The 72089-nt window shown below is 37.0% G+C and overlaps 2 protein-coding genes and 1 pseudogene across 2 annotated transcripts; 2 read left to right on the forward strand and 1 right to left on the reverse strand.

Moving 5' to 3' along the window:
• Positions 1 to 31712: 31712 nt before the first annotated feature.
• LOC129894686 (diaminopimelate decarboxylase 2, chloroplastic-like) lies at positions 31713 to 35121 on the forward strand (annotated as a pseudogene).
• A 17146-nt stretch (positions 35122 to 52267) lies between these two features.
• LOC129895216 (PLAT domain-containing protein 3-like) lies at positions 52268 to 54079 on the reverse strand. The gene is made up of 2 exons (XM_055970898.1): positions 53887 to 54079; positions 52268 to 52914 (listed from the first exon to the last, which is right to left on the reverse strand). The coding sequence occupies exons 1-2, from the start codon at positions 53968 to 53970 to the stop codon at positions 52450 to 52452; spliced, it is 549 nt and encodes a 182-aa protein (XP_055826873.1). The 5' UTR covers positions 53971 to 54079; the 3' UTR covers positions 52268 to 52449.
• A 3443-nt stretch (positions 54080 to 57522) lies between these two features.
• Positions 57523 to 58544, forward strand: LOC129894946 (PLAT domain-containing protein 3-like). The gene is made up of 2 exons (XM_055970542.1): positions 57523 to 57681; positions 57884 to 58544. Exons 1-2 carry the CDS (start codon positions 57598 to 57600, stop codon positions 58352 to 58354), a joined length of 555 nt encoding a protein of 184 aa, XP_055826517.1. The 5' UTR covers positions 57523 to 57597; the 3' UTR covers positions 58355 to 58544.
• The last annotated feature ends 13545 nt before the right edge of the window (positions 58545 to 72089 follow it).

Raw genomic sequence — 72089 nt, forward strand, 5'->3', positions numbered from 1 at the left:
TCTTCAATGGAGTCCTTGGGAATCTTTTGTAGAGAGAAAAATATTTGAGTAGGTGAATTGTAGGAGAATGAATAAAATTAGAGTTCTAGGGAAATTTATAGAGTTGCATTAGGTCCTAAAAACGTCTAGGTTCATTATCTAACAATTAGGGAAAAGTCTAAAACACCGTTATTAAAAACCCAACTCCACTAGAAAATCCTTGCTAAGACCTTATGGTTCGCGCAGTTCCTTGAAAAATCTATCTTTCAATCTACAAATCCTAAAAATCCACTGAGACTATTCTCCTGAAGGTTTTGACCCCCTGATCGATATTACGAACTCGTATTTTCCAAAAATATTAGGGATAATGTATTACTTGAGCGGCCTAATCTCAAGGCATTCTTAAGGCACTTGTGAACATTTTTTGAGGGATGTTACAACTAGACTCCTACTATATTCAAAGCATATGGTATATTCTGTATGATATTTCATTGAGATTTTATTTAGAACCAAGTAGACTTTGGGATAGAGGCTCACCCGTTGGTAGAGGAATGAGACTGTTAGAAGAAATCGCATTGTCCCATAACTACATGCCAGCGTAGGAAGAAGGATCACCCATTAGGATAGGCTTGATTCCTTAGTAGATTAGTGGATCCAATTAGCCATAACGGTTCTTACCTTGGCAATTATGGAGCCTCTCTTTTTAGTATGTGAGGTAAACACTAGACTTCATGTTATAGATCATATTGTTTATATCGGTTAATGGTATCTCTCACAAAGGATTATGATTCTCACTATGTTGTGCACTCATTATGACTCTCTTATGATTTTCTCTTATGTTATACTTTGACCATGTCGTATGATTTTTAATGACGCCTTTGAAAGGATTTTTACTATATTTTTAGCTTAGTCATTGCATTATCATGTTTTAGGCCATGCATTACATATTTTTTACATATTTAGTATATTTCATGTACTAACACATATTTTTGCCTACATTGTCTCATAATGTAGGATCCGATTCTCATCCTCCCATACGTGGCTAGTTGGCCATCTACTCAGTTTTGCTTTCGGTGAGTTCTCATGTTTTGAGGGCAAACCCGTCATGTCTTTTATTTTATTTTTAGACTTATGTTCTTTCATTATGTTTGGTAAGCTAGGAGCATGTGATATGCCCATATAAGTTTAGTAGAGGCATTGTCAGACTATAGTAGTATGGGTTATATATGCTGACTATTATGTTTGAATTCTTCTTATATAGAAATTTTCATGTTGAGATTATCTTCCGCATTTATGTATACTCTTGATTTTATATATTTTTATGTCATGCTATGTATAGTAAGAGGCTTGATTGGAGTATCTTGGGATTATAATCATTGTGTCACACCTAGGGCCTATCTTGGATCATGAAACAAACTTAATGGTAAGGAGTTAGTTTAGAACTTCAAAGTTCAAAGTTGTGTTACATAACAAGGATGTTTTGGAAGGTTTCTAAGTTTCTATTGCGTGCAAGTCTCTACAGTGGGTGGGATCCCTCTATGGCAGGGCCGCTATAACAGGGTTAAATTTGCTAAAACTGCTTAAAACTCCTAAAACTGACCAATAATTGGAAAAATATTTTTAAGGAAGTGTAGAGGCGATGTAGGGTTATTTTTATCTATTTCCATTATTGTCATCGGTAAGGGTAAGTTAGTTACTCTCCTAACTTTTAAGGAAGTGTAGAGGCGATGTAGGGTTATTTTTACCTATTTTTATTATTTTCATCGGTAAGGGTAAGTTAGTGTCATGCCCTGGAAGGGTACCCTAGGCGTGGCCGGCACTCGAAAGCTATTTATGGCCTTCAAGCAAACCAGCTTGTCCAGTCACACATTCATTCAATCATATTCTCTCAGCGGAAGACTCAATCAATGAAATACTATTCATAATTTAGGGTCAAAGGTCAAATAACCATCAACTCAACAAACAGTTATAGAAGAACTACTCAAAGAACAATCCAACATTTCTACGCTCCGATCTATGAAGCCTCTATCAACAATCTAGGAGGTGCCAATAACAAGCCCATGGCTACCAACAAGCAAAAATAAAGGAAACAAAACAAAACTATAAAGAAAGTCTTGGCATCCTCCGGAAGCTAGGAGGGCTCACCAAGTAGCTGGGAGTGTGAAGATCTTCAATGATGCGCCGATTGTTGATCTCTGGTATCTGTCTCTGCATCATGAAATGATGCAGGCCAAATGGCGTCAGTACATGGAATGTACGAGTATGTAAAATGGCCGAATAATACAACATCAGAAAAGGGTCAAACCATCTCGGAAATCTCAACTCAGAAGGAAAGAAACAACTCAATCAAGTGTCCTAAGTCTAACAAGAAATGGGTTAGACGGAACTAAATCACATGCCTATCAACTCAAACCGACTCAGAGTACTATCAAGACCTAAATGGGAGTTTCTCTTATCCGACAACCATCACTTATGAGCCAATGATAGTACAACAAGCCGACGTTGTTGCCACGTCTGTCCATACCTTGCCAGGGTATGAATGCATCAACAATCATAGATTCCATTGATCAGTCAGGTCCTATTATTTCAGGACAATAAGATGGGAAACATCTGACTTTAACGGTTCAATCCCAACGGGAAGCATCCGACTTTAACGGTTCCATCCCTACCTACGTTGGCAGCGTAGTTTATGGGGTTTGAGTATGGACTATACTCTTACCCACTTCAGTGCTCGATACTCCTTCCATGACTCCATGCTCATAAGACTACATCCAATCATCTCAAACAAGTCATCACGGCTAGCCTCATTTAGAACTTTGGCCACTCATCGACTCTATCCTCAATTCAACTCAATCAAGTCATAACTTAGATGCGCATTTATAGAAACCTACAAACATAATCAACCATTTTTGTTCTGATTTATCATATCCTTAGGACTTATCACAACTCCAAGGTTTTTAAATCAATAATTTAAGAGAAATAACACATTTAAGGAAATTGACATATTTAACATAATAACATGGTTAAGGAAATCAACAAAGTATGTTAACAACTCATCTCCATCAACTCATGCTAGCAAGAAAATTTTAGGAATGTCTTAGCTCAACAACATCAACATAATAAAAAACAATTAAATAGGTGACAAGACTCATTCGAACCTAAACCTACCAAGAAGCTCCATTTTTATGGACATTTAACCTCAAAGAAAGTATAGGGAACATGGGTGGACTCAACCCATGCTTTGAGTAGCCTTACATACCTTAGTGAAGACTTTGAAGAAAACCTTGATGTTGGGTCTTCAATGGAAGGCTTGAATCTTGAAGCTCTTGGAGGAACTTCTTGTTTGAGAAGGATTTAGAGAAGAAGAAGAGGAGAGGGAAATTTTCTAGGGATTTTAGAGAGAGAGAGGAACTGAAAATGTGGTCCAAAAACATTCAAGGCTTGGGTATATATAATTTGGGAAAATTCCCAAACTACCCTTTCTCCAAAATTTCTGGAAAATAGGCTAAAATGCTACTGGCGCGATAGTGGCGCATCACGCCACTGTGACGCCAAGTCAAATAGGCTTAAAACCTGCACATCTGCTAGTAGTGTATCACGCCAAGGACCAAACTACTGAGGCTTTTTTATGGCGCGATAGTGGCGCGTCGTTCCCTTATAGCGCCAAGCCCAAGTTTTCTGGATTCAGGAAAATAGGCTTGAAAACCCTGCATATCTCGTAGTGGAACACCGTGCCAGGGACCAAACTACTGAGGCTTGTTACTGGCACGATAGTGGCACATCGCGCCACTGCGGCGCCAAGCCCAGATTTCCAGCAGTTGCAACCCAGGCCTGAAATTCCTGCCGTGCTAGTTCGTCTTAGGATCGTCATATCTTTTGACTCCAAACTCCAAAAATTACAGTCTTGGTGGCGTTGGAAAGAAGACTCGACAAAATTTAATTCAATAGGTTGTGGACCACCCAGATTATCGTCTTTCAAAAGATAGGGTCGTTAGAAGTCGACCCCTTATACGAACTCATTCTAAAACTTAGCCATGATAAATCTTTTGGTTTTAGTTTGGTCCTAGGGGTCCTTTGTGACCCCACATCACCTCTAACACTTTTCAATTTCTCAGCGACTCATTTTAACTCATGCTTATACTTCACAATAATTGAGTCCGACCCTACATGAATATAAGAAGGGTCTGAATTTTAGGGAAAAATGTTGGGGGGGTATTACAGTTAGTTACTCCCCTAACTTAATAATTTGATTCTTAAGCCGTAGAATCTATAGTGGTAATCTTAGGGAAGGGTTTTGACTTGAATTAGTGGTGGAAAACCCTAATTTTGGTGGAATAATCATGAAACTGGCCTTGGGATGGGAATAAATTATAATCCAGGTATACATAGGACATTGTTTGTTGATTATGTTATTTTGTATTTATTTTAGACCAAGAACAAGCTAAAACTTCACAAAGGAGTCAAAGTTCGCAATCATATTTCTGCAATCGATATTTGGCGCCCTGGTAGGCTAGGCTTGACTGAGTAGTTTAAAATTGTTTCTAATTGCATGATTCTTTGTAGATTGATATGAAGTTTCATGCCTAGGCCTTCAAGCATAGAGTCTGGATGGTTAGAGGTTATTTTTTATTGTTATGGAATGAAAAGATAATGACTAGAGGTTATTTTCTTGTTATTGATTGTTAACCTTGAGTTTCTTGTTGATGTGGTTTGGTTGTAATTGTAAGGTTAAGTGTTAGGAAGTTTGTAGGTTATATCTATTTCTGGGACTTGTGGTAATCAAAAGGGAACATAACGAATGGAAAGAGTATTAATTCATGGGACTAGGGAGGTAAATTATCAAGAATGGATATGTACTTATAATAGGGACTAATATTGGGATATTGATATATAAGTGTATGTATATGGATGTGTTCATATTGATTGTTCAATGTGAAATGCTTGTGTAATGCATGTTCAGGAAGAAGGGTGAATATGAAATGACTTCATGTTGATAATCTCATGCAAAAAATCTGTTTAAATTACTTGTGGCTTCAAGTGTGATTGTTTCATTGTGATTGAGTTTGTTGCATTTTATTTGAGATTACAGGTTAGCTTGGATACCATGCCTAGAATAGGATAACTTCAGTTGGCATGGTTAGCATGCCTTCTATATGATATCATTAGTTGGCTCGGGTACCATACCTTGTACATGTTATCTCTTGGTTGGCTCAAGTACCACACATTGCACATGTTATCAATTGGCCTAGGTACCCAGTACAGAATAACCTTTAATGGCATGAGTACCACACCTAGTACATGATATCATTAGTTGGCTTGGGTACCATGCTTGGTATAGGTTATCTCTTGGTTGGCTTAGGTACCATGCATGGTATGTGTTTGATTATGTATTGGTTACTTAAGTGAAACATGTATATGTTGATGTGAAAATATGGGACATTTTCATGCAAAGTTTAAGTCAAGATGGATGATTCGAGTCGTTTATGTTCTGACTATGGATATGATTACATGTATGTCCATGAGTGGTCACGTTATTATGTTTAAATACAGGGATGGTTCTTGTGTAAATTAGGGTTATTATGTTAAAGACTCGGCCTATGTCTTAAGGAACCTTGAGTGGTTCGGTTTACTTGGAAGATGAGTGGGACTCATATATGGGTAAGAGTGATGGTTTTTTCATGTCTCATGTGATTTTTTGGTTTGGTTGATGATTGTAAGGCCCCAAAAGATTAAAAGTCAAAATGTTTAAGTTGAAAACGAAACTCAGGAGAAAATAAGGTTGAGGCTTATTGAGTCACTCGACGAGTCGCGGACCAGGTTCTGCTTGTTGATGAAGTTCACAGTAGCTCACCTAAAAGTCCTGAAAAATTCATTCAGAAGGTAGGGAAAAGTTGGCGAATAGAAAGAAGCTTTAACTACTCACCAAATGGGTTTGGGGAGTTGAGGTACCTCATCAAATAGTTCAGATAATTTATCTTAGACATGAGGCCAAGTTGGCAGATAAGGAAGAAATGACTACTTGCCGACTTGTACGGCGAGCTGAAGGGAACTCACCAAATATTTCAGAGAAAATCCTCAGAAAACTCGAACACTTTGACAAGATAAGGAGGAGATCGGTGACTCACTGATCAAGATGATGAGCTAGACCGATCTTGCCGAATTGGTCTTCATCAGTCATTTAATAAGGTTAATTTTGTCATTTCCGACTCATTTAATCTCTAAAATATGTTGTTTTGGACCTATTTCTAAAACCTATAACTAACCAAACCCTTTGAATTTCCCTCATTCTCTCCTAAGCCTTTGAAACTAAAAATCATCTATCTAGAACTCAAGTCTTCTTCTCCAAGGATCCTCTAAAGGTGAATTAGGGCTATTTAAGCTTAAAGTCTCCTCTTTCAAATTTCAAGGCTAGAATCCACCAAGGTATGTGAGAATTCATCCATGGATCTTATTCCATCCATGGAATCCCAAAATTTTATCCCTTTTTTTTAATCAATTTTCAATTCAATGGTTCTAGGGTTTTGATCAATTTGCATTGGGCCAATTAAATTATACTTTTAGCTAATTTCAATTTTTTATTCATGCATGATTTAAATTCAATTACATATTTTCAATAAGTTTTGCAAATACACTTGCCTTATGCTATGAAATTCGAGTTTAAATTATGAATGTTTTATCAAGGAATTATGAATGATTTATGAAAGTTATGAACTATGTTTTCAAGTATTTTTTTCAAGAAAGAAATGATGAATTGTGAATGGTTCTCTAAATATATGAAAGAAGTTATCATTCGGATGCTTAGAAACGTAAGTGTCCAAATGTCATGTTATAATCATGGTTTTCAAGGAGCAATTATTACTGTGTTATTTTATGAATGTGGATTGGTATTTGTTTTCCTTTCCTAATAATTCTATTTTCATGTATTCCATTGGGATTGACGTAGAATCGAGCTAATTTTATGGCGGGGATCCGTGAGGTAACCCTAGTAGCAACCCTTAGTTCCAAAACTATGTGCCATTATAGATGCCTTTATGGCCTAACTAGTGGACCCATATATTGCTTATGTTCATATTTATACGGAGTCTACCTTGGCAAGTAACCTTTCTCTTCTTAGTGTGGGAGTTACATATGATTCTATGTTATATCTCGCATGGTCTTAAAATGTCTGTTAAGGCTAATATCCCAAATATGCATATGTTATGTTTATAAGGTCTTATGATTTACTTACGATACATTGACCTTATTAAATTTTTTAAGTGTTTTCACGTTTTATCTCATGTTTTCAAAATATTTGGTCATGCATCACATGCACATATTGTTTATGTCCTATTATTTTTATTCATGTGTATTTCACACATACTTAGTGCATTCCATGAACTAGCGCATACGTTTACCTACACTCTATCACAATGTAGGATCTGACGATCATTTCATGCATCCCTTTTGTGGCTAGATATTGAGTTTACTATTTCCTTATTAGTAATTCCTCATGTTTTAAGGATGCGATACTTATGACTTTCCTTTATATTTTTACGACTTTCTTACCATATGTTGATGAGCTAAGAACTTATCCTATACCCCATCTATACTAGTAAAGGTATGTTAGATTTGTTATATCTATGTTGTCAAGTTTGTTTGGTGATTTAAGTTGAGTTCTCTTATGTTGAGTTTTCCTTATAAAGACTTCTATTCTGCAACTATATCTTATCTTATTGTCTTATTTACTTTATGTATGCTAATGTATGATATTCTAAGTGTCTTTGTTGGGGTTTCTCGGTATCCTAATCATTATGTCACATCTAGGGCATAGCTTGGGTTCTTACAAACTTGGTATGAAAGCACAAGGTTTTAAGGTGTCTAATATATTGCATCAAGTAGATTCTTGTCCATGGGTTTGAAGCACTACATCCATGAATAGGAGGCTGCAATACATTTAGGAAACTTTACTTCTTTCATCATTCTCATGTCATGTGACAGAGTTGAACTCTAAGGTTTTCCCTTCTAATGATTTCTCTTTGCGATTGCAGAATCATGCCTCTAATAAGAGCTCCCATGATAAGGAATGCTAATGAGGAGCAACAAGCTCCCCAAGTCCCCAAAGACCCTTTGGTTAAACAAGTGTCCTATGCCGTATTTAGGGTGGCATTCTAAGTGCTTTCTTAAGCCATGGCCATGCAAGCTAACTGAAAGGTTATTGCTCCTCTGAACCCAAATATAGGTAATTTGGGTATGATGACTAGTCAAGTTCATGACTTCACTCGCATGAACCCTTCCGAGTTCCATGGTTCTATGGTGGAAAAGGATCTACAAGAGTTTATTAAGGTCATTTGCAAGATTGTGGACATCATGGGGGTTGGTTCGGTGGAGAAAGTTCACTTGGAGAGTTATCAACTTAAGGGAGTTGATCAGATTTAGTTTGAACAATGGAAAGGTGAAAAGGGTAGAGATGATGGTCCTGTTGATTGGGAAGGATTCAAGGGTGTCTTCCTTGACTGTTGTTTCATTTGTAGTTAACGGAAGTCAAGTTCCAAGAGTTCATTAATTTGAGGCAAGGGAATATGAGTATGATTTGAAATTTTACTCAATTGACAAAATATGTTCCTTTCATGGTTGCCGATCCCGAAGCTCGTATGAGAAAATTTGTTTTGGTTATGTTGGACTTGTTTGTTAAAGAATGTAAAACCACTATTTGATGAATAAAATGGACATCTCAAGGATCATAACATATGCCAAGCAAATTGAGGAGTATAAGTTGAAAGAGAGAGCTAGGAAGTCCAAATGGTCTCTAATTGTTGGCGGTGATTTTCTCATGGAACGTTGGGTAATGGTGGCCATTCACAATTTTGTCAAAAGTTCTTCAGCTGAAAATTTTCAAACACTCTGGCTCCAAAATTTAACAAAGAGAGGGGCCTAACCCTAATCCCCAAGAAGGAGCTCCGGGTTGACAAACTACTTCCCCATGAAAGAAATCTGGGGATAAACATCTAGGAGAATGTTTGGCGGCATTGAGTACTAGTTTTAGATGTGGAAAGATAGGTCACCAATTGAATGATTGTCCTTCGAGTGATACTATAGGTAGAGGTGGTCGACCCTAGACTCAAAATCATACTACTACAGGCCAATATGTTTAGCATGGTACTACTTCGGGTTTAGCTGGTGGTTAACATCAAAATAGATTCTATGCCTTGTAGACTCATCAGGAGTTGGAGGATTCCTCCGATATTGTGACTGGTACGTTAAAGGTATTGGAGTTTGATATTTTTGAATTGATATATATGAGTGTTACTCTATCATTTGTTACTTCTTATCTTGATATAAAATTCGAATGTTAGTCCCGAGATCTTGTTAGAACCTTTTTCCAGGTATACTCATGTTGATGATTCTGTTTTGGCTAAAAGAATCTATAGAAATTGCCCAATTTCAATTTTCCATAAAATCACCCCAGTTGACCTTGTAGAGCTTGACATAATCAATTTTGATGTTATTCTTGGTATGGATTTACTTCATGCATGTTATGCTTCCATGTGTTATAGAACCCATATGGTAAGGTTTCAGTTTCCTAATGTGTTAGTCCTAGAATAAAAGGTAATAATGAACTGTGTAAAGGTCAATTCATTTCATGCCTTAAAGCTCAGAAAATAATTTCTAAGGGTTGCATTTATCATCTAAAATGGGCGAGGGACATAGGTTTAGAAGCTCCTACTCTTTAGGCAGTTTCGGTTGTGAATGAGTTTTCGAAAGTATTTTCAGAAGATCTTCTTGATATACCTCACGAAAGGGAGATAGACTTCGGTATTGATATTCTTCCCAAACCCAACCAATCTCTATTCCTCCTTATAGTATGACCCCGACGGAAGGAGTTAAAGGATTAGTTGAAAGATTTGTTGGATAAGGGTTTCATTAGACTATCTCTTCATTGGGTGCTCCAATTCTCTTTGTTAAGAAGAAGGATGGTTCTCTATTTATGTGTATTGACTACTAATGATTGAACAAAGTCACTATCAAGAATATCCCATCCCAAGGATTGATGACTTATTCAATCAACTTCAAAAAGCAAGTTACTTCTCAAGATTGATCCTTGATCGGGTTATGATAAACTTCAAGTAAGGGAATATGACATTTCAAAAACGGCCTTTAGAATTTGGTATGTTCACTTTGAATTTTTGGTTATGCCTTACGGACAAACACATGCTCCTACAACTTTATGGATTTGATGAATAGGGTGTTCAAGTAATATTTGAATATGTTCGTTGTTGTATTCATTAATTATATATTGGTCTATTCTTGGATTAAGGATGAGCATGCCGATCATTTGAGGATTGTCTTGAAAATTCTCATGGATCTTCAATTAAATGTTGAGTTTAGAAAGTGTGAGTTTTGGTTGAGGTCGGTTGCTTTCCTTGGTAATATTATTTCCGATGATAGTATTATGGTTGATACTAAGAAAATTGAGATGGTTAAGAATGGGCCTAGACCTTTGTCTCCTTCTGATATTTAAAGTTTCTTGGCCTTAGCAGGTTATTATAGATGGTTTGTGGAAGGGTTATCTTCTATTGCATAGCTCTTAACTACTTTGACTAGAAGGATGGTGAAATTCCAATAGTCTGAGGCATGTGAGAAAAACATCCAAGAGATGAAAGAAAGACTTACTTCCACTCTGGTGTTGACTTTACCCAAAGACTTTGATGGGTTCATTGTATATTGTGATACTTCAAGGTTGTTCTTGGTTGTGTTATGATGCAAAATGGATATAACCTATGCTTCTAGGAAATTAAGGTGCATGAAAAGAACTATCCAACTTATGACTTGGAGTTAGTGGTAGTTGTTTTTGCGTCTTAGTTGAAGTCTAAGTTTGGGACAATGTGGTATCAGAGTGAGGTTCTTCTAAGGGAAATGTAAAGTTACATTGATGATTTAGAGACACTATCTTTATGGTGTCTATGCCAATGTATTCATCGACCATAAGCGCTTGCAATATGTGTTCAACCAAAAGGATTTGAACTTTGGACAAAGGAGATGGCTTGATTTATTGCAGGATTACGATATGAGTGTGTTGTACCTTTTGGGTAAATAGAATGTGGTTTTCAATTCTCATAGTAGACTGTCCATGAATAGTGTTGCCCATATTAAAGAAGAAAATAAGGAGTTAGTTTGTGATATTCCTAGACTAGCTCGTTTGGTTGTTTCCTTTGTTGATTCGGAGGATCGTGGTGTTGTTGTCCAAAATGGTTTCGAATCGTCTCTTGTGAAGGATGTGAAGGCAAAGAAATATAATGATCATACTTTAATTTAGTTGAAAAAGCGATTGTAGAAAAATCCATTGAGGCCAAGGGGGAGATAGTATTCTTAGATATCAATACCGATTGTGTGTTCCCGATGTTGATGTCTTAAGGGGAATGACATTTCTCGAAGCGCATAGTTTGCGGTGTTCTATTCATTTAGGTTCAACAAAGAAGTATTGAGATTTAAGGAAAGTGTATTGGTAGAAGGCATGGAGAGGGATATTGTAGAATTTGTGGCCAAATGTCCTATTTTTAACCAAGTAAAGATTCAGCATCAAAAACTAGGAGGGTTAGATAAAGACATTAAGATTCCTACTTGGAAGTGGGAAGAGTTGAATATGGACTTCATTACCGATTTGTCCCGTACTCCTAGGCTACATGATTTAATTTTGGTGGTTGTTAATCCAATGACTAAGTCGGTGCATTTTTTTCTCATTAAGACTTCCCATCCAGCTGAGGATTATGCTAGACTTTATATTCGAGAGTTGGTTAAGCTTAATGTTGTTCCATTATCAATCATTTTGAATTAAGGTACTCAATTCACATCTCAATTTTGGAGGTCGTTTTAGAAGGGTCTTGGTACTCAAGTTAAGCTCAACACAACTTTTCACCCTCAAACCGATGGTCAAGCCGAGTGTATCATTCAACCCTTGGAAGACATGTTGAGAGCTTGTGTGATTGACTCAAAGGATAATTGGGATGATCACTTTCCATTGATCAAGTTTACCTATAATAATAGCTACCATTTGAGTATCCAAATGGATCTATTTGATGCTTTATATGGTAGGATGGAGGTATCTTATTGATTGGTTTGAAGTTGGTGAAGTTGCTTCGATAGGACCCAAGTTAGTGCATGAGGCTATGGAGAAGGTAAGAATCATCAAGAAAAGATTAAAGATTGTCCAAAGCCGACAAAAGTCCTATTCGAATATGAGGAGAAGGGAACTTAAATTTGAGGTGGATGATTGGGTATACTTGAAAATCTCACACATGAAGAGTGTGATGTATTTTAGCAAAAAAGGTAAGCTTAGTCCTCAATATGTAGGCCAATATCAGATTTTAAGGTGGATTGTCAAAAGGTGGCATATGAGTTGGATTTTTGCCTTGTGAATTGGCATAGGTGTATCCAGTGTTCATGTTTCATTGTTGAAAAGTGTATGGTTGTTCCTAGACTTATTGTTCCTTTGGACAACATTGGTGAAGGAGAGCTTATCCTATGAGGAGGTTCCAGTTGAAATTCTAGACCTTTAAGATCGAAAGTTGAGGAATAAGGAAGTGGCATCCGTTAAAGTGTTGTGGAGGAACCAAGAGGTTGAAGGTGCTACATGGAGGTCGAGGTTGATATAATGACACAATATCCTCATCTGTTTTAACTTGAGGTATTAAATTCCTTCAGGATTCAATCCATTGTGTTCATGCATTTCAGTCATTTTCATGTCTTTTATATGCATGAATTTTCATGAAATTGACTTTTAAGTCATATTTTAGCTTAGGATTGAATATTCCATGGTTTATGCATTTTAATGTGTCATTGAATTCATGTTGCGCTGGTAGTCTTTTCCTACTCTATTTATTCTAGCTTGAGTCTTTATCACGCCCCAAGCCTACAACCTAGACATGGTTGATACCTAGAAACAATTGTTGGTGCCAATCGAACCACTTGTCCCAGCTAACATCAAGTGAAAAATCACTTAACATTCTCATCAAGCTTTAGAATAACTTAAAGTCCTCATATAAAATATAAGGCAAATATCATAACTTTAATAATAAAAGTCGTAGTTTCTAAAAAAAACTTTGAGAGACTCAAAATGACCTCTACTCAGTCTGTGAAGCCTCTACTAACTACTAGGAAGTTGCTTAGACAATCCCACGATGATATCAAAGAAATAATGAAATAAAATAAAGTTGATAATGAAGGAGCTCCTTTGAATGCAAAGAGGTCTCACCATAAGCTAGAGAAGATAGATCATTAACGGTGCTCCTGTTGATGATCTCTAACACCTGTAATTGCATCATAAAGTGATACATGTCAAATTACGTTAGTACATGAAATGTACTAATATGTAAAATGGCAAAGAAGAAACTTACATCAAGATACTCAACTCAAGAACTCAACTCTGAAAGTAACTCAACTCAATAACCCATGCCATATAATGAAAGACAAGTCTTTAAAGGACATGATATAATCAATTCAACTCAGTCTATGAAATTATAATACTTTACTTCTTAGGGAGATTCTCTAACCGACAACCATCCCTTATGATGTAGTGATGATACAACAAAGTGTTGTTGTTGCCACAGTTGTCCAGTACCTTGTTAAGGTAAGGGACATCACATCATTTCTGGATCCATATAAAAAGTCCTCTTTTGGGACTATGAGGAGTCGCCCGAATGAACAACACAATCCTATCCTATGTTGTCTACGTAGTATATGGGGATTGAGTTATTTAAACTATTTCCCAAGTTGGTGCTCAATACTACTTCCAAAATATTACTATGCTACTATACATCAAGTGAGTGAAATACTCAAAATACATCTTATCTAGTCTATTGGACTTTTACATCAATTTACATTAATTTTTCTTAACTCGTCTACTCTCTTAAGGTTAGGTAATATCTCATCTCATGAAATTCACTTAGAAAGAAAATACCTTAACTTCTCATCCCAATCACAAAATAGAGGTTTAAAAATATGTCAATACTCATGCTTGAAATTAGACATTAATAGAGTCCTTCAAAATCAACATCATACTCGGCTCAACATTTATTTAATATGGAAAGAAACCATCACTCTTTTAACATCAACAATGCATAAAATGCTTTAATGCAAAAATCAATAGGGTTCATATGAATGTAGACATGAAAAAACATCTCAAGGATTCAACTCATGAAGATTATCAACGTGTAAACATATATACACAATAACTCGATAGAATTTATATGGATAACTCAAGAATTTACTTTAATAATATAGGATACTCGACCTCGTAACTCAATTTGACCTTGTAAATATGTAGGGAATGAGGACAAACTTAGTCCAATCTTTTGATAGCCTTACATACCTAGAATGACGATTATCTAGTCGGAAATCGAAGACCTTGCTTGAAAACCTTGAATCCTAGATCTTATTCTTCTCTCCAATTCATTCTCTAAAAATTTCTAGTGTTAATAAGAGGAAACCCATATTGGGTATTGATAAGGGACTAATTTTTTATCGCAAAACTTATTGGGTTAAGTTTGGGAAAGGTGGGAAATGACCGAAATAACCCTCATTAGAGTTGGGCAAGGCAGATCACGGGGGGCCTTCATGGCCATATAAATCTTCACCGACTGTGAAGGCATCCGTGAAGTGGTACTAGTAATTTTCCCTGAGGTTCATGGTCTTACGGAACACTTTCATGACTAGTATAGACTTCCACGACTCATGGAGGTTTCCATGAGGGTGAGGGAAAAATGTCTCCTGAAGGTTACCTTCCATGGAGCACTGTACATGTCATATATCCCTTCATTAATTGTATAGATCCCCTTGAAAGTGGGGTCTCTAAGTCCTGAAGAAGGGGAAGGTTCATGGATCAATCCAAGACTCGTGGAGACAACTACGGTCTATGGACCCTCCTTTGGAAATTTTCCAACTTATCCTCAACTCCATAGTCTCCCTTCACGGCTTGTGGTGTTCTCCATTGTCCATGAAAAGGGCCCGTGAAAACCCTTAACCTGCAACTTTATTTCTTCTTATCTTTTTAAAGTTAGCTTAGTCTAGGAACTTCAGGGGTGTTACAGTCCCATTCAAGGATGAATGTTCCCAATATTGTAAGGACCTAAAAGTTGGAAAGTTTGAACATTAAAGTTGAAAAAGAAACTTAGGAGAATATAAGGTTGAGGCTCGCCTTGTCACTCGGTGACTTGCTAAATGGATCAAATAAGTCATTAATGCGAGGTATGGGGTAACTGCTCTACCTAGTCACCTTGTTCAATAGCTTGTAGTCAATGCACATCTTTATAGTCCCATCTTTCTTTTTCACAAACATAACAGGATCACCCCATGGTGACATACTCATATAGATGAACCCCTTGCCTAAGAGGTCCTTAAGTTGAACACAGAGTTTCTTGAGCTCTGTAGGTGCCATCCGATAAGATGCCTAGCTCTAAGTCTATGGAAAAATCAATGTCCCATTTTGGTGAAGGTCAGGTCGGTCCTTAGGGAAACAATTCTCATAATCTCTAACCATATGAACTGAGTCAACTGAAGGTCCCTCTCTAGTAACATCATGCACATATGCCAAGTAAGCTAGACGACCCAAAACAACCAACTATTTTGGATGAATGCTAGACATGGCTAAGGTAATGATCTTGGCGAGTAATCCAAAACCGTATGGTTAGGGGATAATTAATCCATGCCCAGAATGACATCAAAATCTAGCATATCTAGCAGAATAAGGTCAAATCTTGTATGGTCACTAAGCAAGACCTCAATACCTAATCCACTACTAAAGACTCACACATCAAAGTCTAAACATGAAATGACTCTACCAAGGACTCAGACCTCATACCCAACCAGGAAGCATAATAGACAGCTACATACAAAAAAGTAGATCCTAGATCAGATAAATATGTGGCAAGCTTGTGGCATAATAGAAGAGTAACTGTGATACCATTTTCGGTTGCCTCAACTTCTGCCCTTATTGAAGCTGCATAGAAATAGCTTTAAGTACCTCTACCTAGTGCATCTCACCTACCGCCTAACCTACCTCTCTTTTCTCTACCTCTAGCACCCAGTCAGCTACCTTGAAGATCCTGATCGTAAACTCTGCCTCTAACTAGAGGAGGCACTATTATTACTAGTCTAGCTGTTAAGAGAGATGGTACAATCGCTCAGGACTAATAGTCTAATTTGTCATAATTATAGTAGACCTAAAAAGATCGACCAGTAAGAATAGGGCCATCACAATCTGAAGAACCCGCATCCAATCCCCTCGAACTCTATCACATGCTAGGACCACCCTGCTGACTAGACTGACCCTGCTAGTATCTCTAAAGGGGCCTATCATAGGAGTCCATCCCTCCAGCTTGGGCTGCATTATAACTGCCCTAGTAACGAGCCCTCTAATCACTTTCCCCTAAGGCCTCATGATAGATATGCTCCATGGATCGAGCATGATCAACCACATCAAGAAATTAATGGCCTTCTAAATCTAGATGGTCAATATCAACCTTTAGTCGGTACTGCAATCCACAAAAAAAGCAACAAACTCAATCCTCCTTAGTGGGTATGATCATGGTGAAATAACAGGACAAATAATCAAACCTCACCTCATACCTTGAGACGGTCATGAAGCCCTGCTCCAATATAGAGAAATGATCACAAAGCTTATCCCTAATATTCCATGGTATGAAATGGGATATGAAAGCCATAGAGAACTTATCCCAAGATATAGGAGGTGACCCAATTGGCCTAGATAACAAGTATGAGCACCGCTATTGCCTGAAAGGCCCACAAAATGGATGTGTGGTGAAGTCGGCTCCTCTCTACTCCACAAGTCCTAAGGATAGAAACGGCTCCTGGCATGTAGTCAAGAACTCATGGGCATCATCCCAAATTGCCCCAGTAAACATCATCAGTGACAATCTCTAAAATACCTCGAGCATCTTGTGTTTGTGCAGTGTCATAACCCCATTATCTAAATCCGGTTGTACAATCACATGAGCTAGCAGTGGTAGAACCTTTGGACTACTACTGCAAATTGACCCTGTGGTGCTAGGGATGGAGATGGAGATGGTGCCTCCCTCATCTCACCTACAACTACTAGAACCTAGGTGAGTATGACATAAAGCTCTAGAGCTATATTTGGTATAGGTGGTAGCTGGGATAATATCAACCCCACAGGTTGTGGAGATACAAATGTTGTATGTGGATCCTCCTCAGGCTCTGGAGTCTCTTCTGTATTATAGGTTGGTGCTGCAGCCCTTACACAATCTCTAGTTTGGCATCTTCCCCTGGATAGATCTCTATCTGGAGACCCGGGTGCATCATCCATGGATGATGTGTCTCGCGTGTGAGCCATCCTGTGAAAGAGTAAAACAAGTGAGATTTCAAGGAGCCAATAAGACACACATTGCACAAAAGTGAAACAAACGGCAAAATATTCCTAATGTCATCCTATAGCCTCCCGAAGATAGGTTACGAATATATCTGCACCAATCAATTGGACTCCAGTAGACGTTAGCTCTGTACAAGTGAGACCAATAAACCTGGGGCTCTGATACCAACTTGGCATGACCCAATTTATCGAGTCATGATGACACCTACTATAACCCTCTAGTAGGTAAACCAACCCGTAACTTGAAACCACAAAAAACAAGAATACCTTTAATAAAAACATATTACAAAGCATCTACAAAATGAGTAATGGCTTTAAGTATAGAAACTAAACAAGAATAGGAAATTCTAAGATAAACGAAATAGATAAGTAGAAACAGGACAAAATTAATATATACAAAGAATCACTCCCAAAACCTGGAAGTCATGAGTAAAGAATTTTCTAAATAAAGAGTACAAGTCCCAAAAGTGGATCACAAAAACAAGACTTTTCTCAAAAGCAAAAAACTAGAAAAATATATATACAAATGGAGACTAGATCAATACAAAATTCCAAGTGCTCAACCCCATCTTTGAATTAGATTGTTGTAAGCTTGAATCAATGTTGGCCATTGGTGCTCGGACCTATGTCATAAAAATATAGCAGAGTGTAGTATGAGTACCGAAACAACAGGTACCCAGTAGGCATCATAGGCCAAATGAGCTTGAAAAGTAAAAATAATATGAAAAAGAGGAATAGGACAGAACAAGATCAAGAATGGAAGTTTAAAGTAAAGTAATGAAATGTAATGAAAAAGAACCGAACTAAAGTAATCTACAAGCTAGATACACCTAACTAGACCCCCATAAACTTAGAAGGTACACTCATGTGCAAGTTTAAATAAAAACCTGAACGGGCCTACATAAGCTCGATGAGTATGCAAAGTAACTATAACTACCAAGAACTGAATCTGAGAACCCAAGACCTATGAATGTAGAACTAGAACTTTAACCCAAACCAGTAGAATCTGACAAATAGAGGCAGAACTCTAATAGGATGCTTACCATAAGTATCAATTTAACCAATCAGAAATATCAAGTAACTGAGGGTGGACCTCTAACCGAATGCTCATAATAAGGATCTGAATGGTCGAAGACGGACCTCTAATCGGATATTCTTTGAAAATGATAATGCGGTCGCGTTCGGAGCTTGAATTTGGATGACCAATAAAAGTGCCATATATAGTTACTGCAAATTCCCCCAACTATCTATAGTAATTGATCTTTATGGAAAGCCTTCCACACATATATAATCAATTTACCTATATAAGCTAAATCCCAAACCAATCTTGAATCGTAGAGTGAAACTCGGTATCACCTCTGAAACCTATAAAGCCGTAGAATTAGAGAAGTAAGGATAGAAAGTCATTGGAGTAAGCGTACTGCCTAGCTAAGGATCAAACTATCAGACTCAACTTAGCTACATTGGTCAACAAGGATCTAAGCCAGTCGAAGCGACGTTTGGGCAAAACTAAGGCCTATTGGGTTTGAATCATGCATTTCTAAGGCAAACTCTAGTCAAACCTAAGCTAAGGCTAAACATGCTCCGAATAGACAAGAAATCAAGTATACAAAAATATGACAAGGCATAGATGATTAACAAAAGGAAGTAGCATGCTCACAAGTACTTGAAAAATCCCCAAAATAGGCCTAAACCAGGATTTCTAAATATCTAAGCATGATTCCATAGCTAACAAACCCAAATTCCAACTAATCAACAAGCATTCACATTATCAAGCTCAATCTAAAGAGGAAAAGTCATAGCCTACCTGTAGGCTGATCACGCGCACTCCAAAATTACTAAATTGGAACTTTCCTCTTCCAGGCGATCTCTGAACACCTCTACACTATAAAATATAGGTACACAAAATCGATACAGTAATTTTGATATTAAAATTACTAACATTAAAAACCAACCAATTTCGGAGTGAAAAAACAAAAATACAGGACCCACTCTGGTAATTCTAGAATTGACTTCGTGAAAAGGTCTCAAACATCACCCTAAAAGTGTGTTCCAAAATGGAACATAATCCGAGGCTCGAAATAGAGTGATTCAAAGCATGCACATTTTCACAATTTAAGCTAAAAATAACAAATGACAGAAGATACACAGTGGAATTTATCTCCAACCAAGCCTATTTGTCACTTTCCTAAGCTACCCACACATTCTCTAAACAATTCCCTACATGCTAGGTTCTGAATCTGTAATGGTCTCCAAGTCCATTTATGTGCTTTTGTGTATATTTACCCCTCTTCGTAACATTTTTATAGCCCTTGTATGATGTTGGAATGGGTGGAACGCTCCTCGATGTGGTTAGGTGAGCTTGATACGATTATTTTTCCATTTTAGAGGTTTAAAGTGAAAAGAGTTGACCTTGTGACAAAGTTAGTTTTTCAATTTCATATGCGAGTCCCAATGTCGAATTTTGATCCTATTTTGATTCTATTTTTAATTATGGTATATGGGTATCGTTAGTTTTTTTATGTGTTCTTTGATAATTTCGTAGAGTGGCATCGTTCAGAGGATGCTCAACAAGGAAAAGCTCCAGTTTAGTGGTTCATGTGCGGTTTCGGCCTCGAGGTAGGCTATGGTTTCTTTTGTTTAGACTTGGTTTAGTTAGAATTTGTGTATTATGAGTAGTATCACATGATTAGTTTGGTTTCAATGTGTTGATAGTCTTTTTGAGCAAATTAGTAGTTAATGACCATCGTTGGTGTTAGATTGATTTTAGCCATTGGAGTCTTAGTCTAGGTGCTTTCTTGATGTGTTTGCACCATTTAGTATCCTTAGATTTTATCCTAGGTGACTTGAAACTTAGGACTCTCCTTGTTTGACTTGGTTGGTTATGTTTTCCTTTTTTGGTGTGCTTTTGGGTTATAATTATGTTTTACTTGCTTGTGCAATTGAAATATTATGCTCGAGGCAGTGATTTTGATACGTTGGAGTTCGAGGCAAGTAATTTGATGCCTTGGTTAGAATTTTCCCTGACTTTGAGTGATACCATTTTTCATGCTACTTGTCATGTTTATTTCACCATTGTTAAAAACTGGAAACTTTCCCCTTTAAATGGATGAGCTAACGAAAAGGACTTATAAAATTGTGTAACTATGTTATCTTGTTGTTGATAAGCTCGAGGTATCATACCGGGTGCCCCCTTTTGATTTAATTTGAGCTATACCACTACTTTCACTTATGATGAGCTCGAGGTGTGATTTTGGGAGGCCCTGAACATATTTCAGGTTATTAATCTGATGTTGATGAACTCGAGGGTTATTCCGGGTATTCCATAATATTTTTGGGATTATTGTTACATCTTTTCTATGTTATATTTTATATACACTTGAAGTATTTTGTGCGTTAAGACATTTATTGTGATTATCTATTGTTTTGGGGTTTATTTGGCCATTATATGCTCTTCCCGCACCCTATTTCACCCATACTGATAGTTATTTTCATTTCATTATTAGTGTATCATTGTGCAGCTTATATATATTTATTCTTTTCAAACTTGGCGGCCTATATGCCTACTGGTGTAACATCTCAAAAATTTCTATGCCAAGACTCAAACCATTCTTTTTAGGCGTATAGGGTCTAAGTCATCGACTTTTAATTGTATTTATGAGTTTTGATCAATTTCTAAGTATTTGAAGAGTATTAGATGTGGTTTAGGGTCAAAAGGGCTCTCTAAAACTAAGTCAAGCCCAAAAAATTTCTATCGACTAAGTTTTCGTATGAGACTGTAGAAGGGTCAATTTAGACCATATCTCCTAAAATATAATGAATTAGGTGTATCATGACCTATAAAATTAAAGGTCTTTGAGTCTTCTATCCAATGCCACCAAGATTGAAAATTTTGGAGTTTGGAGTAAAACGTTATGCCAGTTGACCAGAGAGGTGCGCGACAAGTCCGCGATGCGGACCTAGCGTGGACTTGGCCAGCTTTTGCAGATTTTAGTAAGGGAACCTTGGACTATTCCCTATTATATATATATATATATATATATATATATGATCTTGGACACATTTTTAGGGCATTTTTGCAATCTTTAGCCTCCTCAAAACCCCAAAATTCATCCTCTTCTCTCTCAACTTATCTCCAACAAAATATTCTCAAACTCAAAGGATTCAAGCTTCCCATTGAAGACCTAACATCAAGACTTCTCCACTTCTTCTTCAAGTTCCTCTCTAAGGTATGTGGGTTTTCCTCCATCGGTTCTTCCACCCAAGGAGCCCAAATGTTTTCTCAACATAGCATTTCAATTCAAAATGATGAAATCTTATGAGCTTTTACATGATGGTTCCAAATGCATATATATATATATATATATATATATATATATATATATATATATATTGACTCTCAAATCCAAGTGATGAGTTTTTATAGGTTTTCATACTATGATTCCAAATATATAGATTCTTGAATATTTGAAGTTTATTTGTCTATATTGACTTGTGTTGATTCTTATTTACATGAAATAGATGGTTTATCAAGGTTCTTATATAAGGTTTGAAAGGTAGTTTTAAAGTACATATGGTGGGTTGTTCCTAAGATATTTGATTCAATGCATTTATATCACTCTCGTGCATACAAATATTCTTTAAATGTATTTGAAAGTCTTTATGAAATGAACCCACCTAGTTTCTTATGATAAAGCCAAGTTTAAATGAATCTTGACTCCAAATGAATGTTTGACAATGTCTACAAATGATTTTAAAGGTGCTCTTTGCAAATAAGTTTTATGAATAATGATTCTATAATGTTCAAGAAAGTTAATGATACGGTGAGTTAAGTCCCTAAAGATATTTTATGGATAAAGATATGTGATTAATAAATGTTTACACTAACATCACATGAGACAAATTTAAGGAACTATTCTATGATTATGTTCTTATGAAGAATGGACGGGTAGTAGATATGGCCCCTCACACACAATGATTGACTTTATGTTTTATGGTTTTCTATTCCATTGAGAGTTTACCTAGAACTGAGTGGATCTTAGGATAGGCATTCTCTCCCATAGCAAAGGGAAGAAACCCGTATAAAGATCCTATTGTCCCATAACTACGTGCTACCATAGGTTAAAGGATCACCTATAGAAGAGGCTCGATTCATTAGAGGGTCACCCGTAGTTAAGGCTAGATCTTTCATGTAGCTTAGTGGATCCACTTAGCCACATAGGATTCTATCTTGTCAAGTAGTATCCCCCTTTCCTCTGATGTATGGGTAAACATTGGGACTACATGTTATGGCTCACATGGTTTATATCGGTTAATAGTGGCTCTCACTAAGCTACAAGGTCATTCTCTCGATGTTTAAGGTATTTCTTACTATGACTACTAATATCTTTCATATGTTCATGATCTCTTATAAGGTTAAAGGTCCTATCTCACAAGTTATATTATATGAAGTATGTTTGACTTCGAAGTTTTATGATATGCATCGACCAAGAATTGTTTATGTTTAAAGATTGCTTATAAACTGTACTCGTGCTCAATATGATTGGTCATGCATCTTATGGCAATTTGACAATGTTATTTTACTTGTTCATGCATATCTCATATACTTATTATATTTAAAGTACTAATGCATACTTTTGTCTACATGATATCACCATGTAGGAACTGATATTGCTCCTCGACCTCCTCCACGTGGTTAGCTCGGATTAAATTGAAGATTTCTTGTGGTGAGTTTCCATGGTTCAGGAAAAACATCCTTTTTATTCTAAGCTTATGTTATGTAGAACATTAAGACTTTTATTAAGGCAATGCTGGCACTTATTTTGAGGGTGAGCTAGGAACATATCTTAGCCCCCGCCAAATCTTTAATGTAGTGGTTGGACATAGAAAACATATTATGTTGTCTTGACTCTTATTTAATGTGAAGCCCCTTAGTCTCTACATCCCCTTTTTCGCTTGATTTCTTTTTCATTAGGAATGAAATACTTAATGAATGCTAATAAGCTTGTGTGAGGTACCTCTGGGTGTCTCATTCGTCGTGTCACATCTAGGCCCTAGGCTTGGGTCATGACAAACCTCGTATCAGAGCACGAGGTTTTGAAATGGTGCTTAGAGTTGAACATACCGCATCAAATAGGTTCTTGTTCATGGTTGTGAAGTGTGCCATAATTATGAATAGGAGACTATGAGGCGTTTAGGAAAGTTTCCCTTCTTTCACGATACATGTCGTGCAATGTGCATATTGTAGGTCTTTTTCCCCTAACAATTGTTCTTTTCGATTTTCAGAAGATGCCTTTAAGAAAAGTGCCAATCTAAAAGGGGATTGATATTAATGAATGTGGTTTTCTTGTAAAAAATGGTTTGGAATCATCATTGGTGGCATATGTAAAAGTAAGGCAAGACATGGGTCCAGTCTTAGTTAAATAAAAGAAATTGGTGGTTGATAATAAATTTGAAGTTTTCTCATAAGGGGGAGATGGAGTACCTAATTATCAAGGTCGGTTGTTTTTTCTAATGTTAATGATGTTAGATGAGTCATGATATATAGATAGAGAGTGGGTGTTCCATATAGTGATGATGTTGGCATGCTTATTCCATTTAAGGTTATAGACATGAAAGAAGACCTAGATGAAACTTGTTGTGTGCATTAGATAGGTAAGAGTATATTGGTATGCCCTTTGTAGGAGTTAATGCAAATATGGATGTAGAGCTGCTAAGGTAGGCATAAAAATTCTTAAGTGATGTTGACGTCAAGGAAACCATAAAGTGGTTAAAATGATAGGCTTGAAGGTGTGGTTATAGATATATGAGTGATTGTAGTAGGCTATTGATGACTCTTGTTAAGGGTTTCAAATGAGTGTATTAGAATGGTTATAAAACTAGGTTTGAATGGGGTATTGATGGCATATGGATGAAGGTATGATGTATTGGGTGTTTCTTTATGTCACAACCCGAATCCAGTGTGATGGCACTCATTTCAACCCACCAAGATAAGTCAGCCTAATACCCAATGGAAAGTAGATGCAGAAGAAAAAGAAAAGAATAAAATTTAATTTAACCAAAAACACGTAAAATAAACTCAAAATCCCCAAGACTGGTTGTCAAGTGTACAAGCCACTAATACAATACCGAAGTACGATAGAAAATACAGTCACAATGTCTTTGTTTCTAGAATAGAACTAAAACATATTAAAGAGTAAGAGGTGTCCGCTAGATGGATGTAACAGTTACTCAACACTCGAGATGATAGCCTCAAACGTGGTAGAGAACACTAAAAGATCAAGCAGGTCTGGGATCACAATCTACACAAGTGTAGAAGCAAGGGGTGAGTACCAAACAACACGGTACTCAGCAAGTGGACAACTAAAACTAAGCAAAGCTCCATAGATACAAGTACTCCTATCCTCCCAACCGAACCTCATTAGCTACAACCTGCATAAAACTAGCCCAACTTTACACTTGTACAATAATAGCAGTAATACAGTCCACGGATACTCATCAATGAATCATATCAAGTCAAGTTTAGCATATATAGAGCAATAAGTGGTAAACACAAATTCACAAATATCAATAAAATGCGATGCAATGCAATGAGATGATGCATGTCTGTACTATCGGTATACATCCGTTGAATTACAGTTCAGAACCCATGAGGGACATTTCTGTCCATATAACCTGCCACGGAGCATGTGGCCTATCCCCTCAATATATATATCCTGCCATGAAGCGTGTAGCCCGACCCCTTTATTTCATAATACCTGCCATGGAATGTGTGGCCTGACCCCTTTTTTATATCATTTTCAGTCTCAACACAGCATGTTAGAATCAATGCAATCAATTCATGTTCATATGATTCACGATAATAACATGACAACAACTTCACATGTCCAAAATAAACCCATAATCACAACATATCAATTCCACTAATATATGTCATTAGATCACTATTTTATACCCTTCATCTCCATTTTAAGGTCAATCATACAGTCAATAACCCAGTTAAATTCTCATTACTCTCCAGTACACATAACATGGAAATACAAGTATCTACAAGCTTAAATTGAGGTTTAGAAGTTTACTTGCCTTAATTAATCAAGCAGTCACTCTGGGACTTGAGCCTTTCCTTTTTGTTGGGCCTTCAAATCAACGTAATCTAGTCAAATAAATAATCACAATAAGATTTTGAAACTAACAACACCCTTATTACCATATGTCTAGACTAGACCCAAAAAATTAAGTAAATCTATAAACACATTCCTAATCTTGATGCCACTTAACATGTTAACTCCCATATTTTCTGAATTTTAAAACTAGGGTTAAACCTCAATTAATTTGAATAATCACTTTAAAACTTGAGCATTTTGTAACGCTTTCGAATGATCAAAATCTGTTCAAATACATAATCTTCATAAGAATACGAAACCAATGACACCCATATTGCTATATTTATTTTTGGATCAAAATTGGGTCAAAAAGTTATCCCGAGTCATTGATGTCAAATATGAAATTTTCTTTTCGATTATGTGCACTCATGATAAAATAAACTAACATGTCAAATTTCAGCTAAAACGGGTCGTTATTCGACCCCCTAAATTAAGATTTTATGTGAAGAACCTTAGGGTCATAATTTCTTATTTTAGTGTTATTTCTCCACCAATATACCCTAAAAGGATGTTCATAATCACATAAAAATTTAATGAAAAGGATGAGAATAATTACCTTGATGCTTTGGAATGAAAATCCCTATTTTTCTCTTCTCCTTTATTTTTCTGTTCCCCTTTCTTTTCTTTTTTCCTTCATATTTTTTCCAGCTTCTGCGTTTGTCATTGTTCTCTTCTTCTTCTTTTTTCTCAAACTAATTATGTATTAAAATTTACAAACCCTACTAATATATTTTGATAAATAAGAAAAATAGTATAGGGTATTGAATAAATTAATACATTAGCCCACCAATTAAATTAATTCTCTAAAATTATCCCTCAACTAATTAACCAAAATTACCGAAATATTCAAAATTTTCAACTTAAATTTACAAAAAGGATCTTCTATGAAAGTACAAGGACTCGTTCTCAAAATTACCTAACGGGTCATTACACATTATTAGGTCTCGAGGTTTGTGGAATATGGTAGTAAGGAGTAATACTCCTGGGATAGATTTTCCTATAGAGGTATAGGATCCTAAGGCATTTTGTTAATGTGGCCTATGAATTTGATTTGTCATTGGAGTTTGTCCCGGTTTATTCGGTATTCCATGTGTCTATGTTGAGGAAATGCATGGGAAATCCTAGTTCCATTGTGTCATTGGAGATAGTGAATGTTGATGATAATTTGACCTATGAAGAGGTTTCGGTTAAAATCCTAGACCGGCATGTCAAGAGATTGAGGAACAGGGAAGTTTCATCCGTCGAAGTCCTTTGGAAAAATCAACAAGTTGAAAGCGCTACATGAGAAGTGAAAATGGATATATTGAAATGTTACCCTCATATTTTTCACTAAGCCTAAGGCACTAAGTTATTCATGTTCAAACGTTTAAGGCTCTTATGTTTCAATTTTTCCTAAGTCCTCATGTGCATGCATATTCATGAAGCTGAATTTTAAAGTTATGATTTATGCTAAAGTTTAGAGATTTCATGTCTGATGCATTTCAAGTGTCATTGAATATATGTTGGGTTGCTAGTCCTCGTTCCATGCCTTTTTTATACTAGTAATTCTCATTCGAGGGCGGATATTCCCAAGAAGGAGATATTGTAACATCTCAAAAATTTCTATGCCAAGACTCAAACCATTATTTTTAGGCGTACAGGGTCGAACTCATTGACTTTTATTTGTATATATGAGTTAGGATCAATTCCTAAGTATTTGAAGAGTATTATATGTGGTTAAGGGTCATAAGGGATCTCTAAAACCAAGTCAAACCCAAAGAATCTCTATCGACTAAGTTTTCGTATGACATCGTAGAAGGGTTAGCTTCAAACGACCATACTTCCTAAAATATAATGAATTGATGTCCCATGAACTATCAAATTAAAGTTCTTTGAGTTTTCTTTTCAACGCTACCAAGATTGTAATTTTTGGAGTTCGGAGTAAAATGTTATGCCTAGTTTACCAGAGAGGTGCGCGATTAATCCGCGAAGCTAACCTGGTGCGGACTTGGCCAATGTTTCCAAATTGTTTTTGACCAGAAAAGTACGCGACAAGTCCGCCATGCGGACCTGGCATGGACTTGGCTAGTTTTTCCAGATTTTAGTAAGGGCAACTTAGACCATTCCCGATTATATATACGATCTTGGATGCATTTTTAGGGCATTTTTGCAGTCTTTAGCCTCCTCAAAACCCCAAACTTCATCCTCTTGTCTCTCAAATCATTTCCTACAAAATCCTCTCAAACTCAAAGGATTCAAGCTTCCCATTGAAGACCTAATATCAAGACTTCTCCATTCTTCTTTAAGTTCCTCTCTAAGAAATATGGATTTTCATCTATGGGTTCTTCCACCCATGGAGCCCAAATGTTTTCTCAACCTAGCATTTCAATTCAAAATGATGAAATCTTATGGGATTATACATGATGGTTCCAAATACATAGATTATAGTATATTTGAAGTTTATTTACTTATATCGATATATATATATATGGGTTTTCATACTACGATTTCAAATGTATAGATTCTTGAATATTTGAAGTTTATTTGTCTATATTGACTTATATTGATTCTTATTTATATGAAATAGATGGTTTATCAAGGTTCTTATATGAAGGTTTGAAAGGTAGTTTTAAAGTACATATGGTGGGTTGTTACTAAGATGTTTGATTTAATGCATTTATATCACTCTCATGCATACAAATATTCTTTAAATGTATTTGAAGGTCTTTATGAAATGAACCCATCTATTTTCTTATGATAAAGCCATGTTTAAATGAATCTTGACTCCAAATGAATGTTTGACAGTGTCTACAAATGATTTTAAAGGTGCTCTTTGCAAATAAGTTTTGTGAATCATGATTCTATAATGTTCAAGCAAGTTAATGATAAGGTAAGTTAACTCCCTAAAGATATTTTATGGATAAATATATGTGATTAAGAAATGTTTACACTAACATCACATGAGACAAAGTTAAGGAATTATTCTATGATGTTGTTCTTATGAAGAATGGACGGGTAGTAGATATGGCCCCCACACACGATGATTGACTTTATGTTTTATGGTTTTCTATTCCGTTGAGAGTTTACCTAGCACCGAGTGGACCTTGGGATAGGCATTCTCTCCCATATCAAAGGCAAGAGACCCGTACAAAGATCTCATTGTCCCTTAACTAGGTGCCACCGTAGGTTAAAGGATCACCCGTAAAAGAGGCTTGATTCCTTAGAGGATCACCCATAGTTGAGGCTCGATCCTTCATTTAGCTTAGTGGATCCACTTAGGCATATAGGAGTCTATCTTGTCAAGTAGTCTCCCCCTTTCCTCCGATGTATAGGTAAACATTGGGACTACATGTTATGGTTCACATGGTTGATGTCTGTTAACGTTCGCTCTCACTAAGTTACAAGGTCATTTTCTAGATTTTTAAGGTATTTCTTACTATGACTACTAATATCTTTCATATGTTCATGATCTCTTATAATGTTAAAGGTCCTATCTCACAAGTTATATTATATGAAGTAAGTTTGACTTTGAAGTTTTATGATATGCATCGACCAAGAATTTCTTTTGTTTAAAGATTGCTTTTAAGCTATACTCATGCTCATTATGATTGGTCATGCATCTTATGGCATATTTATGATGTTCTTTTATTTTTTCATGCATATTTTACATACTTAGTACATTCAAAGTACTAACGCATACTTTTTCCTACATGATATCCCCATGTAGGAACCGACGTTGCTCCTCGATCTCCTCCACTTGTCTAGCTCATATTAGTTTAAAGATTGCTTGTGGTGAGTTCCCATGATTCGGAAACAACATCCTTCTTATTCTAAGCTTATATTATGTAGAATATTAAGACTTTTATTAAGGCATTTCTTGGTACTTATTTTGAGGGTGAACTAGGGACATATCTTAACACGTGGGTCCCACACCTAAGTGTCATTTTTAGCCAAATCCCACAACAGGCCTTGGGATTAGACGAAAAGCCTCGGGAAGCGAACAAAAATTGTTATAGACCAAACTTGACATTCAAAAACTAACCGCGCTGACAAAATTTATATTGGAGCATGTTTCCAAGAATGTTGACCAAAGTCAATCTTAAGCCAAATTTCAAATGACCTAAGATCACTACAGGAATACTTTAAACGATGGAAAAAAGGAATTAAGGTAAAAATGACTTGAAGGATCATTATAGTAGATTTGTTTACTTAAGATTACAGTATCAGTTTGAATCTGTACTTACAAAAGTATGTCTTGCTTCCCTAATTTTTCTGATGATCCAACAGGCCTGTTGTGGTACTCTGACATTATCAATCAATTAGACTTTGATATAAAACTCAGGAATCCAGTGATCCATTGCTTGTCTACCTTGTGGGCTAGATCTCAGTACATAGGGGATTGATCAGGATTCGAGGATGCTCTTCGGCTCTTTTTCTTTTTTCAAAGATCATATCGAATCTCTCTCTTATAATCCTCAAAGGTCAGCCCTGGTACCACAGAGGTTGGGCCTTCGATTCGATGATGCCTGTCACATTATGGTAGAATAGTACTCCACTATCCGATCTGAGTCCCAGTCGGTAATAGCGATTGATTTCTTTTTCTTATCAGGGGTTTTTACTTTCCTTCCCGTTCCCTGTTTTGTAGAGAGGTTTACAATCTTACTAGCTGAGGGCTCGGTCTTTCAAGATTCAATCTTTCCCCTTCCAGTCCCAGAGAATCCCTCTTATAGTAGGAGGTTTACTATGTCCCCAACTTCTCTTTATTAAGAAAGTAGGTTGTCTATGGTGCCCTGGTAGATGCACAGACCGAGTGAGTTTCTGCCGATCCAGATGTGACAAAGATTGAGGAATATGAGGGTACGGTGCTATCCTTGTACTTTATTTGTTGCACATGGCCACTTATTTGACAGCTTAAACTAGGCTCCACTTTAGAGATAGGTTTTTGGTATTAATCAAAATAGGTCAAGGGCGCGTCGAAACGGTCGATAGCCTCTTAGTCTCATCTGAGAGTTTAATCTCCTTACTCCTTACTACCTTTTTCAAAGAATAAAAGAAGGGGGTCCATTTAGGATCCTTCCCTTCTACTCTATAGTTGCTCTAGTAGGTACTACGAGCCATCAGTCCCACACATCTAACTAGCTTGCGTGGTTCACCGGTTCTACTGAAAACTCTCATTTGTTGAAGTGGATCATAATGCGCTTTAGGCACTGAGCGAGAAAGGTCTCTTTTTTCCTTTCGGTTTATTCACTATTTTTTGTAAAGCAACTTTATTCCACAGCATAATTTTAAAGCACATCTTTATTCATTCTTAGGAAGGATGTGTTTAGAAAGTATATATACATACATACATATATATATAGACTTAAGTGGAATAATGATGATTTATACAGTCAGTTCCAACTTGCTTGAAATTAAGGTATATGTGTACTCTCTATGAAGTAAACTTTAATCTTCTTCTTATATTTTTGTCCAATCAAAGAATTATGTGGAAAGAATAAAATTGAATCATTTGTTATATGTTATTGTGTAGGGGGTGTTTCTATTTGATCTTAGAAAAAGAAAACATACAAAGCAACATGCTATGTTGCTTCCAATAACTAGCAAACTTATTTCTTTCAATTGAGACATTCTTGAACAATTGAGAGTTTGAATATCACGTATGGCTATAGATACTGCAAATAAGCCTAGATCCTTTGGATTTTAATAGATACAATTCCTCTCTAATGAGGGAAGGAGTGTTATCTCTTGGACTTAACCAAGTCTACCTTACTCTCTGTCTTAGTATTATATTAGTTTGATATTTAGTCCTCCGAAGACCCTGGGTAACCATACCTTCTCCCATGTGACAAAAGGCTTAGTGATTGTGTTAGTTCCAGACGAAATAAAACTCCTCCAGTATATTTTTATCAATTTGTGAGCCTTTACCTTAGTTTCGACTAGTTCAGCAAATCTAATTCTCTTTATTTTCAAATAACCCTTTATTTCATTTTATTTATATCAATTATTCATCCCTTTGAAATTCTAGAATAACCAATTCATGTCAAGGATTGAGAACTTCCTCCTTTATCGGGGGAACCTATTGTGACCAACTAGATAACTTGTGTATAGAGCCAATACTAACTATTGTGGATAGAGCAGGAAAGTTTACCATATCCAGCTCTTGATTGTTTAGTTGTTCTCTCTCATTTTGTACCAATTTGTCTACACTCGTCATGTCTCCACCTACTTCCCTACTTTGTACTAGTAGAGATGTCTCATTTATAGGGCTTTTATTGGATGCTTCTATATCATCAGACTTGGCAGCTCCACCATTGGAGCTTGAACTAGCATCAACAGAGGGTATTGTAGTTGGTTCTTTAGTTTTCCCCTCCATAATAACCTTTCTAGGCCCTCTTTTCCTCCTTTGTGCAATGTTTCCTAGATGTCTAGTTTGAGTTGGAGAGGACATTGATGACCCATTACTTGGACTGGATTTGATACTAACAAGTGTAATTTTTAATAAAAATAGAAAGTTTTTCGAGCACCTAGTGCTAGCTTCCTAAGAAGGAGTATTTGTAAACATCGACAACAAATTTGACTTGAATATCATTATAGCAGATTTGCTGGAAAGAAAGTTAACATGATACTTAGAATTAATTTAGATGTGGATCCTTAGGTTCATCCTTATGTTTCCACTGACAATAAGAGCTCCAAATTTGGCATCATAAATGAAAATCTTTAATGGTTTCTAGATGTTATCAAGGCACATCCTCAAGAATTGAAACTTGTTGGAGCTCATTGTCATGTTGGTTCAATTGTCACCAAGGTAAACATTTTTTGAGATATAGCTATCTTGATGGTGAACTAGATTGATAAAATTTAATCTAAAGGATTTGAAATTGATTACCTGAATATGGAGGTGCTTTATGGATTCATTACAATCATGCTAGAGTTGTCCTTCCTTCACCTAGGGATCTTATTTATATGGTATGAGAATTGGACCTTTCTCGAAACTCAATCTCATTATTGAACCTGAATATCACTAATTGCAAACACACGCTGCTTGATTAATCAAGTGACTGTGTTAAAATCAATGGGACCAAAAACTTTATTGTGATTGATGGTAGTATAGCTTGAGCTTATATGCCCAAGCCTTTATGATGCTTATCAATACATAGAGTTTGTTTCCCCTACACCTCCTGAAGCTACAATTTCTAAATTTGATGTTGTTGGTCATGTATTAGAGTCAGTAGATTTCCTTAGAAAGGATAGTAAACTTTGCACCCCCCCCCCCTTAGGGGCACTAATTTGATAGATCACGATATAGGTTCTTACTGTATGAGTATTGTTACTCCTCGAGAGGTTACCCTAGGCGTGGCTGGCACACAGAAATTATCTCTGGTATCCGAGAGAACCACTTGGTCTCATCACTCATTCATTCATCAGAAGAAGACTTAAGTAAAAAATAAGAATACTTATGTAGGATCGCCATCATCAATATCAAATGAAAGAAATAATCCTTAAAAGAAGTAGTTTCAAAGGAGAACTACTCCAATTACACCATCAAACTCTGTCTATGAAGCCTCTAACACTAACAGACGGTGACAATGACATGTCCATGGCTACCTGAAAAGAAATATATTACTCAACAATAATAAAAGGATAAAGAGTTCCTCCTAATACAAGAAGGACTCACCAAATAGCTAGAAAGTAATGATCTTCAATGATGCGCCAGTTGAGGATCTCTAACACCTCTATCTACATCATAAAATAATGCAGGTCGAATGACGTTAGTACATGGAATGTATGAGAATGTAAAATGGAAGGAAAGTAATGACAGATATCAAGAAGCTCCTCTCAGGAAAACTCGGCTCAAAAATCAACATCATCTCAACATCAATATGTAATGCAAGTTTAAAAATAATAATAATAAGCAATGCTTACTCAGTTGGGAGTTTCTCTAATCGACAACCATTACTTATGAGCTAGTGATGATACAACGAAGGAATGTCATTGCCACATTCATCCAGTATCTTGCCAGGGTAAAGGACATCACCATCTTGGATTCAATCATCGAAGTCCTCTTTTTGGGACTTAAGAGGTATAGCCTCCATCCTACGCTGGCTACGTAGTTCTGGGGTTTGAGTCAATTAAGCTCTTACCCAACTCGGTGCTTAATACTACTCCCAAAATATGTGCTCATATTAACATCATCATCTAGTCTTTTTGAAAAAAACATCAAACTCATCTTATTACCTCTTCATCAATCATTACACTTCAAAATATTATTTACATCTCATCAAACATCTTGCTCAAAATATTATTTACTCAAATTCATTTAAACTCAATTCTTTTGCTCTTTCAAAAACTCAATAAAATACATATATAGTATTAATTCAAATCACTCTTTTTGTCAATAAATATTAAAAGCCAACATCTTTACTCAAAACACGTGTAAAAATATTCATGAACATCAAATCAATTAGGGTTCATGGGAAAGTATCCATGAATAATAATTTCAATAATATGAGAGATAATAATAATAATAATAATAATCTCAATGCATAAATATATCTAACTCAATAAAAGAAGAATTAAATCATTTAGAATTCAAGATTTGGGTAAAACTCTACTATAACTCAATTACGATGAATTTAACTATTGGGCGCATGGATGAACTCAATCCAATTCTATGAATAGCCTTACATACCTGGGATTAGAAGCTTTACTCAAATTGAAGAACTCAATGACCATTCTTGAACTCCTAGCCTTTTCTCCTCGTTGGAGCATTTTCTGTACTACTCAGAGTATAAGAATTACTAGAATAGTATTTCTACATTACTAAAAACTAAAATTATATTTGATAATGAGTAAAGAAGTATATAGAGGGAAGAGTTGCTTGAGAAAGCTTGATGAATAAAATAAGGAAATAAGGTGGGTGTTTATAGGTGTGGAGGAGGGACCTAACAAAAAATAAAAATAATTACAAAGGATGATCTTGAAAATTCAATGGAGGATTGTGATCTCATGGATGATGTCAAATGGAGGACTATTGATGTCATGGGTGATGTCAAATGGATCTAGATTTTTTCATGATTGGTGAGATAACTTTCTTTTAACGGAATACCCTTTTTCGAAACTGCATTTGAACAAGATAACTTCCTAATTAGGATTTTGTGTCTAATATGAATTGTAGATATAGAAGTATACCTTCATGTCATTTAATAATCAACCAATTTGGAGCATCCTACCGTGAGATATGATTTTTCTTCTATAAATACTCTATTTCATCACAGCACCATATCTTGCAAAAATTAATTTATTTGACCTATGTATCCTCCAAATCTTAAGATATAGTCTACATGAAAGTTGTATATAATGTCATTGGAGTTATTCAAAAATTTGAATTACCTAATATGGACTACTCTATAAAAAGCTATACCGAAAATACAGATACAGTATTATTTTCATCGAGAATTAAAATACCACATACAACGTTTTAGGGGTGTTACAAGTATGACATCAACTTACAATCTCAAGATGCACCCACCTAAGCATTGGATGGAAGATGATGGATCACTATCCAAAATTTGTCAAAAGGAGACATTCGAAAACCATTTGAGATTCTTTAACAGCCTGTAAATTGTGGTTTCTTTTAAGCACTTTATGATGGCAGGATGTGGAACTCATAACTTTTCTTGGTAGTTTGATTCTTGTTAATAGTGACATTATGTATTTGAATTGACCCAATTAATTAATTTTTTCTTTAAAAATAAAAAATGAAATGATATGGCAGTGTTTATTGATTTTCTTTTCGAATTGTTCATTGATTTTTGCTTACATGAAACAGGCAAGACTGGTCATTATTATTATTATCATCATTTTTAAAAGGATATTTATTTCATGATATTTTCTGATTATTATACTAACATATTTTCTGACTTTTTTTCTATTAAGAATGTTTTGTGGTTAATTAGTCATTGAGTTAGTGACTCGCTCTCCACTATATATTTTAACAGAGTTCACAGCCGACATCTACGAGACTTTCTTTAGCTAGAGTGCATGAGTTAACAAATTTCTAGTAAGCTGACATTGCTTTGCATCAGCAAGAAATTATTTATTTTCTATCATCCTTTTTTTAAAGCTCTTAGAATCCCTCTGTTAGTCATTTTAGTATTCTTTTGTTATTAGCAACTTGTGATTGTATTAGACCTTTTATCGTATTTGAAGATGAATTTAGTATTATTATAATTTTAATAGAGTGTTGATGAATATTATGGTTTGTTTTGGCGATGTTGGTTGAATATGTTGTTGATTTTAGAGGCAAAAGCTTTTTTTAGATAGGCCCAAAAACAGAGGAAACTCAGTCTAATTTCTGTAAATTTTCATTAAGGCTTGCCTTTGGGACATAAGCAATGTAGCTAGTTAACCCATGTCATCCATGAACATAAGAAAAATATTTGTGGATAGTAATCTTGGTAAAAGTATTAAAGTTTCTTGTAATTGAATTAGATATTTTGACAAGTAATTGTGCAGCTAGTATAGATGTTAGAATGGTTGGAGTGAATATTTTTTTTGAATTTAGTTTGTAGACTAATGGTATTGCTTTATGATGATATACTTGGGTTGTTAAATTATGTTGAAATTTCTAGTGTTACTATGTTTTTTTTGTTTGATTATGAGGTGTATATGTTAACTATAGAGGTTGTTAAACCAATGCAATAAATTGATTGTGGCTAATCTTATTGTGGAACTTCTACAAACAGTCGTACATTTGAAAACTTGTTGAGACTCTTGATAGTTTTGAAAGCTTTGTTTGTAATTTATTTATTCAAACTATCTTAATGGTGTTTAAGAATTTTATCTTTTTTTACTATGTGATATTGTCTATATCGCTTTTCTATAATATGGTCTAATATTTTAGAAAACAAAATTATGTTTGTGTGGTGCGTAATAGATATTCTTTCTCTAAAAACATTATTAGTTAAATATGTGTTTAAAATTAATGATGGTATAATTTATAACTATAATTTGTTTTTTCGTATCCAATAATTTCAAATATTCAACAACAAAATTTAGGTCGTAGCCATTTGAAAAAATATTTTTTTTGGTGACAAAATTTCATTGTAACTAAATTATAAGTTAAATTGTAAGACCTCAAAAGTTGGAAGGACGGAAACCGATTAAAAAAAAGAACTCAGTTTGTCGAATGATTCGGTGAACCGCTGAATATGTTCGGCGAGCTCAAGGGTGATCGCCGAAAGTTACAAAAAGTTTGGATTTTGAGAATGCCTAGTTGGAAAAAAAGGAATGATTCGGCTGATCGCCGATCCAATCTGTGAACTCAGAGGAGATCGCCGAATGGACCGGAACCCTTGACCTCAAAGACTTCCAAGTCGGTGATGAAGGGTGCCATTCGGCGACTCGCTGAATGCATTCGGTGGACTCAGATGACTTTGTTGAATTGATTCGTCAGTTATTTTGTCTGAGTTATTTCAATCTTTTCCTACCCAATTAAATCCCCAAGCTACGTCATTTTGGACAATTTTTGGGAGACGTATAACTTTCCAAACCCTTTGAGTTCCCCTCATTCACTGCCCAATCCCAATTGCAATATTTCTCTCTCTAAAACACTTTTCCAAAGATTTCGTCCTCAAGACAAGTTAGGATTCAAGGATTCCAAGGCTTCAAGTGCTTCAAGTCTCCATAATCTTTGCATTTAGAGCTCAATTGACCAAGGCATGTGGGAGTTCACTAATAGATTCATTCAGTCATGGTGCCCCAAAAGATCCTAACTCTACAAGTTCAACTCTTCACCCAATTTATGAGAGTTTCATGTCAATTCTTTATGGATCCTTATTATTTGATTTCAATCAATGTTATTCTTCATTATCACGCATGCATTTATTAGAATATGTGATTTTCAAATTATTTCATGCATTGAGCTATGATTTTCAATTGTAAATGTTAAACTTATGAAACTATGATCGTGAATTTTGATGACGTAATTTATGAAAATCTATGATGATGTTGCAAGAAATATATTAAGAAATGTGAAAGATTTCCTCACAACTCATGTTTAAGAGGTGAAAGACTTTCCTCGCCGACTCATGGTGTAACACCCCTCAAACTTTTTCCCTAAGATTTGGACCCTTCTTGTGTTCGGGGAGGGTCGAACTCAAGTATTGTGGAGCCTTCGCGTGAGTAAGACGAGTTGTTGAGAAATGTTGCAGCATTAGAGGTGATGTAGGGTCATGAAGGACACCTAAGACCAAATTTAACCCAAGGATTCGTCGTGACTAAGTTCGAGGAGGAGTTTGCGTGAGGGGTTGACTTCTAACGACCCTATCTTTTGATAGATGATGATCCGGGTAGCCCATGATCTATTAAATCGAAGGTCGTCGAGTCTTCTTTCCAACGCCACTAAGAATGCAGATTTTGGAGTTCGGAGTCGAAAGATATGATGCTCCTAAGACGAACTAGCGCGGTAGGAATTTAATTTTTGGCCTGGGTTGCAACTGCTGGGGAAATGGCCTTGGCGCTGTAAGGGCGCGACGTGCCACTATCGCACTAGAAACATGCCTCAGTAGTTTGGTCCTTGGCGCGATGCGCCACTAAAAGTTGTGCAGGGTTTTTCAGGCCAATTTTCCGGAATTTAGAAACTTTGGCCTTGGCGCTGTAAGGGCTTGACGCACCACTATCGCGCCAGAAATATGGCTCAGTAGTTTGGTCTCTTGTGCGGCGCGCCACTGCGAGGTGTGCAGGTTTTAGGCGTAATTGTCCTGGCGCTGCAATGGCGCGACGCGCCACTATCGCGCCAGGTGCATTTTTGCCTATTTTTCAAAACTTTGAGAAGGGGCAATTTGGGAATTGCCCCAAATTATATATGTATCACCCTAGACTATTTTGGGATCATTTCTTCAGCCCCACTCTCTCTCTCTAAGAAGCCCTAGGAGCTTCTCTCTCTCTCTCTTCTTTTTTTCCATTTCCAACAAAAAGAGTCCAAGAGTTTCAAGATTTGAGTCCTCCATTGAAGACCCAACCACAAGGTTTTCTTCAAATCTTCACTAAGGTATGTAAGGCTATCCAAAACATGGGTTGAGTCCACCCATGTGCCCTATTCTATCTTTGAGGTTAGATGTCCATGAAAAATGGAGTTTCTTGGTGTGGTCTAAGTTTAAATGAGTTTTGTTCCCTATTTATTTAATGCTATATGTATTGATGTTGTTGAGCTAAGAAATTTCAAAAACCCTCATGTTAGTATGAGTTAATGGAGATGACTTGTTATTATATTTTGTTGATCTCTTTAGCCAAGTGATTATGTTGCTTAAGTCATTTTCAATAAATGTGTTATTCGACTTAAATTGTTCAGTTAAAGTCATAGAGTTGTGATGAGTCTTTAGGAGATGTCATAAATGCTTCCTTAAATGAGGCTTGATTGAGTTAATTGGAGGATAAAATTGACTAGTGGACAAGGTCCTAAATGAGACTTGCCATTATGACTTAAATTGAGTTAAGAATGAGGATACAGTTGATGAGTGGGAAAATGTTCCACACAAAATTAGCTGTGAGGGCTTGTTTAAGATGATTTGAGGGAGTCTTATGATCATAGAGTCATGGGAGGAGTATCGAGCACCGAAGAAGATAAGAGTATAGTCCATACTCGAACCCTAGAAACTATGCGGCCAACGTTGGTAGGGATGGAACCGTTAAAGTCGGATGCTTCCCATGGGATCGAACCGTTAAAGTCGGATGTTTCCCATTTTATTGTCCTGAAATGATAGGACTTGACTAACCGATGGTATCCATGATTAGGGAGGCGTTCATACCCTGGAAAGGTATGGACGGACGTGGCAACAACATCTTATTGATGTACTATCACCGGCTCATAGGTGATGGTTGTCGGTTAAGAGAAACTCTCATTTAGGCCTTGATAGTGCTCCGAGTCAGTTGAGTTAAGTGGATTATGAGTTAGTCCTGTATAAACTATTCTTGTTGGACTTAGGACACTTGAGTGAGTTGTCATGTATGTATGAGTTGAGACCCTCAGTTGATGTTGATGTTTCCTTGATGTTTGTTTCATCCGGCCATTTTACATACTCGTACATTACATGTACTGACGCCATTTGTCCTGCATCGTTTTATGATGCAGCGACAGGTACCAGAGACCCTCAACCGGTGCTCCGTTGAAGATCCACTTACACTCCTAGCAAGTTGGTGAGTCCTCCTAGTTTCCAGAGGATGTTGAGTTCCTTGTATAGTTTTGTTGTTGTTGCTTCCTTTATCTTGATTGTTGGTAGCCATGGGCTTGTCATTGGCACCTTCTAGACTTTGATAGAGGCTTCATAGATTATAGTGTGGGGAGGTTGGACTGTTATTTTGAGGAGTCCTATTATACTTATTTTGTTGAGTTAAACATGTTTGGCCTTCGGCCCTTATATTATGAATAGTATGTCATGATTGAGCCTTCCTTTGAGCATTTATGACTGATTGATAAAGTGATTGAATCAGGTGGTTCACTTGAGGGTTAGAAATGGCTTTCAAGTGCCGGTCACGTCTAGGGTACCCTCTCGGGGCGTGAAAAACATGGTATCAGAGCCAAGTTCAAGTGTCCTAGGGAGTCTATGAAGTCGTGTCTAGTAGAGTCTTACTTATGGGTGTGTTGTGCACCACACCTATAATCGGGAGGCTATAAGACATTAGAAATTATTTCACTTTTTTAATACTCTGAACTCGTGCGATAGTGTTAAACTCTATAAAACTCCTTTCTAATTCGTGCGTTTGTATGTTACAGATAATGCCTCCTAACGTACGGCTAGCCAGAGAAACATTGACAATGCCAAGATGCCCCAGTCCGAGGCACGCCCAACAAGGGCTAGAGGCTGACCTGCGAGATACTTGGAGGCACCCCACGTGCCAGCTACTCCACCTGTACCCACATCAGAGGCAGAATTTCGAGGGGCAATTGCAATGCTCACACAACTAATGGCTTCCCGTAATGGTAACCACAGTTCGCCGACTCTCAGCTTTAGTTCCCAGGAGCCATCTGCTGCCACTAGAATTAGAGACTTTCTGAGGATGAATCCACCGGCATTCACGAGTTCTAAGGTGGATGAAGATCCCCAAAACTTTATTGATAAGATGTGGAAAATTCTAAAAGTTATGCATGCTATGGAAATTGAGGGGGTTGAGTTGGTGTCTTATCAACTCAAAGATGTGGCAAACATTTGGTATAACCAATGGGAACAGGGTAGGGGAGAGGATGTTGAACCTGCTAGATGGGATGAATTTGAGGGAGCCTTCCTTGACCACTTCTTTCCCCGAGAATTGAGGGAAGCGAAAGTGGAGGAATTTGTGAATCTGAAACAAGAAGGCATGACCATTAAGGAGTATAGCCTGAAGTTCATCCAGCTGTCCAAGTATGCTCCAGAAATGATTCCTGATGTGAGGTCAAAGATGAGGTAGTTCGTCTCCGGATTAGAGAGGCATGTGAAGAAGGAGTTCCAAGCAGCATTGTTGATCTCGGACATGGATATTTCGAGACTAATGGTGTATGCTCAACAGGTAGAGGATGAGAAGAGGAAAGATAGAGAGGAGCATTTGAGCAAAAAGGCAAGATCAACTGGGCATGAGAATGAGCAGAGGAAAAGCAAGGGCAACAGGTCCTTCTTCCAATAGAGGTCTTCCAACTATGCCTCATCTACTGCCAGTGCACCAGTGCCGCAGAACAGGTATGATCGGCAAGGACAAGGTCGCCAGAATTTCAGACCCCAGGGTTCTTAATCACAGGCCAGTGTAAGTCAAGGTGCGAGGGGTAAGCCACCATGTAGTAAGTGTGGTAGTCTCCACTTGGGAGAATGCAGAGCGGAAAGGGTTGGTTGTTATAAATGCGGCCAAGTGGGCCATTTTCAGAGGGAGTGTCCAACAGGGGGAAATAGAGTCCAGCATTCTGCCACCGCACCGCCGACTAGAGGTAATCAGAGGGGCACTACTTTGGGCACGAGCAGAGGTACAAATCGTTTATATGCCATGGGTAGTCGCCAAGATCAAGAGGACTCTCCAAACGTCGTGACGGGTATGATTCGAGTCTCTTCTCTTAATTGCTATGTTTTGATGGATCTGGGTGCCACCCTATCTTTTGTGACTCCTTACGTGGCTAGTAAGTTTAATAAAATTCTCGAATACCTTCTTGAGCCTTTCAGTGTAGCTACTCTGGTCGGTGATTCTGTCCTAGCTGAGAGAGTCTATAGAGATTGCACCGTGTCAATTCATCACAGGGATACCTTGGCTGACCTAGTTGAGTTGGACATGGTCGATTTTGATGTGATTCTTGGCATGGACTGGCTTTGCATCTGTTATGCCTCTATTGATTATAGAACTCAGGTTGTCAAATTTAAATTCCCGAACGAAGCTGTCATAAAGTGGAGAGGTAGTCCTGTTGTGCCTAAGGGTAAGTTTATTTCATACCTTAGGGCCAGGAAGCTAATCTCAAAAAGGTGTGTTATCACATTGTCCGAGTGAAAGGTGACAATATTGAGTCTCCATCCCTTGAGTCGGTTCCGATTGTCAATGATTTTCCGACTATCTTTCCTGAAGATCTGCCTGGAGTCCCTCCTGATAGGGAGATTGACTTCGGGATTGATGTTCTTCTTGATACCCAGCCTATCTCAATTCCTCCAGCTGAGTTAAAAGAGTTGAAGGAGCAGTTGAAGGACTTGTTGGATAAGGGGTTCATTAGGCCGAGCGTCTCACCATGGGGTGCTCCCGTCCTATTTGTGCGAAAGAAAGATAGGTCCCTTAGAATGTGTATCGATTACAGGCAGCTAAACAAGGTCACCGTAAAGAACAAATACCCTCTCCCCATAATAGATGATTTATTTGACCAACTTTAGGGTGCCACGTGTTTCTCAAAGATAGACTTGAGATCCGGCTACCATCAGTTGAAGGTGAGGGAATGTGATATTCCAAAGACTACTTTTCGGACTCATTATGGCCACTTTGAATTTTTGGTCATGTCCTTCAGGTTGACTAATGCCCCTGCAGCTTTCATGGATATCATGAACCGAGTGTTTAAACTATATCTCGATATGTTTGTGATTGTATTCATAGATGATATTCTGGTTTACTCCAAGAATGAAGAGGAGCACGCCTATCATCTTAGAGTTATTCTACAAACTTTGAGAGACCAGGTACTGTATGCAAAGTTCTCCAAATGTGAATTTTGGCTTGCATCAATGGCCTTCCTAGGCCACATTGTATCTGGAGATCGTATTCATGTTGATGCTCAGAAAATTGAAGTTGTGAAGAATTGGCCTAGACCCATATCCCCGACAGAGATAAAGAGCATCCTGGGTTTGGCCGGGTATTATCAAAGTTTGTAGAGGGATTTTCATCCATATCATCACCATTGACTAAGCTGACCCAAAAGAAGGCTAAGTTCCAATGGTCCGATGCTTGTGAGGAGCTTTTCTAGAAACTTAAGGCCAAGCTAACCACTGCTCCTGTCTTGACTCTGCCTGATGGGACAGAGGGCTTTGTGGTCTATTGTGATGCATTTAAAATCGGGTTGGGCTGTGTACTGATGCAGAAGGGAAAGGTGATAGCCTATGCTTCGAGACAGCTTAAGGTTCATGAGAAGAATTACCCAACTCATGACCTTGAGCTGGCAGCTGTGGTGTTCGCGCTTAAAATTTGGCGCCACTACTTGTATGGAGTGCATGTTGATGTATTCACTGATCACAAGAGCCTGCAATATGTCTTCAGCCAGAAGGAACTCAACCTGAGGCAAAGAAGATGGCTCGAGCTACTCAAGGACTATGACATGAGCATCCTCTACCATCCAGGTAAAGATAATGTTTTTGCTGATGCTCTTAGCAGGTTGTCCATGGGTAGCACTGCTCATATGGAGGAGGGAAGGAGGGAATTGGCGAAGGAGGTACATAGATTAGCCCGATTGGGAGTTCGACTCGAAGAGAACAATGATGGTGGAGTAAACGTTCGAGATGGGGCTACATCCTCACTTGTAGTAGAGGTAAAGGAGAAACAAGATCAGGACTCCGTCCTCCTTCGGTTGAAGGAAGTGGTTCACAAACAAGGGGTGATGGTCTTCACCAAAGGGGGAGATGGTGTGTTGAGGTACCAAGGTAGATTATGTGTACCTGATGTCGATGATGTTCGAGGGAGGATTATGGCCGAAGCACATAGTTCCAGATACTCTATTCATCTAGGCTCCACGAAAATGTATCATGACTTGAGGGAAATCTATTGGTGGAGTGGGATGAAGAGGGGTATTGTGGAATTTGTTTCCAAGTGCCTGAATTGCCAACAGGTGAAGGTTAAGCATCAAAGGCCATATGGCTTAGCCCAAAATATAGAAATTCCAGAATAGAAGTGGGAGATGATCAACATGGACTTTATCACAGGTCTACCGAGGTCCCGAAGGCAACATAATTCTATTTCGGTGATTGTGGATAGAATGATGAAATCAGCTCACTTCTTGGCGGTTAAGACTACTGGCACCGTAGAAGATTATGCAAAGTTATATATACAAGAGATCGTCAGATTGCATGGGGTTCCTTTGTCTATTATCTCAGACAGAGGAGCTCAATTCACTTCCCAATTTTGGAAATCCTTTTAGAGGGGGTTGGGTTCAAAGGTGAATTTGAGTACGGCCTTCCATCCCCAGATAGATGGCCAAGCAGAACACACCATTCAGATGTTGGAAGATATGTTGAGGGAATGTACGCTTGACTTCAAGGGGAATTGGGACGACCACTTACCTCTCATAGAATTTGCATATAACAATAGCTATCATGCAAGCATTCAAATGGCTCCTTATGAGGCCTTGTATGGGAGGAGGTGTAGATCTCCCATTAGGTGGTTTGAAGTTGGCGAAGCCGAGTTGATTGGGCCTGATTTTGTCCATCAAGCCATAGAGAAGGTGCGAGTCATTCAAGAGAGGCTAAAGATGGCCCAAAGCCGCCAGAAATCTTACACCGACGTGAGGAGGAGGGACTTAGAGTTTGAGGTAGGCGATTGGGTATACTTGAAAGTGTCACCCATGAAGGGCGTCATGAGGTTTGGAAAGAAGGGGAAACTTAGTCCTCGATATATTGGTTCTTACCAAATTTTGAGGCGGATTGGGAGTATTGCTTATGAGTTAGAGTTATCCTCGGAGTTAACTTCTATCCATCCAGTATTCCATGTTTCGATGTTGAAGAAGTACTTAGGCGATCCTTCGTTGGTAGTCCCTATTGATAGTATTGGAGTTAAGGATAGCTTATCCTATGAAGAGGTTCCAGTCCAAATTCTTGATCGCCAAATTCACAAATTGAGGAACAAAGAGGTCGCCTCAGTAAAAGTCCTGTGGAGGAATCAATTTGTTGAGGAAGCCACATTGGAAGCGGAGGAAGCTATGAAATCTAAATATCCACATCTATTCGTGCCTATCAAGGAGGATGTCGAAGGTAATGTCCCTTTCCTTAACATTGAATTCATTTGTGCATTTTGAGTCTTGATTGATAATTGATTGAGGATTTGATTGATTTAATGACTGAGTTTTGATTGTGATTTGCACCCCGAGTCTATTCTTGACTTCTCTTCATTTGAGGACGAATGATCCCAAGGGGGAGATAATGTAACACCCCTCAAACTTTTCCCTAAGATTTGGACCCTTCTTATGTTCGGGAAGGGTCGAACTCGAGTATTGTGGAGCCTTCACGTGAGTAAGATGAGTTGTTGAGAAATATTGCAGCATTAGAGGTGATGTGGGGTCATGAAGGACCCCTAAGACCAAATTTAACACAAGGATTCATCGTGACTAAGTTCGAGGAGGAGTTCACTTGAGGGGTTGACTTCTAACGACCCTATCTTTTGATAGATGATGATCCAGGTGGCCCATGACCTATTAAATCAAAGGTCATCGAGTCTTCTTTCCAATGCCACCAAGAATGCGAATTTTGGAGTTCGGAGTCGAAAGATATGACGCTCCTAAGACGAACTAGCGCGGCAAGAATTTCATTTTTGGCCTGGGTTGCAACTGCTGGGGAAATGGCCTTGGTGCTGTAAGGGCGCGATGTGCCACTATCGCGCCAGAAACATGCCTCAGTAGTTTGGTCCTTGGCGCGATGCGCCACTAAAAGTTGTGCAGGGTTTTTCAGGCCAATTTTCCGGAATCTAGAAACTTTGGCCTTGGCGCTGTAAGGGCGCGATGCGCCACTATCGCGCCAGAAACATGCCTCAGTAGTTTGGTCTCTGGCGCGGCGCGGCACTATGAGGTGTGCAGGTTTTAGGCATAATTGTCCTGGCGCTGCAATGGCGCGATGCGCCACTATCGCGTCAGGTGCATTTTTGCCTATTTTTCAGAACTTTGAGAAGGGGCAATTTGGGAATTGCCCCAAATTATATATGTATCACCCTAGACTATTTTGGGATCATTTCTTCATCCCCCACTCTCTCTCTCTAAGAAGCCCTAGGAGCTTCTCTCTCTCTCTCTTCTTCTTCTTTTCCATTTCCAACAAAACGAGTCCAAGAGCTTTAAGATTTGAGTCCTCCATTGAAGACCCAACCACAAGGTTTTCTTCAAATCTTCACTAAGGTATGTAAGGCTATCCAAAACATGGGTTGAGTCCACCCATGTGCCCTATTCTTGCTTTGAGGTTAGATGTCCATGAAAAATGGAGTTTCTTGGTGTGGTCTAAGTTTAAATGAGTTTTGTTCCCTATTTATTTAATGTTATATGTGTTGATGTTGTTGAGCTAAGAAATTTCAAAAACCCTCATGTTAGTATGAGTTAATGGAGATGACTTGTTATTATATTTTGTTGATCTCTTTAGCCAAGTGATTATGTTGCTTAAGTCATTTTCCTTAAATGTGTTATTCTACTTGAATTGTTGAGTTAAAGTCATAGAGTTGTGATGAGTCTTGAGGAGATGTCATAAATTCTTACCTAAATGAGGCTTGATTGAGTTAATTGGAGGATAAAATTGACGAGTGGACAAGGTCCTAAATGAGACTTGCCATTATGACTTAAATTGAGTTAAGAATGAGGATACAGTTGATGAGTGGGAAAATGTTCCACACAAAATTAGTTGTGAGGGTTTGTTTGAGATGATTTGAGGGAGTCTTATGAGCATAGAGTCATGGGAGGAATATCGAGCACCGAAGCGGATAAGAGTATAGTCCATACTCAAACCCCAGAAACTACGCCGCCAACGTAGGTAGGGATGGAACCGTTAAAGACAGATGCTTCCCATGGGATCGAACCGTTAAAGTCGGATGTTTCCCATTTTATTATCCTGAAATGATAGGACTTGACTAATCGATGGTATCCATGATTAGGGAGGCGTTCATACCCTAGCAAGGTATGGACGGACGTGGCAACAACGTCTGATTGTTGTACTATCACTGGCTCATAGGTGATGGTTGTCGGTTAAGAGAAACTCTCATTTAGGCCTTGATAGTGCTCCGAGTCAGTTGAGTTAAGTGGATTATGAGTTAGTCCTGTATAAACTATTCTTTTTGGACTTAGGACACTTGAGTGAGTTGTCATGTATGTATGAGTTGAGACCCTGAGTTGATGTTGATGTTTCCTTGATGTTTGTTTCATCCGGCCATTTTACATACTCGTACATTCCATGTACTGACTCCATTTGGCATGCATCGTTTTATGATGCAGCGACAGGTACCAGAGACCCTCAACCGGCGCTCCGTTGAAGATCCACTTACACTCCTAGCGAGTTGGTGAGTCCTCCTAGTTTCCAGAGGATGTTGAGTTCCTTGTATAGTTTTGTTGTTGTTGCTTCCTTTATCTTGATTGTTGGTAGCCATGGGCTTGTCATTGGCACCTTCTAGACTTTGATAGAGGCTTCATAGATTAGAGTGTGGGGAGGTTGGACTGTTATTTTGAGGAGTCCTATTATATTTATTTTGTTGAGTTAAACATGTTTGGCCTTCGGCCCTTATATTATGAATAGTATGTCATGATTGAGCCTTCCTTTGAGCATTTATGACTGATTGATAAAGTGATTGAATCAGGTGGTTCGCGGGTTAGAAATGGCTTTCAAGTGCCAGTCACGTCTAGGGTACCCTCTCGGGGCGTGACACATGGATTCCTATGAATCACTCATTTAATGAGATATTCTTATGATTATTTTATGAAGATGCTATGATAATGTTTTAAAAGAATTTCATTGGGATAATGACTAAGCACCAAGAGGACTTTTAGGTGGGATTCGGTCCGATAGTAGAGTAGCTACCTAAGAAAATCCTGGTAGCAACCTATAGTCCCTAACTACATTGCCAAATGAGCTACTCTTATGATTATTTTATGAAGATATTACGATAATTTTTAAAATAAATTTTATTGGGATAATGACTAAGCATCGAGAGAAATTTTAGGTGAGATTCGGTCCGATAGAAAAGTAGCTACCTAAGGGAATCCTAATAGCAATCTATAGTCCCTAACTACATTGCCACAGTAGGTTGCCTTTATGGCTTAGCTAGTTGATTCACGTATAGCTCATGATATTTAGATGTTCTCATGGAGTCTACCTTGATATGTATCATCTATTTTCTCGATGTGGGAGTTACACCGGATTCCATGTTATAGCTTGCATGGTCTTAAGTGTCAGTTAAGGTTCTATCCCACACAAAAGGTATATGATATGATGATTTCTTATGTTGTTTTTATTATGCCTTGACCACATGATTACAATGTTCTAAATGTGTTTCTTTCGAGTTTTACTCATGCTTTAAAGATATTGGTCATGAACCTCACATTCATATTTCCCATGTCCTATTTTCATTTTCCATGCACTCTTTTCACATACTTAGTGTATTTCATGGACTAACGCATATCTTTGCCTACATTGTATCATAATATAGGGTACGACAATCACATTCATCCTCCCACACATTGTTAAAGTTGCTCTATTATAATCTCTTGATCTATGAGTCCTCATGTCTCGAGGGAATAACCGAGATGAGTTTATGTTCTTTTATCATGACATTTCTTTCTTCCATGGTTGAGCTGGGAACCTGTCGTATGCCCCCATCTAGACTATAGTAGAGACATGTTTAGACAATCATGATTTGTAGTTTTGACTTTTTAGATGTGTTGTTCGGAGTTCTTCTTTCTATCCGAGTTTTCGTTTGAGACTTATCTTCCGCTTATACTTGACTTTGGTGTTTTAAGTTACCTTTTGTATGCTATGTATGCTAAGAGTCTTGGTTGGGGGCCCTCGAAATTTCGATCATCGTGTCACGCCTAGGACCAAACTTGGGTCGTGACATAAATAGAGACAAATAATACAATTGCCACTAATTGTTTGAACTAGTAGTGATAAAGATTAATGTTACAATTGAATATAAAAATTTGCGGCTTAAGTTTACAATGATTAACTACAAACTCTAGTTTGTCGCTAATGTATCAATATATTTTTTCTGACAAAATTTTTCGTATCCAAAATTTAACTAATTTTAGGACAAAAAATGGCTTCTCACTAATGTATCACTATATGTTTTGTGACAAAAAACTTTGCATCCAAAATTCATCTAATTTTAGGGAAAAAAATGATTTGTCACTAATGTATCGATATATTTTTTGTGACAAAAGTTTTTCCTATACAATACTTAACTAGTTTTAGGACAAAAAATGATTTGCCAGTAATGTATCAATATAGATTTTGCGACAAAAGTTTTTGTATCCAAAATTTAATCAAATTAGGGACAAAAAATGGTTTGTCGCTAATTGGAAACATCATTCATGACAAAATAATGTGTCACTGATAACTTCAAATCGTGGCTAATGATGCACAATAAATGGCGCCAAAATCATTTTTTTGGTGAAAAACTATAGTGGACAAAACTTTGCTACAAATTTTTATGTTTCGTTATTAAAAATACGTGTCTCGTGTATTTAAGCACAAAATGTAATTTTTGTCACTAAAAATAAACTATTAGTGACGAATTTTATGTGATTCGTAACTAATAATTGTAGCTATATATCACATTTGTTGTAGTGAACCTAGATTTTATACTAGCACCTGTCTACTCCTACTTCAAAAAATGGAGGCTCCTCAGAACTTTTATAAATTCAAACCCCATCAATTTCAACAATGTTACTCAAAGGATAGTATCCAAAGTTATGAATGATAGGCTTACCCAGATTCTTCCTAGAATAATATCCACCAATAAAAGTGGATATGTGAACAGAAGGGATATTGATGATAATTTACCTCTTGCATATAAAATTATTCATGGTATGAAGATGAATATTAAAGGAGTAAGTGTTGTCTTCAAGATAGACATGAATAAAGCTTATGGCGGGATATCCTAAAATTTCATTTGCACAGTTATGAGGAAAATGGAATTCATTTTCATAACATTTAGAACATGCTCTCTTATATGTGGTATACAGTGATTATAAATGAAAGAAGGCATGGCTATTTTCAAACACAGAGAGGGCTTAAGCAGGGTGACCCCAGCTCACCATCTCTCTTTATTATGTTGAAGTCCTTTATAACTCACTAAATAATCTTTATAAATATCCTAGGTTCGTTGGTATCTATGTGCAACCAAATGATCCTAAGGTTAATCACTTATCATATGTTGATGGCTTAATCATTTTCTGTAAAGGGGAATCACAAACTCTGAAGCTGGTCATGAAATGTTTAAAGAATTATGAAAAGAATTCTGGAAAACTCATTAACAAGGAGAAAAGTTATTTTATCACGAGTGACAATATATCAATCAATAGAGTTAATTTTGTTTCTAATATTTTGTAGGTATAGAGGAAAGAACTTCCTATAAATTACCTGGGATGTCCACTATTTCATGGAAGGAAGAGATTTCATTACTTACAGATTCAACCACCAAAATACTCAACAAATTAGGAGCTTGGCACTGAAATATTGTCTAATAAAAGATAGATTATTCTCATCAAATATGTGTTGTCAACTATACCAGTATACCTACTATCGATCTGTCAACCTCCCAAGATAGTCATGCAGCAAATGGAAAACATATTTGCTAACTTTTTATTGAAGGAAAAAACAAGCACCGCTGGGAGTCCTAGAGTAAACTAAGCAGACTAACATCAGGAGGAGGAATTGGAATTAGTTCATTGCATGAAGTATTGACAGTTTAGGTGCTATATTGGCAATTCAGAACTAAAATATCCTTATGGTCTGATTTTCTGACAAGTAAATATTCAAGGAGAGTGCATCCAGTAGCCAGTAAATGGCGTTACATGAAGTCCCACAATTGGAGAAGGATGATGAAGATAAGGGACTGGATTTATCATCTTATTCAATGGAAATCAACAATGGTAACTCAAGCTTTTGGTGAAACGATTGGACAAGAATTGAGAGATTAGCCAACTATGAAAATGTCTGAACCTCCATTAAAGGCAAGGTACATGATTACATTAAATATGGAAAATTGAATATGATCATGCTTAGAAAGGTACTGTTAGAACTGTTATTCATATCAATGAAATTACTATTAAATCTTCCATTCTATTGGACCAACCTGTTTGGATTCCCACTACAGATGGAAAATTCACTTGTAAATCTGCTTGGAACAGTATTAGGGAGCATCACACTTCTACTTTCATCAACAAAATGACTTGGATATGAATATGAATATGAAAAGTTTTGGGATTAATCTCCATTCTGTGTGTTCATGTTTCTCAACTCACCATCAAGAAGATCAATATCGTTTGTTTTATGGAAGTAAAGGGAAGCCCGATGCACTAAATCTCTCGCTATGCGCAAGGTTCGGGAAGGGATCGTTTGTTTTATGAAAGTATGATAAGTAATAAGGTGTGGAACTATTTCAATCATATGTTTGGAATACATTTTACCAATAATATGAAACAACACATTGTGAATTGGCGGATGAGCAATGGTAAATTAAAAATTCAATTCATAACCTTTGAGTCTAGGCCATGCCCAACCTCATACTTTGGAATATCTGGAAGGTAAGATGCAAACACAGATTTGACAACATTCCAATGAAGCATAAGAGGATCATCTTTCAAAGGTATCTTAATATGGTAGATCACAAAAAGATTCCTATAATTCTTCCTTTCATGTGTTGGGAATTGTTTCAGAAGCTTATGGGTGCTGTCTACTATGAATCTGTCAAATGGATCCCCTGTAAGACTAGTTACATAAAGCTTAACTAATACTGATGAGTGTTCTAAAAGGTTGTCCAGGTTCTAGTGGGGCCGGAAGTATAATCAGAAATGAACATGGAGAAATGATAGGTGCTTTTGTTATGTCTACTAACATGACTGAAGCAATTAAACTTAAAACTGGGATCGAATGGTGTATTTCACTAATATAGAAGTAGAAAGTGATTCTATGATGTTGACTGAATGGATTATGAAGGTTCACAGTCCACGTTAGAGACTATGAGAAATTATTAAAGACACGCAAAACAGTCTGTCCAAGCTGGATGTTTAAGAGAGGGTAACTTGGTTGCTGACATATTGGCTAATTGGGGAATATGTTGTAAAGAAAAAACTCGTTTAACTAGTGTTAACAATATTTCTAAGGAGGGATAAATTAAAGGAGCTTGTCATATGGACAAAGCTAACTTCCCTTTTTTTAGGAGAAAAAGACATAGGAATATTTTCTCTTTGGGAAAGAGACATAAATAAAATTATAATTTTGATGTCAATTCTTTTTTTGGGATCTTTATTGAAATCCTGCTTGTATCACAAAATGAAGGGTATTTCATTCTAAGTAGGTTCAGGTTGTTATCAATTGTTTTTTATTACCTTGCAAATAGGAAATGTTTTCATGTCACAATTCTTCAAAAGATCACGAGTTTAAAACATGAAGAATTTTCCATTTCAATTACAGCAAATCATGCCTTGTCCAGAATGGCCTTCACAAATGATCAGATTACGCAAAATTAAAAAAAAAAGAAAAGAAAAAAGAGAAGGAATTCTGGGCCATCAAATTACACATCAACAACATGATTTGATTCAGAAAGGTAAAGGGGCTGTTGGTCATCGGACATACGCCTACAGTTGTTCCTGGTGGCCGAGAGCTGATATGGTGAACGATTGGTGCTAAGCCATTGATCCACATTGAACAGTTGTTGGCTACATTGTTTGTGGTCTCCTGTTGAGGTGACTTCCACGTAGTTACAGTACCATTCATGATTTCGTCCTGTACCATCTGAAGTTAACACCATCTTGCAGATAGGCCCATTCAAACACGGGCCCTTCCCACTGAACATATCCATGTTATCCCTTTCAAAGTAGTTGTAACCATTGCCCATAAGCCCACCCCAAGCCACTAGGTTGTTGATTCTAATTCCATGCCCACTCGCATCATACAGAGTTAAGGTAATTTTTGAGTCTGTTGCATCCTCCACGAATGAGCCAGTCCGGACATAAGCTGCGTATATACAATTTGTTTCCTGCATTCATCAATGTCCTACTAAATCAGCAAGTGAAAAATATAAACTAAACAGTGACATATATATATATATACACACTTTCTCGATCTAAAAAAAAGAATGATACATTTCTTATTTGATAAATATTTAATGATACTGTCAAACATTTTATCGATATGAACAAAAGGCCATAAAGATGTATTATTTTTAAGGAAAGCTTTGGAACATTGCAAAAAATTTCCTCTTTCTTAAATTTCATACTCAGTCAAATTTCATCATATAAGTTGGGACAAAACAAATATATAATTTAGAATTAGCGTGTTACTTATATACAGGGGCAGACCCACGTACAAGCTAATGGGTGCTCGAGCACCTGTTGACTCCGACATAAGCTATATATATTTATATATAAATATCTCAGAAAACGGATATATTGAACCAAAAGCACCCATTGACAAAAACTTGATGGGTGCGTGTTGTTTTGGATGTTATAATAAAGATGCTTTTGTAGTGGGAGGTGCACGGTTCGATACTACTGTGTCAAACATTTTAAATCATATTCTCCAGTACAGTTTATTCTTTCTTTTAGTCTCCTTTTCTTTTTCACTTTCTTTATTTAATTAAAATTTACTTTATAATTTTCATTACGTAATATCTTGTGACAAAGAAAGAGAGAAAAAAATCATTGTCCAATCACTCTCTTGTTTTTTATTTTTTTAAAAAAATCTTGTCATTGGCTAAAAAATCCTTCAAACTAGTTCATTTTATTTTCAAGAAGTGATTTTTTTTTTGTAATGGTAAATATTAGTTTTTTCATTAACCTTTTAAAACTACCGTGTTTAAATAATTGCGTACATAGACTATGTGATTTGTAGCTACTCTATATTATGTAAATGAGCACCCATAAACATAAAATCGTGGATCCGTCACTGCTTATATACATGAGGTCAGAATTAGAAAGAGTGTATTTATAAATAGAGAAGGGTGACTTACAGCTCCAGAAATAGAAGAAATTGAGATGGAGAAAAGGATGATCATGAGATGGAACCAGAATTGGTTAACTTGAGCTACTCCCATGGCAGGTTTTCGTGCTCTAGAACTAGAAATTAAGTGAGACGACAAAGGAAACTATGATGTGGAGATAATGGCAGTGAAAGTACGATAAGTAGTTTGTTTATATAAATAATGGATCAAAGTTAAGAGGGGACGATATATTATACTCGTTATATTTGAAGTGGATGAATAAACTAAAAAATATCACTCATGGCGGCTTTTAGCTCGAACTGCAAGTTGGATGAAAATAAATTAAGAAAAATATGACTCATGGCGGCTACCTCGACCAGCCTGCAAGCTGTCTACATGATTTCGGGATGTTGGGTTGGTGTACTGCTAAATACACAATATTTTTGATGCAGAACATAATTCTTTTTAATATAAAATTTTTCAAAAAATTATAAGTAATAAATAGTAAATATGAATTCATTACTTAAAAAGATAATGAATTCAAAGCAATGAAATTTACAAGTTAGAATTCAACTTTAAATTTTGAATATGTAATATTTACACTTGCCTCTCGGCTTAGTCCAGAACTATTATATTCTATCACATTTCAACATTTGTAAATTATTTACCGTTATTATCTCTATTTGAATTTACTCTATCTTAATTAATCTGGTTTGTCGGAGTCACTTTATATAAGAGTTCATCCATTTATGGGAAGAGAATAAATACAAGAACATGGAGTATTATCATAACTTATTTAATTGTTAATAGTAAGAAAACTTTTGATACTTCATATATTCTCTTTCTTTTATGTAATAGAAGTTTTTTCTTATTTCCTTTAATTCATCAAACATTCTTACATATGTAATTTACAAAGAAGGAAGAAGATATCAGAGTATTAAAAGATGTTGGAGTGTGTGATTAAATCATCTAATTAATCGTTTACACTGTTAAAAATATTATACTTTAATTTTATTTTTTCAATTATATTTTCAGTATATCCTCTCATATATGTAGTCTTTATTCTTTTTAATGGGTCAGAAATATTTTTAATAATGAATCGTTTAAATTCAACACCTCAATTTGCTCTAATCCCATATGGAAGACCATCTCAAATTTTTAAAAGAAATATATTTTTACTTATTTAATTATATTTTTAATAAAAGGCAAGTTGGATAAATATCAATCCGCTGACAAAGAACACACATCAAAGCTAATAAATTAGTTGTAGTGTGGATTAGGGATGTCAAAACAACTCTTAAAACCAAAATAACCAAATCGAATCAAATATTAGTTTTAAATTTTTTGGGTCTCAAATATAATTGTTTTTAATGATAGTGCCGCCAATACGATTTATTGGGGATTTTGAGCATTTTAATATTATTAGTTTTTCTTCATGTGTGTTGCACGTGTATATTGAGTCATTATTAATATTATAAATATAAAGTATTTGTAAATATTTTACATAAACGAATTGTACAAGTTTATGTGAAGGGTAAATATAAAATTAGGCTTGTTTTGCATCATTTTAATGATTTTTTTTAATTATTAATACTTTTTTCACCCATTCAGATGATTGCTTTTGTATCTTGTTTTATGTAACCATTATTTTGGTAATTATATTCTAATTATAATTTTGACTGAACCTGAGACGATTAGGTTGAAAATATTAATATCAATAAAATAATATCTTATGCACTTCCTATTATGATGAAATTCTTGATTGAAATAGAGTATAATTTACATTTACAATAATTTATATAGATTAACATGCATCTTACACTTGCAGTAATGTAACTATTAGTATTGGTTTATCTATCTTTCCCGTTGTAATTCTTAAATGATGGGAAAAAATATACCTTATATATAGTGCTTAACCTGTTTCCTTCCAATACTGAGACGTAGCATATATCTCCTCTACAACAGAAAAACAATATTTATTAGCATATGTAAGTTATAAGCATTAATTTAAGTACCAATTAGAAAGGGGAGAAATAAAAAGACAAAAAATAATTTATACATAAAGAAATATAAACACAGACCAAAATATTTATGTTGTTATCACAATTTCGGACAAAGATGGTAAATAAGTTTTAAGAGCCCCTCAATGACTTTTTTTCTACGTTAATGGGTGGAGAATACATTGCACGTTTGAAAAGATTTGGTTATTGAAATACATTGTAAATGGTAAGAAGGAAGTGCAGCGGTGTTTCTATTAGAAACAGGAAGTTGCAATACATTTGTGTACACGTCGATTGGATTAACAAGATGTTGCAATACATTTGTGTACACGTCGGTTGGAGTTTCTTTACGTTTAGATTTTTTCTTCTTTTTTTAAATAACAAATAAGCTTATTAAGTTTTAAATTTGAGAAGAACATTTTAGTAATTTAACTTTTAAATTTAGGAGTTCATGCTTTTAAGATAGCATATATTATTTTTAGTAAATTGGTTCATTCTAAGTATATTTTAATGTTGCATTGTGCTGCATTTGTCATCGACGTTGGTGACCACATAATGCCAATTATTGTTAGCTATAAAGGGGTCTTTATTTCCTTACAACTCCTATAACCATCAAATTTTTATTTTACTCATTATTTACCTTATTATATCTTGTAATTCATGTAACTTTCAAGGCATAATTCCTCCATTCATTTACCCACATTAATACCTCATAACTTCATATTCACTGCAAGAAATAATTCCTCACCTATAAACAATGATGGTCTTATTTTATTTTGTGAACAAGAAAAATATAAAGTGAAGAAAGATAAGAAGTATTATATTATGCTTATATTGAGGTTAGTGTAGTGAAAGAGAGAGTTGAGACAAAGAAAAATATTATAAGTCTTTAACTAATTTACTACACAAATTAGAGAGTAATTATATGTTGAAAGAATGTGTTCTTTGGTGAAGCTTTTGACAATTTAGCTAATTCGTAGTTGTTTGAGTTGTACGATATTGTTGGGCTGTGGTATCCTAGAGGGGACAAGTCAAGATTTATACTGCTGGATTGGTGTCAGATTATGATGCAACTTGAATCTCCGTAAAGAAAGCGAAATATTCGTGCCTCAACTTGAATAATTTTTTTATTATTTTTCTCATTTTATTTTTCAATTGTAATTTTATACCTGTGATATATTACATCAACATGACCATTTAAAAACTTTAACAAATTGTCAAAGAACAAGTTACAATAAAATGTTTAAAGTTCATAAACTTGTACGTTTGATACCATTGAAACTTATCTTTTAAGGAAAAGAATTAAGTAACGGCATGAATGACAAAGTAGTGTGAATGATGATGTATTTGAAGACTTTCTTCGCTATATATAAAGGTCAAAGTTTTTCATTGCAATCACCAAGTTGTCAAGTTCATCCCCTCTAACTAATATAGTATCTTTTAATAGTATAGTATCTGTTTTGGTTTTATTTCGTAATGGTGTGCATATTTCTCTTTCATGGCGGCTTCTTGGCAGATTTGATATATGCTTGGCCTCACTTTACAATATAGTAGTCAATAGTGTTTTCCTTAAGTTTATTCCTCCACTAGGACTTTATTCAATGTATTTTACCACTACAACTCTCAATATAATAATGTCATCCTTAATGAACTTTAATACAATCTATAAATAAACCATCATACTATATCACTTCTATCTATCTCAAAAGCTGTTGCCTTTTTCCTCACATTTTTTCGAAGAATGGGAGTAGCACAAGTTAACCAATTGTGGTTCCATCTCATGATCATCCTCTTCTTCATCTCCGTATCTTCTATTTCTAGCTCTGTAAGTCAACTTCTACAATATTGACAGATCTAGAGTACTAAATAATGCTACATTCATTGCGTCTAATTCTAACCTTATATATATATATATATATATATATATATATATATATATATATATGTTCTAAATCCAAAATTATTACTTACTATACTATATTATTACATTTTTGGGGAATTGTTGAATTGATGGGAAATTAATGCAGGAATTAAATTGTGTATACTCAGTTTACGTTCGGACTGGGCAATTCATTGCGTCTGGAACTGACTCAAAAATTACCTTAAGTCTTTACGATGCCGATGGCTATGGACTTAGAATCAAGAACCTACAGGCGTGGGGTGGGCTTATGGGCGAAGGTTATGATTACTTTGAAAGGGAAAATTTGGATATGTTTACTGGTCGTGGTCCATGTTTGAATGGGCCAATCTGCAAAATGAACTTGACTTCTGATGGTACAGGCCAACACCCTGGATGGTACTGTAATTACGTAGAAGTTACTTCTACAGCAGAGCACAAACGATGCAACCAGCAGTTATTCACAGTGGAAAATTGGCTTGGTGCTGATGTTTTTCCAGATGGGCTTACGGCCATTAAGAACAACTGTGGCCGTAAGTCAGATGAGCAACTGTCTAGTTACGATTCTGATCAGTCCTATCATGTTGTTGATGTAATTTAATTTGAGTTTATTGAGCTTTAGTGCACCAGGGCTCAGAATTTCTCTCTTTCTATCTGTTTTCCCCCTTTTCCCATCTTTTCAATTTTAATATATCATCTGATATTGTATGATTTGTACATGAAGGTCAATTAGGCCAAGGCCTGTGTATTGTCATGAGTTATACATAATTGGAAGGGAAAGTTCCTCTTCACTCGTGATCTACACAAGTTTTGTAACACGAAAACATTTGCTATTGTAATCAATTTCTGAAATCTAAATTGATATCTTCTCAGAATGGGGAGTTATCTCTCCACTACTAAAAAAAAAAGGGAAAACCGACCTCAGAATATCGAGGGAAATACTGACTTTATGAGAAATACCGACTTCCTAGTTTGTCAGAACCCTAACCCGTCAAGAGTGGCGTCCACCCTAATTCTCCGATGGGAGAACCAACTTATAACTAAAACTTAACTCATCAACATCAACTTTAGAAACTAACATAAGCGAAATATGAATAAAACAACTTTAAATAATAAAGACTTGAATTCTCATAGGCTCAATCATTAATAAAAATCATTTGCACAAGACCACAACTTAGAATCTGAAAATCATAGTACCAAAACTCTAACAAAAGTCCCTACCATGCTATAGCACCCAAAATCCCGCTATAGCACCTGCTCAAGTGCATCCCGTTATAACAGCGCTCATCCGCTATAGCAGATTGGACGGTGCTACAACTCAAAAATTCCCCGAAAAGGCTTTATTTTACAACACACCTCCAATTCTTGATGTTCACAACCATCCTTTTCATGCCACGTTAATTTTTGAGAGTTCTACTCACCCGAATTAAATTTCGTAAAGCCCTATATAATCCTTAATATCTTGGATTTTAGAAAAACCATTTCATACTTAAAATTCAACCCCAAGTCATTTTCAGAATGTCCTAGACCTCACCTGACTTAGATTTCATCCAAGTTTGGTCTACCCTCGAATTTTCAAGTCACTATCCAAAATATTTTCTAACCCAATTCTTTCACCATTGGTCTATCCACCATGAACGGAATGGGTCATTACATAGTTGAGCTCGAAAAAAGCTTGGTCTCTTTTCAATACTGACCTCCGGAAGTTGGTATTTATCGACCTTTGAAGGTCCATTTGAATTTATGTTCGAAAATCATGATTTTTTTTCGACTTCCTGATGTCGGTTTTATATATGTGTTTTTAACTATTATTAATGGTTCCTTCCTCAGAAAGTCGATTAAATAATAAAATGTAAAATATATATTATATTAATACCGACATCTGGAGGTCGATATTTTTTCTAATTTTTTATAATTTCGATCTCCGGAGATCGGTATTAAATTATTTTTTTTTGTATTTTTTGAAATTTTAAACCTCCGGAGGTCAGTATTATTTATTTATTATTTTTTATTTTTGAGATTCTGACCTTGGGAAGCCGGTATTATTAAATTTTTATAGTTTTTATTTTTGAGATTCCAACATCTAGAGGTCGATATTATTTAAATTTCATTTTTTATTTTAATAATTTTCGACCTCTGTCGATTGTTTGCAACAAATTTGGCAGCAAATTGTTGTTATTTTTGTTGCCACCTGTATATCTTAAGCAAACCAGATCAAAGAGCTGTCAATGCGATATTTTTCTACATTTACGTAACACTACTTCAAAATAAACTTAAACTAATTCAAATTAAACTTGAATTCATTCAATATAAAGTTAAAATCATTCAACTTAAACTAAATTGATCTAACAATTTCAAAAATATACAAACTATATGTACAAAGTCTAAAATGTCTAATAGAAGAGTATAAAATTAACATATTTTATACGTCTCCAATGAATTATCGTTCACCTTTTACCGATGACATGATCGTTATATGAGACATCCATTCATGTTCGAACGTACCAACCTTTGTAGAACTTATTTTGTACAATACTTTATGAATATATATATATATATATAAAAGACATCAGAAGTCCTAAAACTAGGAACAAATAATGAAATCCCAGAAAAATGCATGAGGGACCACAGACCATAGTGCCCTCCATGGTGACCCTTCCCCTAAGGCCCTTAAAAAACTTTACAATGCAGGGACCACGATTGACCACCACGGGCTGTGTAGCTCTTCACGGACTGTGATGTGTTTCATGGTGGTCACTCCTACAGGTCCTGCACCACGACCACGGTTCACAGACCATGATGCCCTCCACGAATTGTGAAGGTCTCCGTGAAGGAAATATTGAGACTTTTCCTGCAAACGCTGAGATTTCTCCTCTAAGTTAGTTATTACGGTACACCCCCACGGGCCGTGGTGATTATCATGGATCATGATGGACCTCCATGAAGCCTAAGTACGGTTAGTTTTAAGAAGGGTATTTTGGTCTTTTTTATTTTATCAACAAAGTAAGGACGTTTTGGGGACTGAATCTAACCTATCTAAATGACCCTAAGCCTTTCCCAACTCATTATTCTCACTCAAAACCTAAAACACAAAACCCTTCCTCCTCTCAAGGTCTTCTTCTTCACCAAGGAAAGCTAGGTTTCATTCCAAGATTTCCAAGTTTCCATTTTCAAAGCTTGTATTAGGGATTTATTTCTCCAAGTTATGTGAGTCTCATTCATTAGTTCTTCCACCTATGGAACCCAAGTATTTTTCTAAACCTAATAAACAACAACAACTCAATGATATCCCATAACGTGGGATTTAGGGAGGATAAAGTGTACGCAAACCTGACTCCTACCAAGATAGGACGACTGTTTTCGAAAGACCCTCATGTGATAACCCGCCACATTATCACACCACATAAGCACCACATAAGTGACACATGTCACAAATTTGCCTATGTGGAAGCCTTACATAGGAAAAATGTTAGTCCATAGTGGAAAATTCTAGAGACATGTGGAGAGTTTTCTTGGAAGATTTTAGAATTCCATGGATTTGCATGGAAAGTCCTTAGAATGTTTTAGTTATGTAGAGAAATCTAGAAGAGGGATTAATTTGTAAATATAGAAGGACTTGTGTAGTAATTTTTATTTACACTTAAGCCCCTAAGGAGTAGTATAAATAGAGGGGGCATTCATTTGTAGCAAATCATCAAGAAATCAAGCATTCTTCCAAGTAATACAGAGCCTTCTTCATAAAAACTCTCTTGTCTTTCTTACAATCTAGCGTTCCCTTAGCGATCTAGTCTTAAAGGCTTGATCTTGCAAGATCGTGAAATATTCGTGAGTAAGTTGTCAAGTACTGCATGAAGGTCTTAGTTGAAGTCTAAGTCCATGAAAATGTGGTATCAAAGCAAGGTTTTACTAAGGAATATGGAAAGTGAAGGAGACATCAACGCCACTACCTCCACCAACGTCAAGCAAGATGCTGGAAGGAAACACCGCAAGGGAAAGAAAAACTCCAAGAAAAGTGAGGAGGTGCCGCTTAAGCCTACACCAAGCGAGGCCCTAACATCCTACTCACCCTCGGCCACTGAGGTGAGCGACGATGAGCGAGGTGAGGATCCCGTGAATGTCATGCCCGGTATAGAGTGGATCGCAAGGGTGGATGCTGCCCGGCAGGCCGTAGATATATTGGGCAAGCACTTGAATAAGTTCGCCGAAAAGTTCAAGTCTCTAGAGGAATTCACCGTTGAGGAGAACGACAACATATGGAAAGAATTGGATATGCACAAGGCGGACGAGTACGAGATAAAAGAGGTGATCACTTCCTTGGAGTGTCGGCTCATGGACGCGCTGAGCATGATAGAGACCATGAAGGCTGAGATAGAAGCACTCAAGAGAGATGTGGAAGTGGGAAGATACGTGATGTCCAACGCAGACAGGGAGGCCAAGATTGAGGCTCCCAAGCCACCTATGTTCAATAGTTCTCATGATGCACAAGAGGTGGAGTACTTCCTTTGACACTTGGAGAATTACTTCAAGTGTAACAAAGTGAAGAATGACGAGACGAGGATCAACACAACCGTTTTATATCTCTCGGGGATGGCCATGTTGTGGTGGAAGCACAAGGAGTCTGATATTGGGAAGGGTTTATGCACAATCAACACCTGGGAGCAGTTCCAGGATGAGTTTATGAAGGCCTTTTTCCCCAACAATGTCATCTATGAGGCCAAATGCAAGTTTTGGGAATTGAAGCAAACGGGTAGCATACGAGCCTATGTGAAGGAGTTCACTACTCTCATGATTCAGATTCCCAACCTCATGGATGATGATATATTGTTCCATTTCCTGGATGGGCTACAAAATTGGGCCAAGATGGAGTTGGAACGCCGACAAGTCAAGACTATTGATGAAGCCATCACACAAGCCGAAGCTTTGACAAACTTCAGGCATGATAAGCATAACCAAGGTACAGAAGACGAGACGATAGATATTCATGACCAAGGTGGGGGAGGTTTCGAAGAGAAACAATCTTATCCCAAAAACCATGACAACCTTAAGTCCAATGGTAAGAAGGCTGGACGATGAAGCGATGCCAACAGAAAGGCATAGACTGCGAAGGAGAATAGATGCTACATATGCGGAGGGCCACATGGCTATGTAAGTTGTCCTAAACTAAAGAAACTTGGTTCCATCCTATAGGAATGGAAGGAGAAAGATGTACAAGGTTCAGACCAAGGTTCAGACACAATGCAATTGGGCCTGATTGGACTATGCGAAACTATCACAAAACAATTAGGAAAGCCGAAGGAGTACGACGCACAATATGTAGACATCATGATCAATGGATGACCCACTCGTGCAATGGTTGACACAGGTGTAGAGGTCAACATAATAACCAAGTCAGCAGCTATGAAGTTGGGTCTAAGTTAAGTCCAAGTGATGCCCGCCTCAGGATGGTTAATGGACCCCTGACACTGGTGTACAGAGTTTCTCAAGAAGTAGATATCACATTAGAAAAATGGAAAGGTAATACCAACTTTCCATCGCTCTCTTCGATATCTTTGATATCATCCTTGGGCAGGAGTTTTTCCAGCAATGCCATATGGTGATTGACCCCTACCTCCAACAACTCGTGGTTATAAAGCAAGGTGTATCATGTATGGTTCCCCTAGTCAAGGTGTCGAAGACGGAAGGACCAACCTAAATTTTGGCCATGCATCTTGAGAAGGGCCTAGAGGAGGGAGTACCGACGTTCATAGACACCATCGCGAGTTTGAGCGAAGACAATGGTGTTGGAGAGGAATTGCCACCTTGCATGAAGAAGGGCGTGATGCCAAAGAAGTTAAGACACTTGCCTCTGAGGTGCCAAGAAGGACGAAGGCTAGTGTTGAATAAACTGGGAAAAAATCAAAACAACAGGCCACTGCCATGTTCCTCGTCCACAGGGAGAGACAATTTCTGAAAGAGGCCATATAGGAACGGTATGAAGACTTATGGCATCTTAAAGACAAAATCCTGGAGGTTTTGTAGCAGCAGTGCGCCAAGGTCATCGCAACATTAGGTGGGGGAACGTGTGATGACCCACCACATCATCACGCCATATAAGCGCCACGTAAGTACCACATGTCACCAAGTTACCCATGTGGAAGCCATATATAGGAAAAATATTAGTCCATAGTGGAAGTTTCTAGAGACATATGGAGAATTACCTTGGAAGACTTTTGAATTCCATGGATGTGCATGGAAAGTCCTTAGAATCTTCTAGTTGTGTAGAGAAATCTAGAAGAGGGATTAGTTTATAAATATGGAAGGACTTGTGTAGTAATTTTTATTTACACTTAAGCCTCTAAGGAGTAGTATAAATAGAGGGGGCATTCATTTGTAGCAAATCATCAAAAAATCAAGCATTCTTCCAAGTAATATAAAGCCTTCTTCATAAAAGCTCTCTTGTTTTTTTTACAATCTAGCGTTCCCTTAGCGATCTAGTCTTAAAAGCTTATTTGAGCTTGCAAAATCGTGAAAGATTCGTGAGTAAGTTGTCAAGTTCCGCATGGAGGTGTTATTTGAATTCTAAGTCCGTGACACTCAGCTTAATTAAAGCATAAAAGCATAAAAGAGGTTAGATAAGGCATATATAAGAAAGAAAATAACGAGAACAACAGGAATAAAATAGAGTAATCAAAGAATAAAAAGTAATAGATAATAACAGAATGTAGAGCACAAGAATTAATAGTGCGCTAATGCGCCTACTAATAAGGAGGATTAATGATACTATATACTAGACTTCTACCCTAATGTGGATCCTCCACACCCTCCTATCTAGGGTTATGTCCTCGGTAAGCTGTAATTGCGCCATGTCCTATCTAATCACCTCTCTCCAATATTTCTTTGGCCTACCCCTACCTCTCCTGAAACCATCCATGGCCAATATCTCACACCTCCGCATTGGGGCATCAATATCTCTCCTCTTCACATACCCAAACCATCTCAGTCGCATTTCCCACATCTTGTCTTCTACCGAGGCCAGTCCTCCCTTGTTCCAAATAGCCTCTTTTATAATCCTATCACTCTTGGTATGCCCACACATCCATCTCAATATTTTTATCTTGGCAAATTTTATCTTTTGAATGTGAGAGACCTTAATCGGCCAACACTCCACCCCATATACCATAGTCAGTCTAACCACCACTTTGTAGAACTTGCCCTTAAGTTATGGTGGAACCTTCTTGTCACATAGAACATGGAAGCGAGCCTCTATTTCATCCACCTTGCCCCAATACGGTGTGTAAAATCATCGTCAATCTCCCCGCTGCCTTGTATAATAGACCCAAGATACTTAAAACTACTTTTCTTTTGGATGGCATGGTCACCAAGCCTAACTTCTGTGCCAACCTCCTGAGGTGTCTCACTGAATTTGCACTCTAAGTACTATGTCTTGGTTCTACTCAGCTTAAACCCTTTAGACTCCAAGGTATATTTCCAATTATCCAGCTTAGAGTTAACTCCACTACGAGTCTCATCGATCAGGACTATGTCGTCCGTGAAAAGCATACACCATGGCACCTCAACTTGAATTTTTTGCGTCAATCCATCCATCACCAGGCAAATAAAAATGGGCTCAGAGCTGATCGTTGATGCAACCCCATCCCAATAGAGAAGTGCTCTGAGTCCCCTCTTACTGTCCTTATACTAGTTTTGGCACCCTCATACATGTCCTTGATCACCTTAATGTATGCCACAGGTATACCTTTAGCCTCCAGACATCTCTATAGTATCTCTTGTGGGACTTTATCGTAAGCCTTTTATAGGTCGATGAATACCATATGCAATTCCCTCTTCCTCTCCCTATACTGCTCTACCAGTCTTCTCATAAGATGGATGGCTTCTTTAGTTGATCATCTCGACATAAATCCGAACTAGTTCTCTGAAATAGACACGCCTCTCCTGACCCTCATCTCTACCATTCTTTCCCATACTTTTATAGTATGGCTTAGAAGCTAGTACCTCTATAGTTGTTGCAGCTCTTGATATCCCCCCATTTTTTATATAGAGGGATCATTACGCTCGACCTCCATTCTTTGGCATCATTTCCATCTTAAAGATGACTTTAAATAACCTAGTCAGCCATTCCAAACCTACCAATCTCATGCTCTTCCAAAATTCCCCAGGAATCTCGTCATGTTCGGTCGCTCTTCCCAATTTAACCTACGAACCACACCCTTAACCTCCTTGACCATAATACTCCTGCAACACCTAAAATCGTGACACCTCTCTGTATGTTCCAAATCTCTCAACACAATCTCTCTGTCCCCTTTCTTATTCAAGAGTTTATGGAAGTATGACTGTTATCTTTGTTTAATAAGGGTCTCCTCTAATAATATTTTTCCATGCTCGTCCTTAATGCACTTCACTTGACCCACATTGCATGCCTTTGTCTCCCGCGCCCTGGCTAGCCTGAACAATTTCTTGTCCCCGCCTTTCTCTTCTAGTTCAGTATAAAGGCATTTAAAAGCTATTATTTTTGTCGTTGAAACCTCCGACTTTGCCTCCTTCCTTTCTATCTTATAAAGTGCCCTATTCGTCCACTTCTCCATCTCATCCTTGCTTTTTATCAACTTCGCATACACTATTTTCTTTGCTTCCACCTTCCCTTGCACTTTTCCATTCCACCACTATTCTTCTAGATGCTGACTACGACTACTTGTCGATACTCCCAATACTTTTCTTGCTACAAACCTAATACAACTAGCCATCCTATTCCACATACTATTTGTATCCCCACTGCTATCCCAAGCCCCCATATCCTTCAATTTCTCTCCTATCTCCAGGGCACTAGCTTTGGTCAAACTCTCCTATTTGATCCTAGGTCGGTCCTCCCCAACCCTCTTCTTCCTCGTCATCTTGATCACTAAATCCATCACAAAGAGCTTATATCGAGTTGTAAGGTTGTCGATTGGAACAACCTTACATTATTTGCACATACCTTTATCATCCTTCCTAAGGATTAGAAAATCTATCTGAGTCTTAGCCACCAAACTACGGAAGTTTACCAAGTGGTCCTCCTTCTTTGGGAAACTCGAATTGGCTATCACCAACCCAAAAGCTCTTGTGAAATCCTAAAGTGAAACTCCTCCTCCATTTCTATCCCCGAAGCCAAAGCCTTTATGCACATCATCATACCTTCCCAAATAGACCCATGTGCCTATTGAAATCCCCTCCCATGAAAAGCTTCTCAGTGGGAGGTATGCCTCCCACTAACTTGTCCAAATTCTTCCAAAAATGCCTTTTTTCCTTCTCACCTAAGCCCGCTTGCGGCACATAAGCACTAATAATGTTCAACGTAGTCACTTCAACGACCACCTTAATCGACATCATCCTATTAGTGACTCTCCTAACCTCCACCACCTGATTCCTTAAATTATTGTCTACTAAAATGCCTACCCTATTCCTATACTTCAATCTACCAGAGAACCAAAGCTTATACCCGTCTACCTCCTTAGCTTTAGAACCTACCCATTTGGTCTCTTGGATATAAGCTATATTAATCTTCCTCTTATTTAGAATCTTAAATAGCTATATGGATTTTCCCGTTAACGTCCCAATACTCTAAGAACCTACTTCAGTCTAGATGCTCCTTTAACCCACTTTCCCCTCTTTACCCTTATCCCCGTCCCTGAACGAGAACATGAACCTAGTCCATCATCACTACCCAAAGCCAAGAAAATGCGTATGAACTAATAAATTATTCAAAAGTCTAAAGTCAACAAATTATAACTATAAGTGTATGAAAAAAGAATAGATATGGAAACCGAAGGTACCAACTCCAGTTGCTGGTTCACGTCATCTTACCAACACGCTTCTTTTTCTCTTAGATAATTTATCGAACAGATGGGATGCATTCAAAATCAAAGCTTAAATCAGTAGATTTGCAACCCAAAACTTGATGAAGTCAAAATCCGAAAGACTACGAGATGAAAAGATCTATTTCTCCCAAATCAATTTGCTTGCCAAAACTTAAATCTCACTAAATGGGTCGGAAAGGAGACCTTCGAGAATGAGCGAAGAGAGCTATTAGCGGAGAGAAAAAGTCGGCAGTCAGTAGTCATAAAATGTTTAATAGCTCATTTCAAATGGTGAATTTTAATGGTTTTCACATTATGATTTCAAATGTATTGATTCTAGAATATTTGGAGTTTATATATCTATCTTAGCTTATATTGATTCCTAATTCATGGAATGGTTGATTTATCAAGGTCCTATATGAAAGCATGAAAAGGGTTTTAAGGTGTATTGGTGGGTTGTTTTAAAGATGTTCTAAATTGATGCATTCCATTACTCTCATGCATTCTAGGATTGATTTAAGTTATTTGAAAGTTGATTGAATATAAACCACCTAGTTTTACTATATTCACAATGAAGTTTGAATTGAAAGCTTTGACTCCAAAATGAAAGTTTTTGAAAGTAATGTCTACTATCAAAGGAAGTCTTATGAAATGAACAAAATGATGAAATGATGTATTCCACTTGTGAAAGGTAAATTCTCACTTGTGTGAATCAAAGAAGGATTTTAATAAGCTATTCTTTGGTAAGATGTTTCGATGATCTAAAAATATGCAAATGATTATGTTCTTATGTTGCATTAAACTATTCCATGGGATTGACTTAGAATTGAATGGGGTATTAAGGTGGGATTTGGTAAGGGAATCCCAGTAGCAACCCCTTGTCTCATTAACTATGTGTCAAGATAGGAGCTCTTGTACGCTTAGTCTAGTGGAACAACGAATAGCCCTAATGTTAAAGAAATGAATGAAGTTGATGGAGTTCTACCCGATAAGTATTCTCTCCATGCCAACATAGGCAGTTATGTTGGATTTCAAGAAATAGCTCGCACAGTCTAAAATGTCGGTTATGGTTAGTTTCCCCCAAAACAAATGTTTCAAATGTTATTTACATAATTGATTATGCATGAATTGCACTATGTCCCATACTATATTAATGTTCTAGTGTTTCTTTAATGTTAATGCATGCCTACATACTTAGTACACTCAAAGTACTAATATATACTCTTTTGACTATATGATATAACCATGTAAGGACCAGCGTTGCTCTACATTCACCTCCTCGTGGCTAATTTGATCATTGACGCCTACTATTTTGGTGAGTTCCCATATTTTGAAATCAACATCTCTTTTCTGTAATGACCCTCCTGGTCCTTTTTGTCCTTTTTGATCTTATAAGAATTTAGAGCTTTTTTGTAGTTACCCCAATTCATTTATAACTTGTTGGCACTGACAGCTCGATCTCCTGATTGATGGTTTGGGTTTTATTCCTATTTTCCTATTTTGGAGCTCTTAGAGTTTGAATGGTTGTGTTCGGTCAAAACTCTAGCAAAACGACCTCTGAACGGAATTTTGATGGTTCCATCAACTTCAAAATGGCCAAATTAAGCTCATATCATGATTGGCACGAATATTGGGGCAATTGGTACGAGTTTAGGGACATTTGACACTTTAGTCTTTGAAATTTAGCTTAAGGTTAATTGTGGTCAACATTCTTGGTAAACACACTCAAATTGAAATTTTGTCAGTGGGGTTAGCTTTGGAATCTCAAGTTTGGTCTGGAACAACCTTTCATTCGTCTACCAATGCTTTCGGTCTCATTTGGAGACCTTTTGTGAATGTTTGTTTAATTTAGTGATTGGGTACCCACTTTTCATCAAAATGGCCTTTATTGAAAATTTTGACTACGCCATTGAGTTTGGAACATCGAATTTGGTGGGATAGCATAGTCCATTTGCATGCATGGGATTCCAAATGAATCTCGGCACCCCTCAAAAAATTTAAACTTGGCCAAAATGATGTTGCTGCAAAATCTGATGCAGGGCCTTTTTTCCTTTCATGTTCAACCCACTGGGGCATCATTCACGGAAGCTAGGGGCCTTGCTCTGTAGGTTCACAGACATGGTATTGCATTCACGGAGGCCTAAGGCGTTGACCTCTACGTTCACGAGGAACCTGCTGCATTTGCGGAGCTTTAAGAGCTTAGCCTCAGCGTTTGGACCTTTTTCTCTGCATTTGCAGAGAGCAATTCATTAGTCTTTTAATTATGACCAGTGACGCGAGCTAGCCTGAACCCCATTTCCTTTTCTTCGATTTTGGGAGCTAGAGAGCTCCATTTTGAGCGATTCCAAGTCTGATGGGTTTGTATTGATCATGTCTACATTTTGGTATGTTCAAAGAAGCATGCAAGGTGACAATTTGAGGTAAATTCCGCTCCAAAGGGGCTGCCCTAGCTTAGTTTTAAGCTTTAATGATGATTTATTATGTTAGGTTGTTTTCTCTTATTTTGAGCATTGATTTGTGCCCTTTTTTGGGGTCAAGCTCAATAATGTGCTTAGAACCTTTTCACGAAGTTATTTTTGAGATTCCCATTATGGGTCCCACAATTCTATTTTTGACCCAATTTTTTATCCATCTCTGAAAAGTGCAATTTTTCTGTCATAGCATTTGTATTGACTAGGTGACCAATATTTTGATAGTGTAGAGACATTTGGAGTTATTTTTTGAGCGAAACAACTATCGAAAAATGGACTTGGAATGCGCGTGTTCGACTTCGAGGTTGGCTATGGTCTCCTTTCTTTTGATTGAGCTTTATGAGGTAGTGTATAATATAAATTACTTATGGTTTTTATTGTATGTGATGTGTTAGGCTCGATTCCTAGTTTCTTGGTTCTTTATCATGGTGTGAGCCTTAGGCTAGGTTGCCTTTATGAGACTTTACAGTCTAGTTATTACAATTATTGATTATGCCTTAGTTTGACCTTGATTTTCCTATTTTAGGTGGCTTGTGTGATGTTTATGATGGTTGGAGGAATTATGCCTTAGAATTGAGTTTAGTTTGATCCTTAGTTGATGTAGCCGTTTTTGGTAGGGATTTTTGAGACTCAATACCCTTGCCTACTGTAGCACCTATTTTGGAGCCTTCATGTAGTGGTTTTCACCCAATTAGACTTGTGAATTACTATTGGATCCCATTTCTAGATTTAGAGCTAGAATCCCCTATGCCTTCTTTCGCTATTTGGAGGGACTAGTTGTGTTTGTAATATCGAGGTTGTATTCCTGTTAGATCTGGAGGTATTGATTGACTAGTTGAGCACCTGTTTCCTTATTTCCTCCTCCTTGTTACCCAGTTAGGGTTGAGTTCCCTTTTGGACTTTTTTATTGAGTTAGAGGAGTATATTTGAGCCCTAGGCATTAGTTAAAGGTCGGTTACATGTGCTAGTCCTATTTCTATTCTCTAGAGGGTAAGGTAATTGTGGCATCATCATTGTAAGTGATTCTGCATGTTGTTTGGGTTCTGGTGATGACATGCAATGCATTGGATTCTTATTTTCTCACAGATGTAGTTGACCCCCATACATGCATTGGTTTTTGGCATTGATTTGATAAAACTGGGTTGTAACCCAAACTATTTTATACGGGTTTTTGAATGGGGGTCGTCCTACCTTTATTACTACTATTTTCATTGGATTGGAGGCATTAAAGATGCACTCATTTTATGATATTGGATTGAGTTATCGAGGATGCATTCATTTTATGATTTCGGTTCGACCGAAGAGAGTTCCCGACCCTTTCTATACTAATTTGGCTATTTATCTCCGTTCACCACAATGGAGCAGATTTTTGATTATCGAACATATAGATTAATACATATCTATATTGATATAAGACCTGGATCAGAACCACATCGAATAGGGTCTTGTTCATGGTTGTAAAGTATTCCACAACTATGAATAGGAGACTTGGGATGCTTACGAAAGTTTTCACTTCTTTCAAAATTCATGTCGTGCCCTAGAGTGTCCTAAGACTTCTTTTAACTAACATTTTATATTATGTCTTCTAGATCATGCCTCCAAAAAGAGCACCTCCACTTAGAGCAATGGTTGAAGATGAGGACCAAGCTCCTTCGATTCCCAAAGCTCCATACCATAAACAAGGAGTGACAAGTGTAGAATTTTGCAACATCACCACTTTATTGGCCCAAGCCGTAGCTAAATAAGACATTGTTCCTTCTTCTTGTCTTCAAATGCCTACACCGGCTTCTAGGATTCGAGACTTCAAGAGAATGAATCCACCTGAGTTGGATGGTTCTAAAGTAGATGAGGACCCTACGGAGTTCATTGAGGAGGTCTATTGGGTTGTGGCTATTATGGGTGTGCCTCCAAGCGAGAAGGCCGAGCTAGTGGACTATCAACTCAATGGTATAGCAAGGGTTTGGTACGAAAAATGGGTTATTGAGAGGGTGAAGATTTGGAGTCTATAAAATGGAAAACATTCAAGGGAGCCTTC

Source organism: Solanum dulcamara, chromosome 7 (assembly GCF_947179165.1).
Source record: "Solanum dulcamara chromosome 7, daSolDulc1.2, whole genome shotgun sequence".
NCBI lineage: Eukaryota > Viridiplantae > Streptophyta > Magnoliopsida > Solanales > Solanaceae > Solanum > Solanum dulcamara.

Bases quoted from the DNA above. Each gene is read 5' to 3' on its own strand.
- LOC129895216 (XM_055970898.1), bottom strand. From the start codon at position 53,970: ATGGGAGTAGCTCAAGTTAACCAATTCTGGTTCCATCTCATGATCATC. The intron at 52,915-53,886 runs GTAAGTCACCCT...TGATGAATGCAG, and splicing joins TTTCTTCTATTTCTGGAGCT to GAAACAAATTGTATATACGC.
- LOC129894946 (XM_055970542.1), top strand. From the start codon at position 57,598: ATGGGAGTAGCACAAGTTAACCAATTGTGGTTCCATCTCATGATCATC. The intron at 57,682-57,883 runs GTAAGTCAACTT...AAATTAATGCAG, and splicing joins TATCTTCTATTTCTAGCTCT to GAATTAAATTGTGTATACTC.